Source organism: Sitophilus oryzae, unplaced genomic scaffold (assembly GCF_002938485.1).
Source record: "Sitophilus oryzae breed Bouriz unplaced genomic scaffold, Soryzae_2.0 scaffold_1297_pilon_pilon, whole genome shotgun sequence".
Lineage (NCBI taxonomy): Eukaryota > Metazoa > Arthropoda > Insecta > Coleoptera > Curculionidae > Sitophilus > Sitophilus oryzae.
In genome coordinates, this window is record NW_022145945.1 from 854,899 (window position 1) to 926,987 (window position 72,089).

Consider the following 72,089-nt stretch of genomic DNA (forward strand, 5'->3'; position numbering starts at 1 on the left):
CTTTTGAACTGGATGGCGTGTGTCCATCAGCACTTTACCATTAGCTGAAGAAGTATGATTCTTCAGTTGTGGGGTATAAATTCATTATTAAATAACATTATTATCATCAAAAGAATATATTAAAACCGAATTATAACGAGAAAACTTTCCTGGACTGGGTCCTTTCGAACTGAATGGAATTTGTCCATCAGTAGTTTACCATTAGCTGAAGAAGTATGATTCTTGAGTTGGGGGTGATAAATTCATTATTAAATAACATTATTATCATCAAAAGAATATGTTAAAGCCGAATTATAACGAGAAATCTTTCCTGGACTGGGTCTTTTTGAACTGGATGGCATGTGTCCATCAGCAGTTTACCATTAGCTGAAGAAGTATGATTCTTGAGTTGGGGGTGATAAATTCATTATTAAATAACATTATTATCATCAAAAGAATATGTTAAAGCCGAATTATAACGAGAAATCTTTCCTGGACTGGGTCTTTTTGAACTGGATGGCATGTGTCCATCAGCAGTTTACCATTAGCTGAAGAAGTATGATTCTTCGGTTGGGGGATATAAATTCATTATTAAATAACATTATTATCATCAAAAGAATATATTAAAACCGAATTATGACAAGAAAACTTTCCTGGACTGGGTCCTTTCGAACTGGATGGCATGTGTCCATCAGCAGTTTACCATTAGCTGAAGAAGTATGATTCTTGAGTTGGGGGTGATAAATTCATTATTAAATAACATTATCATCAAAAGAATATGTTAAAACCAAATTATGACAAGAAAACTTTCCTGGACTGCGTTCTTTCGAACTGGATGGCATGTGTCCATCAGCAGTTTACTATTAGTTGAAGAAGTATGAATCTTCGGTTAGGGGGTAAAAATTCATTATTAAATAACATTATTATCATTTAAATAATATAATATTAAAACCGAATTACAACAAGAAAACTTTTCTGGACTGGGTCCTTTTGAACTGGATGGCGTGTGTCCATCAGCACTTTACCATTAGCAGAAGAAGTATGATTCTTCGGTTGTGGGGTATAAATTCATTATTAAATAACATTATTATCATCAAAAGAATATATTAAAACCGAATTATAACAAGAAAACTTTCCTGGACTGGGGCCTTTCGAACTGAATGGAATTTGTCTATCAGTAGTTTACCATTAGCTGAAGAAGTATGATTCTTGAGTTGGGGGTGATAAATTCATTATTAAATAACATTATTATCATCAAAAGAATATGTTAAAGCCGAATTATAACGAGAAATCTTTCCTGGAATGGGTCTTTATAAACTGGATGGCATGTGTCCATCAGCAGTTTACCATTAGCTGAAGAAGTATGATTCTTCGGTTGGGGGGTATAAATTCATTATTAAATAACATTATTATCATCAAAAGAATATATTAAAACCGAATTATGACAAGAAAACTTTCCTGGACTGGGTCCTTTCGAACTGGATGGCATGTGTCCATCAGCAGTTTACCATTAGCTGAAGAAGTATGATTCTTCGGTTAGGGGGTAAAAATTCATTATTAAATAACCTTATTATCATCAAAATAATATATTAAAACCGAATTACAACGAGAAAACTTTCCTAGACTGGGTCCTTTCGAACTGGATGGCATGTGTCCATCAGCACTTCACCATTAGCTGAAGAAGTATAAGGAATTGAAATGTAAAAAGTTTAGTATTGAAAAAATTAAAATTACAGATTTTTTTCCAAACTTAATAAATTTTTAATTATACAGGGTGAGTCTTAAATAAGTGTAAATATTGGTGATTACCAATCTGTATCCCCATTCCTGAGCATTTACGTCTCCATACATCCAGAGCTTCCTTGACATAAATTTTAAACAAAGTAGGCGACAAGCAACAACCCTGTTTAAGTCCTTTCGAGATATTGAAGGGTGCTGATATATTTTTGCCAATTTTTACGGCGCTGGTTGCGTTTTTATAAATGTTATGGATTGCGCGGATGTATACTTTGTTTAGGCCGATTTTCGTCAGAGTTTTGAAAAGTTTTGTTAAGGGTACCGTATCGTATGCTTTTTAAATGTCGAAAAAAATCAGATGGGTGGATAAATTTCGAGCTATTCTCTTTTCAATAACTTGTTGTAAGGTGAAAATATTATCTAAGCACGATCTTCCTGCGTGAAAACCACTTTGCTCCTCTAGTTCTTGGCATTCCATTTCAATTCTCGTTTTCAGAATTCTACCATACAACCTCCCCATTTTTACACACCTTCCTATCTCCTTTCTTATGGATGGAACTAATATATGATATGTTCCCATGGTACAAAGAATACAAGGTATGATATTGCGCAGGTTGGTCGCTACGTCACAGGTGATAACAGGCGCTATTGGTCAGCACGCTCCGCGCGTCAGTTCAAATCGTCAAGATATTGTTATAAACCTGTTTTTTTGTTTATATACCGTCATTGAATTATCGCTAAGCAAGTTACTGTGGAGCAGTGCGTAAGGAGTCGGGCTAGAAAGCGAGAGACCGGGTTCGAATCTCGGCCGGGACATAACTTTTTATTTATTTTTTTAAATACTGTTGTATTCTATAGTTTTTTTTGTAGTATAAAAAAAGAACTATTTATTCTGTTATTTTTTAATCTCCGTTATTAATATAAATTGATTGTTGGTACAATACCTCATTTAATATAAAATAATCTACTTTTTGAAATGTATCGGGCCCTAATTGTACCTAAAAGTAATATATTTTTAGTGATATACCATATTGTAAACTATTTAATATTTCAGTCACTTAAAAAGCTAATTTGCATTGAATAATTGTCTACCATTAAAGGAAATTTGAGCTATAATATAATCCTCGATGGGCATATTCTGGGTATGCAAATACTTCCTCTAAATTTTGGGTGTCGTTCAACCAATTTATTCTCAAAACCTGAAACATCTACATATAAAAAGAAGCACAGGTCACTAATTATAATAAACTTCACCCTTGGAATTACTTCTATCACAATTACAATACGTTCATCTGCATTGGCATTTTCTACTTTTCGATGGGAAACAATAAACTTCCCAACATTTTTTAAATGATGTAATAATTCCTCTTGTGGTTACTTTTCCATAGATAACCTCATCTCTGTCCTCATGTGAATTCAGAGGCAATGAACATGAAAATTATTTACCATAAACATCGCAAACTAAAAACCTAATAAACAATTTTATACCGAATATAGAAATAAATTTAGTATTCTTACCTATTATCGACCAAATCCATGTTAATAGGTAATTATTATTTTTAAATATATTTTTGGAACTGCCGGTTTTAGTAATTATTAAATTAAATGAACTAAAAAGTCTTAAAAATAAACAATTCTTAACCATAACCCCAAAAAATGCAGATCTCCTCAATCTCCTGTCAACTTTCTTTATTTTTTATTTATTCATTATTTTCATAGTGACGTCACAGGTGGTATGCGCGAACTGAACCAAATTGGAGCCGCTATCGATCATACCTTGTATTCTTTGTACCATGATATGTTCCAGTCTGTAGGAATATCATCTCCTTGTATGAGACATCTGTTAAAAAGTTCTGCTAAAATTTCCAGTAGTATGATTGGTCCGTGTTTTACCAGTTCAATGGGAATGTTTCCTGGTCCTGAGGCCTTGCCACTTTTCATATTCCTAAGAGCTTTTTCTATTTCATTTATATTTATGTTTTCTGTATCCACCTGTGTGATTTTAATTTCTTCTGTTGGTTCTATGAAGTGTTCTCGATCTTCTGTGAGTAAGATCTTCGAATATTTTTAAGTGCTTTCCACGCCTCTGATACTTTTGTTACGCCCATATACCTTTCGATGTGTTCGCATTTCCTGTCCCAACTTTCATTTTTCTTTTCGCGTACAATTCTTTTAACTTCTCTATTACAACGTTTGTATGCTATGTGATCCTCAGGGTTTTCTGTAAGTAGCCACTTCTGATAAGCTTTCTTTTTATTCTTTGTAAGCTCTTCCAATTCCTCAGACCACCATTCCGGATTTTTTATCATTTTGCTTATTATAATTACGACTATATCATGTCAATCATTACACCTTCATAATAATTACTCCCATTTCAAAATTACTTTTTTTTAAATGCGATTTTAATGACTCTCAGGCTCAAGAACTAACTTAAGCGAAAGGATTATAGTCGTAGTGATGATTACGAACTTTTTTAATCGCCTGTACCTATAAAAAAGGACCTTCTTGCCCCAAGCTCTTGCGAAATCTATATAATTTACATTTGAGTTATTGATAATCGTAAACAATAATATTGAAACAAGCGGGTGTCTCGAGAGCATAAGCATAACGGAATTCAGTTGGTGACCTTGCGATGGTTGTATGTTTGTTTTGTAATATGCTGAAGATCGCCGAAGGATTTGTTACAGAACGGACTGAAACAAGACGGAATGTTTTTATACTTCGTGAAGTAATTAGAACAAGAATAATTATTGGAGAACTCGAGTGGAGAGAAATTATTTACTATAATTAAAAGAATGCATGCTGACGTTACCAAAAATATAGTATGTTTTCAGAGAAATAAGTAAACATAGAGATACACTAAAGCTGCGTCCACATTGCTCGCGAGCAGGCCGAACGAACACGTGAAACACGAAAAATATATAAACCTAAATATTTCAAAAACGGTAAGGTTTAAGTGTGATAAACCTTAATCAAATTTAGTTTTATTTCAATCGTAGAATCTAAAAATGGAATAATATACAGGGTGTTCTATTTAAAAAAATACAACTATAATATTTTTTATTTATTTGGGACACTCTGTATCTTGTAAAATATTTTTAAGTTGTAGCTCTAATAGTCTTTCAATGAACCCAAAACTTACAATTTGCAAAAATCTAACCGTTTAGCTATAATACTCCGTGTCGTATGTGACGAATAACCCTCTATACAGGGTGGTCCGAACTGTATTCCGGAAACTTAGGCAGAATATTCTGCAGATAACAATAAGTAAAAATGTTTGTATAAATGTATGTCCTAAAATTCTTACTTTCAGAGATACAGGGTGTAGAAGTTTAATTTTTATATCGATTTTTTCTAAATAATTTCTGAAGTAACGTCAATATTTGGATGAAAATTGGTGTCTGGGAGTTTTTTGACATGAGAAATTTGATTTTGGTGTCAATATGACTCCTACTAGTAGAGGGCGCCACATACATGTGTTTTAACTGTTTTGAAGCGTAATAACTTTTTGTCCGTACCTGTATAAAACTACCGAGCGAAAAAATATACATCTCTGTGACTGTTTACGTAAAAAATATCTCTTTGTAAAAATCGCTACGAGTATCCCTTCTTAGGATATTTAGAATGGAAATAGACTATACATGTCATTATTGACGAAAAATAAACACGTAAATGAAATAATAAATTTAGGAAATTTTTATTTTTATAAAATAATCACAAATTTTTCTGCAAAAATTGATAATAAAACAGTTACTCGTAGCGATTTTTAGCAAGAGACGTTTTTCACGTAAAAAACTTCGAAAATGTATATTTTTTTACTCAGTAGTTTTATACAGGTACGGACGAAACGTTATTACTCTTCAAACCAGTTAAAAAATATGTAGGTGGCGCCCTCTACTAGTAGGAGTCATATTGACATCAAAATCAAATTTCTCATGTCAAAAAACTCGCATACACCAATTTTCATCCAAATATTGATGTTGCTTCAGAAATTAATTGGAAAAAATCGAAATAAAAATGAAACTTCTACACCCTGTATCTCCGAAACTAAGCATTTTAGGACATACATTTATACGAACTTTTTACTTATTTTTATCTGCAGAATATGCTGCCGAAGTTTCCGGAATACAGTTCGGACCACCCTGTATGTAGTTGTTAAAATCTCAAATTGTAAATCTGATATAGAGCTTTATTAAAAATAGTACCAAAATCAAAACAGAAGTGCTCAAAACTGACTTACAAAAAATATTTCTGTAACATGGATCATTATAAGTTGACATTTGTATACTACTAAGTTCACTTATATCTCTGATCTTATAATATTTCGAAAAACTCACCCTGTATATTCGATAAAATCACCCTAAAGCCATTTAATATTATTTAACTATTCTAACACGCGGAATCAATACAAGATCAATTTATTACCGCATATCTATGCCCCATACATAGCCATAATAATAATAATAATTTCTTTTTTTGGGTATATCTGTCGACCCTGTACCAGTCAAGACAACTTTTAAACCGTGATTTCGCGGCTTTTTTTCGCTCATAGCGGCATTAAAATTAAGAAATCCCACTTAGATACGTACCCGTACGTACATGTGGTGCGTACTTACGTAGTACTTTATGTATTTATGACATAAAGGCAAAAGTAGTACCGGCCGGTCCAGTAGTGACCCAGTGCCACCACCTTTTTCCTTTTCTTAATTATATATAGAGGGAAAACACGAGGACTCGGTATTCATACGGTTTTTCAGTGTAATCCCACAAGGAATTACTTATTATTACATATTATCAACCACCGACCGTCAATATGAAATTCCTCGTAAGTACTACAAACTAACTCCTTCTGCAAAACTAAGTAAATTTTATTTATTATTCTGTTTTTTTTTCAAGTTTTATTATTTTATTTTTTATTTTTAAATTTCTGTTGTTAGTTTTATTCTTTTATTTTTTAGCCTTTTCAAATTTGAATTCAATATTTTTTTTTATTTTACAAATAAGTCTCGAAGCTCAACTCTTAGATTCAAAATTAAATAATTATTATTTATTTCTGTCATACTTTCTTTGTAGTTTAATTTTGCTGTTTTATTTTTTACGAATTCTAAATAAAAAGGAATAATTTTTTGAATATACTTTTATTATATTTTAATTGATACAATTATTAAGCAAATTTAACCATTTATCAGAAGATTTTACAAAACTTTATAAAATTTAAAATGTATAAATGAATGCAATGTAATTATTCCCTTTTGTATTCAATTTATAAAACTATTTCTGCAAAACTAAACATATTTTATATCTTATTTTGTTTTTTAGTGTTAACATTTTTTTAGTTTCATGATTTTAATATTTTATTTTGTAGCCGTTAAAAAAAACAAATATTTTTTAATATATTATCTTTTTTTAGGAAATTTTATTGCAATAATTTTAGTGAATTTGAAATAAATACAAATATTTTTTTATGAATATTTTTTATTAACTTTAAATTCAAATTGTAAAATAATTTCTTCATCTCATGTTATAGTATAATAAATAATATAATATACAGATAATAATCTATAAATTTATTTAAAGAAAATTATGAATAATTTTATAAAACTAAATAAATTTTATACTTAATTCTTCAAAAAAGCTTAATGAAAAAATTTTATTTAAATTTGTGTTTGAGTACATATTATATTTTCCTCTTAATGTTTTATTTTAAATTAATTTCACTTTGGTACAAAGTAAATCTTCAATTTTATATTCTAACAAAACTACAACAATTAAGTAAGATGCATATAATAATTATATGCCGATAACATTTTAATTAGATAATTGCTATAATATCTGAGCTTAACTTATAATTACTCATTAATGTAATTATCCAGTTATATTCTATATTTTACATTCTTCTTAAAAGAAAAATATGGTAACCTTTTTAAATACATTAGATATATTTTATTATTATTTAAAGATTATTAAAGATTTTTTTTTATTTAATCAATTAAAAGAAATTTTGGTTTACAATGTATCTTATAGTCAAACTATTTTTTTTTCTGAGATAATATCATCATCATCATCATCATCATTTTCAGCTTATTCAACCATATTCAATTATGGTGTAGCATCTCCCACATCTTTAGATACTCTCCTGTAGTTGCGCCCATAGGCTATGCGAGCTCATGTTATCATCTTTTATCTATCCTTCTTGCCAGATGTCCTGTCCCTAATTATCTGGGTCTTTTGTCGTATCCACACTATTCTTTTACGGTCTTTCTTGGCTATTCCCAGCATGTTCCGTTCCAGTCAGCGTTGTGCTATCTGCAGTTTTCTTATAATGTCCGTTTTATGTGTCCAGGTTTCGCATGCATAGGTCATGACTGGTAATACACATTGGTCGAATGATTTCTTCTATAGATTTAAAAGGAGAGATTCTAGATTTGAATATGATTGAGTTTCTCCCATGCTAACTTAATTCTTCTGTTGATTTCTGGTAGTAGAGAGCTCGAACTATGTATTAGTTGTCCCAAATATATGTATATATTCGTCTACTAATTGCAGTGTTGTATTATTTATTAGAATGTGTCTTCTATCTACTAGTGCGTTGTACAGGGTGTCCCATTTTAGTTGAAATCATACTGTATCTCCGTTATTCGTGAAGATAGAAGGATGCGGTTTGCACAAACCTGTGCCACATTTTTGTTAAACGGAACATGCTGTCAACAAAATTTTTATATCTCTCTTTGTTTCTGACCTACAGGGTCTTTTAGAAAATTTTGGAATTTGAAACAGCCCCCGTATCTCCGTTATTATGGACGATATCGAGAAGGTGAAAATTGATTCTTGTAGAACTTTTTACGTAGAATACAGTGGCACAGTCTGTTTTCCTACGAAAAAAATATTTTTGAAAATATGAACTCAAGTTATGTTTTTTCAAATGGAACACCCTGTATATTAATTACTGGCTCTCAAAATAAAACAAGAGACAGATAGCAGTATACTTTTAATAATTCTTTAGTTTCTTTTATTATCAATCATGGCCTACTAGTAAATATGATTTTTAAATATATTTTTTTTAAATATTGCATTAAATAGTGAAAATAAATATAGCGTGTTATATATTTTTGAGAAGCTGTGTTCTATTTAAGAAAACATAACTTTTGTTCATATCTTTAAAAATATTCTTTTCGTAGAATAACAGACTACGCCAACGTATTCTACGTAAAAAGTTCTACAATGAACAGTTTTCACCGTCTCAATACCTTTAACAATGTATCTCTGTTATTGTTGGGGGTGTCACAAATTGCAAAATTTTCAAAAAGACTCTGTAGCTCAGAAACGAAGAGAGCTATGAAAATTTTGTTTACAGCATTTTCCGTTTGACAAAAAAGTGACAAAGGTTTGTGCAAACCGGACCTTTCTATCTTAACAAATAACGGAGATACCGTATGATTTCAAACAAAAAGGGGGACACCCTGTACAGGGTGGGTCAAATTCGACGCTTTTAAATGGAAACGCCCTTTTCTATAGGAGATAGACAAAAACTAATATCGGTGTCTGGAGCTCAACTTTCATCAAAAACATGATGGTGAAAACCGCACATCAATATCTGTTACCGTTTCGGGGTTACGGGGTGTTTTTCAAAAATGTGCTTTTTTAACAAATAGCTGTAACTTTTTTGCTATGGAAAATTTTGTTTTTCTATGAAAACATTTCCAAAGCATTTTTTACGTAGAATTTAATGGTTTAAGTATATCTTTTTTTAAATTAACAATTTAAGAGTTATCAACAGAAAAATTGATTTTTTATTTGGGACACCCTCTATATTTTTAATTAACTGAAAATAATTTAAAATTGCCTTTCCAAAAATATAGCACACTTGATATTTTGTTATAATTCCCGAAATTAATAATAATTCGAAATACAGAATTTTTAAAAGTTTGCCACTTTTAACTAGTAGGCTTTGGACCCCTTATTGATGATATGCCCATAATGGAACTCGACGACGCACCGCCTTTAAACGCTGAAGTTATCGGCAAATTTTTGCAGCCAATTTCAAGAATAATTGAATAGCTAACCAAGATCCCAGCCGTTGGCCGTCGAGGGCGCCTGACTTAGTGCCGATGGATCTAATCCTATGTATATATTTGCGGAATAATAAAGGTTCCTGATTCTTCGGTATAATCTAGACAAGAATTAGAAATACTTAGCAGTTATGAGAGGGTATCTTTCACCCCCACTGAGTTAATGATTCCGCGAAAAATGTTCAAAAACTGCCCCGTCTGTCCATAACAGAAGACGGTCGATATGTCGAACACCTGTAGCAAAATCTCATGTCTTGGTTTGCTATTTATTTTTATTGTTTTATATACATATAGTTTAAATGTGTTGATGTTGGTTAAATATATTTTAAATTATTTAAAAATTTATAAAATTCTGCATCTCTATAGCGAATATTATTTTCGTTTTAATTGATGCTCACAGCTCAAAGCCTACTTATTTAAAGCGGGCGAATTTTTATATAATTTATATCTCGAAGAGGAATCGAGCAACATATCAAGTGTGTTATATTTTTGGAAAGGTAATTTTAAGTTATTTTCCATAAATTAAAAATATACAGGGTATCCCATATAAAAAATCAAATTTTCTGTTGATAATTCTTAAATTATTAATTTTAAAAAAATTATGCTTAAACCATTAAATTTTACGTGAAAAGGTGCTTTGGAAATGTTTTCATAAAAATACAAAATTTTCCATAGCAAAAAAGTTACAGCGATTTGTTAAAAATGCATATTTTAGAAAAACACCCCGTAATTCCGAAACGGTAACAGATATCGATATGCAGTTTTCAACATCATGTTTTTGACAAAAATTGAGCTCCAGACACCGATATTAGTTTTTGTCTATCTCCTATAGAAAAGGGTGTTTCCATTTAAAAGCGTCGAATTTGACTCACCCTGTACATTACTTTAGTTTTTGCTAAATTAATTTTGAGACCTACTTTATTGCTGGTTTAAATACTAAATACTTATCGTTAATTTAATGTAGTTCTTGTAGTTCTTCAGGATTATTGGCAATTAGGACAGCGAATCTTAGATGGTTAAAATATTCTCCATCTACTTTTAATCCTTTGTTGGTCCAGTCCAGTTGACGGAAGATTTCTTCTAGTGTTGCTGTAAACAATGTTGCTCAACTCCTTACTAGTTGAGAACTCTGGGGTTGTTTTATATATCATTACTTTTGCTTTGGTTTCTTGCTTGCTTTGGTCATTAGTCTAAAGAATCCTCGCTGAGTAACTACATAAAAACAAGTTTGGTACATCAGATTTCGGTACCGAGACATTCTCAAATCTGATTTTCTTTTGCAATCATTTAAAACATTAATCGATATTACTTGCAAGATTTATGGCATTATGCAATCCTGCTTGCACCTGTTGCATAAATTCTTATTAGGATGACGGCGCTATAAGCGCCGATCAGTGGGAGATGAATGGGTAGAATTGCGCACAGCTCTAAGCACGTAAAGTGTGCGACAGTAAGCTAGAACAAGGCGCGCCAAATCAACTACCAATAAAATAAATAAAGCATTATGCGCAAGGAATAATTCTCATTAACCGAACGCCGTTTTTATTCAGTTCAACTTTAAAAGGAGCGATTTGCGAAATAAAGTGGTTCTTTCCGACGAAAAATACATTTTTAATTAGCGTTTAAATTATTTAATTTGCCTTATACGGGGTTTACGATAATCTTATTTCGGAATGCGGCTATTCGGAATTAACAGGTATATAAAAAAGCGTATAGTATATTCTTTCTATAATTCTTGTTTTTATAAATTTTCGCTAAACAAACTGTTTTGGGTCAAGAGCCAGCAAAATTGACAGTTTTAGACTGATCGCTCAATATGGCACTTTGTCTACTACCCACACCCTTTATTTTGTTATTAATGGCTGATCTACCCTAAAATTATATGAGACAAATATTCATTCGCAAGAAGCTAAATAGGATCCCGATATCCTTATTATCAAAAAAGCTTATAAGTTTGCCTCATTAATTCATTAAAAGTAGTGGAAAAAAATATTTTGATGATTTTGATTGTTCTGGATTGAATATGTAGTAGTACACGGTAGATGGTAACAGAATCGTAGAAATTTCTCATTACCATTACAGCAATGCAAAGGAATGCATCTCAAACACTAGCTGATCATCATTTTGAAGCGAACAACACTGTATCTGATCATATACTGATGCAAGAATAATGCAATAATATGAATAATGCAATTGATTGCAACTAAATACTAATGTTTTCAAAGATCACTTATACTTATAATTTATATACCGGGTGCGTCTCAAAACTGGCTTACTCCTATAACTTGTTTTTTTTAGATGAAAAAAAACGAGATTTAGTATGTTAGTATATGGCATAAATTAAGATTAATTGACGTATTCAATTGTTTTTAGTCACTTCCGGTTTTCCCGGAAATGACTACAACTTTTGATTTTTAAATGGCACCCTCGGTATTTTTTTACTTTATGCGATAGAGAATGACACTCTGAATAAAATGACATATCATATGTCAACTTTTGACATTTTCGCCTATGGTTTATTTGAAATTGTAACATACGGTTCATAACGACAATTTGACTCGAAATATCCAGTGTGTGGTACAAAATTATTCGTAAAAAATGCTTTTTCCAAATATGCAAATGAACCACCCTTGTTTCATTTGAAAAAATTGACATATGGTTAAAAATACGATTTGGGCATTTTTTAACCCAGGACACAAAAAATATTAGATGATCAAATCTATTTTCCAAGGCACCTTGTTTAAAAATTAGTGTTTTTAACACAGCCATGGCACTCTAGATTGAAATTTAAAATACGATTTTTTTTTGAGCAAAAATGTCAAAAGTTGTCATATGATATGTCATTCTACTCAGAGTGTCATTTTCTATCGAACTATAAACTAGAAATATACCGACGGTGCCATTTAAAAATCAATAGTTGTTCGTTGAAACAGGAAGTGACCAAAAACAATTGAATACGTCAATCAATCCTAATTTATGTCATATACGAGCATACCAAATTTCGATTTTTTATCTGAAAAAATAAAAAAGTTATAGGGGGTGAGTCACTTTCAAGATGCACCCGGTATAGTAAAAACAACAACGGCGGACTAAGATTGAACGAAGAGAAGAATTTTGAAGTACCTTTAAATGAAACTTTATTGTTAGATTAGGATAAATATGCTTAGTTGATATGTTCTACTAGTGTGTGGGGGGGGGGGGGCGCCAGGTAGTGTATTCGCCCGGTCTCAATATTTTCCTTCCGCCGGCCCTGGATACAGCCGAGTAGTAGAATATTTTCTTAGTGGGACACCCTGTACAGTAGCATATTTGAAGCTTGAAATACATATTTCCCAAATAACTCAAATAGCGAGCAATGCGAGCATTTAATTTTATAAAATACGAGATTGTGTGAAATGTTGCTATATTGTAAAGGTGTGGCAATGAGGTTACGTGCGATATTTTTAAATCCTAGCCGCTTTGCGCGCTTTATTTTTTATTTATCATCACAATTTATCGCTGTACCTTTAATGTTACCCTATCTTTTAGGTATTTCAACAATTTATTGCTGTACTGTCTGATATTTAAAAGAATTTAAAAGGATTTAAAAGAATTACGACTACGTTGTTGTATTCACCTTTTGTTTCGTTTCAGGTTTCAGTATATAAATAAATTAAAAATTGACGTTTTTACTGTTCTTTCGAGAGTGCAAAAACTAAATAAAATGCATAAAAATTGAGTTATTAAATGTCAAAAACTAATTGCCACATCGTGATGGTAATAAATAATTATTGTTAAAGGAAACATTAAGTTGTAATTAATAATTTTTTCACTTAACACTTTTTGTGTTTGGACGTTTTTATTATAAGAAATATTCTACGATGGGTATACCGGGTGTTTTTCAAAAGTAGCTCAGCCCTATAAATTTTTTATTTTTCCAGACAAAAAAAAACGAGATGACTTATTCAAATACTTTCGGTCACTTCCTGATTCACCGGAAATGGCTAAAACTTTTCATTTTTAAATGAAACCCTCGGTATTTTGTTACTTTATTCCATAGCAACTGTTAAAATTGTCTTATATCTATCAAAAATAGTAGATAAAATAATACTTTAACCGCAAGGGTCGATTAAATAATACTTTAACAGCGAGGATAGGTTAAAAACTTTATTTCTTCTCGCACGTTTTTTAATTGCTTCCATTTTTGAAAATCTTTGTATTCCTTTTCCTAAGTTATTCGGGATTTAAATGAAAGTAGTTTGGATATGGCGTTTGTCGCCTCAGCTTGAATATCTGTTGGTAATTTACTTATTTCGTTTTGAGACATTTTTGGTTCCAATTCAATCAGCAATCGACACGAGAATTAACAAATATTGACTCAAAACTGACAACTAAAGAGACAGGTTTATTTATATGTCAAATTACATAGAAACCAACGCCAACCCAGCACAATATTTTTTCTACTCGTAATAAATTCCTTGAAATAATAATTTCTGAATATTTTTTAAAACGTAACTCGCTATGGAAAGAAATATTGTTTTATACACGACGATAAAATTGCATTATCGTCTTGTATAAAAAATAACTATTTTATGCAGAGCTGAAACCTTACAGAAAATTCATTCGATTTAAAACATTTTAATGTCTTAAGTTATTTGATTTTAAGTAAATTTTCGAAAGCTGACTTAAAACTTAAATCTTGAGTCATTTTAAAAAATCATAAAAAGTTAGTTTTTCGAAACCGATTTTTTTTATTATTTGCCGTGTTACGCGTGCGTAGTGAGTCTGTTGTCTATCAAATGAATCTTCGACTCTTTAAAATCCTCTATGCCATCGATATCTTACATGGTGATCTAAACATATCACCACTTTTGGCAACGGACATGTATTCGATGACATTTAAACTGTAATGGATACATACAGGGTGAGTTTTCTACGATGTTCTCCATGGGTATCTCGGAAACTACTGGCGATAGAGATTCGGTTAAATGGGGAAAGAATTGCAGTTTTGTGGGATCATATAAATACGCGCCTTTCAGATTTTTGAAAAAGTTCATGGCAGAAAGCAACGACGATTAAACTTGTCTCCATGACTAACTAAGCAAAATTGTTTAAAAATTATTAGAATTATCAGTAGATACATACCCGGTGTTGCATCGTCGAGCGGGACATAGGAAATCCCATGTAAATTTTAATGGGTTCAATTATTGGCTTCCCTAATTATTTTAGAGAATAATTTTTAGGTTTATTGAAGAGCACTAAAACCCACATTCAAAAGAATAACTTTAGATATTTTTGATTAGCCCGTTTACGAGTCACCGCCGATTTCTTTTTAAATATTTCTCCTTTCTTATTGCCCTGTATTTACTTATGAGCACCAGTCAAGGTAAAAGATAACTGTCAAATGAAGTTGTCATTTCAGAAATTTATCTATCTAGTGCTTTATTATTATTATTAAAAACTCATACCTACATCGAAAATATTAGCCATGAATTACACTACCGAAGAAACAGTATTGATTATTAAATGGTATTATCAAGGAAATAGTTATCAAAAGGTGTCGGACATGTTTGCTGCTCTGTATCCGAATAGACCGATATCTACCTGGAAAATCTACAATCGCAAGAAATATCCAGAGATTTGAGGCCAAAGGTACCCTAATAAATAACTGCAGATGTGAAGCAAGGCAGGAACAAAGAGAAGATGCAAGAAATGATACCGACTTGGAAGTTTTATTGTGCGTGGAAGAGAACGATGGAAAGATCAGCACAAGGAAACTTGAGGATGAAATAGGAATAGATCACACTACAGCGTTTCGAATTTTGAAACGACATAAATACTATTCCTTCAAATATGAAAAGCACCAAGAGCTACGAGATGGGGACGAAATACAGCGGCAGGCGTTTTGTTTTGATATGATGGAAAGAGCAAACACGGATAGGGAATTTTTAAAAACATATGTTTCACTGACGAATGCACGTTTACCTTAAATAATGAACCCAATGTTCAAAATTATCGATATTGGAACAAAGAAAACCAACACAGGTTTGTCGAAACAAGGACGCAATATCCACAGAAAGTAAATGTTTGGGCAGGGATATTCGGACACAATATTATCGGGTCATTATTTCTTACGCGAAATTTAAATGCAGAATATTATTTGGAACTACTCGAAAATCATATTTTACCTGCTTTACATAATGCCACTAGGGAAAATCAGAAAGTTTGGTACCAAATGGATAGCTGCCCGGCACATAGTACCCTGGCTGTTCGGGAATTTAGACAATAGTTTTAACGGAAACGTTATTGGCCTAAATCATACAGTAAATTGGCCAGCAAGGTCTCCTGATATTTCGCCAAATGATTTCTTTCTCTGGAGCCATTTAAAAAACAGGATATACAAGGATAAAAAATACACAAATATAGACGAGTTAAAAAATGCTATTTCTGCCGAATGCAATAGAATTTCAGTTTACCAACTAGCGAATGTAGGAAGAGAATTTTATGATCGCCTGGGTTATTGTCTAGCAGTCGATGGAGGAATATTTGAACATCTTCTTAAATCCTAAAGTTCTAACAATTTAATAGCACCTAAATTAATAAGTTATTGAATATTGTAATAATACTATAATTAACCTTATAATTGATTACTTTATTTTACTTTAATTCATATTAATTTGTGTTTATAAATACATCTTTAAGATTTCCGATGTAGGAATGAGTTTTCAATAATAATAAAGCACTGAATAGGTAAATTTCTGAAATAACAACTTCATTTGACAGTTATCTTTTACCTTGACTGGTGCTCATAAGTAAATACAGGGCCATAAGAAAGGAGAAATATTTAAAAAGAAATCGGCGATAACTTGTAAACCAGCCAATCAAAAATATCTAAAGTTATTCTTTTGAATGTGGGTTTTAGTGCTCTTCAATAAACCTAAATAGAATTATTCTCTAAAATAATTAGGAAAGTCAATAATTGACCCCATTAAAATTTACATGGGATTTCCTATGTCCCGTCCGACGATGCAACACCCGGTATATCAAAAGTTGTAGTCAGATCCGGTGAAATAGGAAGTGACCGAAAAAAAAATTGAATACGTCAAACAATCCTAATTTATGTATCTGAAGAAATAGAAAATTTATTATAGGGGGTGAGCCACTTTTCAGATGCACCCGGTATTGATTAAGTCTTTACGAAAATTACTTGACTTTAAAGAAGATTTAAATCATTTAAATGTTATGCTGATATTGACTTAAGATTTAAATCTTTTTAACTGACTTTTTGCAGCTCTGTATCGATCTTATGTTGTCAACCTATGATTTCATCATTGTTAAATGTAATTTGTTCTATTCTCGACACTATTATTTATAGCACCTACGGTTAGTGTCTTCGAAATGCATTTTGTAATTTAACACTTCTTGTTTGAATTAGACAAAAGCCTAAATTAAAAAAAAATACAATTGGACATTCACACAATTATAGATTGACAACTTAAGGTATGTTGGCATTTGTCTGGTTTTGCATTGTTAACCCTTAAGCTTCGTTCAGAACCTCGCAATTAGTGGTTTTAATTACACCTTGTACTTTTTAGTTTACGATCATTCACAATGTCTAAAAGACACAATTAAAATTAATAGCATATCCTAGCAACAGATTGCGGTAGCCAGTTGTATCCATCACCTAATATTTCGCTGATAAAACAATCAACTTTTAATTTCCAACCATAATTTCTCTAGACGGATGATAATCAAAGGCCAAAATAACATTCCTCGCAAATTTTGAAGCAAAGTTTGATAACTTTTTCTAATAAAGCTTCATTCAGAACCTCGCCATTCTTCTTCTTTCTCTGCTTATCCATTAATGGATGTTTGCGACCACACTTTCCATGGCTTCCCTATCTCTGGCAGTGTGGATCAACGTCTGTATGTTACCAATGCCTGTCCACTGTCTTATGTTCCGCAGCCACGACATTCTTTTCTAGCGATGGCGCTTTGGAACAGGATCTGTTATTTTCGAAACAGGTTTGTTTTGGAACTGGCTTGGAACAGGTTTATGTGCTATCCTATACCAGTTCCAGTTCCAACTGTTCCAGCTGTTTCAAAACACTGCAACTTAAATTAAATACTTAAAGAAATAAATTCTGGGAATTGTTTAAATTATGTTATCTACTATATTTGTGATACTAGATTCTTAATAGTGTATTTCTTAAAATTAGATAATTATATATTATATTGCATTTGGCAACATCGCCAGTACGTTTTTTTGATGGTAAGAAATTCTCTTCGCCTATTCTGTTTACATTAAAAAAACTCTGCGTAAAAAATGTATACATACCGACAAAGGAACCGCTTGTTTTTATTATCTAGGAATGTAAGTTGCTTTTATTTTATATGTATTTTACTATTTTACATATATAAAATAGTAAACGTTAGATATACTTTTCTTTCTGTATTTTTAAATATTGATTTCCTATTTAAAATTTATAATAAAAATTTAGTTGAATTTTAATTAAATATATCAAATATCGGCAACGCTGCGAAAACCGTCACCCTTGTTTTTTTACGTCTATGCACTATATTAGTTAGTGATGAATAATCGAATTATTTTCACCATCGAATAATTAGTAATAATTCATATTTCACAATCGAATTAATAATTCGAATTATTTAGTAGTATTATAAATTTAACCTAAAAATAAATTCGTCCCAGCTAGTGCTCGTCTAGGGGCTATTTTAAACAAATTCTGAACCATTGCCATACCTATATTCTATCACTGAATAAAAAATTAAAAAAAATATTCTTTATTCAATGTATTCTATTAACTGTGCCGAAGCCGTTTAATAAATTAAACCATAATTTAAAGTTTTAAATTTAAAAGTGCCGAGTTTATGATTGTTTCAATTCCTATTGAAAAGCTCATATCTCAAATAAAAGCTTCTTCTAAAACGATATAAGTATGTCCTTGTTTACGTGCGGTTCGTATTTCTTTTTATTTTATCAGTTGCAATCAATAATTATTTAGATAAAAGAAGAAAATTAATTTTAGTGTTCGGTGAAATTTGGGTGAGAGGGAATTGAACCAAATAATAGTAGTATTCTTTCGTTCGAAACGAAATGAAAGTTTTCACTTAAACTGATTTATTCCTACATGGTATAGGAAATAACAATGATTTCTGGATTTTTCTATATCGGATCGTTCCTTTCTTTGCCAATTCCCTTTATAAATCAGTTTAAGTGAAAATTTTCAGTTCGTTCAGAACGAAAGAATACTACTAATAGTACTATACTAATTACTAATATTCGTATTTGTCCATAAGAGGTTATGTTTTATGTTCATTTGTAATTCGGTTACCACAGATATAATATAAAATACTACTAATTTTTATCTCGATATATCGAAAAAGATAATTCGAATTAGTTAGTTTTAATTTACTATCGAATTAGTCGTATTATTTAATTCGAATTTTCCCAACACTAATATTAGTGCACTCGCACTCAATCTCGATAATATAACGCCAAGCGACCGCGTATACTACCTCGTTTCTCAACTGAAACTAGTTCTTTTTACTTAACTGTTCCAGGTCCCAAACTGTTCCAAGCCCCAAACCGTTCCAAGTCCCTAACTGTTCCAAGTGCTAAACTGTTCCAGGCCCTAAACTGTTTCAAGTCCCAACAGGGGCGTAGATAGGTGTATGCTATGGGGGTGGTACTATGATTAAGTCGCAAAAAAAATCGCCGTCGGAATTTTTTTGTCGAATTAAAACGACGGCGATTTTTTTGTCTTCAAAAAGATATAAAAACATAACACAAAAATTAAAATATAGATTTGTAAATAACATAAACAAAAATAAAACAACGACGTTTATTAGTTAATTTTCTATAAACTATAAAAAAAAACTCTAAACTATCGAAAAAAACTATAAAAACTATAAACTATAAATAAAACTACAAAACACAATCAAGTTTTCTAGTACGCTGTTTGGAAAACCTATCAATAACAGCATCAACATTTATTTCAATATCTTTACGGATATTGATTAGAGTTAACCCCACTAATCTGTCCTGGCCAATAAGAACACTTTGTGTGCTTTTAATTAGGTCGAACATATTATAAACGATAAATCAACATAATTAAAAGCATACAAAGTGTTCTTATATGTCGGATTTTAATTAAAAAAATCCTTTCATAGTCAATGACTATTTCAATTCTCGTATCTCGTCAAGCGTCAGGGGGGGGGTACTGTCCCCCAGTACCTCCCCCCCCCCCTTATCTACGCCCTTGAGTCCCAACCTGAACAGTGGGACTTGGAACAGTTTGAGACTTGGAATAGTTTGCGACCTGGAACAGTTTAGGGCTTGGAACAGTTAAGAACTTGGAACTGTTTGAAACAGTTAAGTAAAAACAACTGGTTTGAGTTGATGATAATCGAGGTCGTATATCGGTTTCGCTAGTCTAGCCAAGTCTAGCGGACGCGACCGTTCAGGTGTTATCTGTTATTGTCGCCATACAGGGGCGTAAAAAACAAATGCGGCTGTTGCCGTTATTTAAAATATTTAATTATAACTCAACTAAATTCTTATTATACATTTTAAATTTATAATAATTTTTTTTAAATATTTATTTTTTTTAATGTAAACAGAAACAGAATAGGTAAGGAACATTTTTTAGTATAAAAAAATGCTGGCGATGTTGCCAAATGCAATATAATTATCGCATTATAGTTTTTTTTTTGAAAAATACAGTGTAAGAACAGTCGGTTATTGTTTTGTATTATAAATATAGCAGATATTAAAAAAAATAAACTCTTCCACGAATTTACTTTTTAAGTACCTATATCACAAAATTATAAATCTATATTCATTAGTGCTTATACAGGGTGGGTCTTAAATAAGTGCACATATTTTTAGGGGTTGTATATATTTCGATTCACATGAGTTTTTTTCGGGAGAACATGTTTTTGAAAGGTTTATATTTTTCGAAAATTTGATAGTATTTTTTTTAATGTTTAGTTAAAAAACATTATATCTTGGTAATATAGCAACATAGACAGTAGATTAAATTTAGAGAAAACAGAAAAATCCCCAGTAGTTCTCATTATTTAACCAAAAAATATTCTTTTATATAAATTTAAGAAGAAAAATAGCAACCGAATCAGAATGGCGCAAGTACGGTATTAATTTTCGTTTTGGAACAGTTTGGAACTGGGACAGGTTTCTTGGAACAGGTATCTTTTGCAACTGGAACAACTTGTACCTGTTATTAAAAAATCGCTGTTCCGGCCATGACTATTTTTTTCCATCCCAAACCTCTTCTGCCCTCGACAATCAACTGGAGAAATTGGTATTTATGGTTACGCATGACGTGACCCAGGTATGCATTGCAGTCTTTCTTTTTTTTTTACAGTGTTGAAGAGTTCGCGTTCTCTATTAATACGTCTTAGTACATCCTCGTTTCTTATCTTGGCCGTCCATGGTATCTTGAGGATTGTGCGGTATATCCACATTTCGAAAGCTTCCAGTCTGTTTATGGCCCTTGCTTTTAGTGTCCAACTCTCCACGCCGTAGAGGAGCACCGACCAGACGTACAGTTTGACAAATATAGGAAGTAGAGATGGGCAAAAGTAACCGGTTTTTTGAATAACCGGTATTTTCCTCTAAAATAACCGGTTATTTAAAGGTAGTTTTTTTTTCACCAATTAACCTAATAACCTTGCATTACGTTCAATAACCTATAGCCGGTTATTTTTTAAAAAATCGTACTTGTTTAAAACAACTAACAATTAAATATTAGCTGTTTGAATCGTAAATTTCGAAGAAGCGAACGGCACGGATCTTCCCGATATTACGACCATAACGGGAGATCCCGCTCCCGCTCCCAAAACGAAAATATATGACATCAAATGTCAAAATTAAATCAGGCATCAGGCGAACCCTGATGATAATAATCAAAACAACGGCCGAATGGCCCTGACAGGTCAGGGCCATAAAGCAAAGTACTAATGCCATAGACTACTACTAGCCACCAGCTAGCCAAGTGATACAAACCTGACTTCAAATAGATTCTCTAAATTCTATATTTAAATTTTAACCGACTTTAACGGATTTTCAACGGTTCTTCAAAAGTTTTCCATGGTTTCACCCAGTTTCACCCAGTTTCACCCACGTTTCACCGTAAATATATTTCATTTGTAGTTTGAAGTCTCTCTTGAAGCTTAGATTAAGAATACAAAATTGAAGTTCAATATAGAAGTTCAAGTAATGAATGAAGATAATCTCTCATTATTTATTCATTCAGTCTCCTTATTTTTCTTTTGGTCTATTTTTCGTGTGGTCTATTTTTCTCCGTATTTGATTAAAATAACTTGGTTGTAGATTGTAGAACTTGTGAGTTGTGTGGTTTATTTGAACGTTAAGTAATTACTAGTTTTAATATCATATCCATGTCTACTCAAAAAAGTGAGGTTAGCATTTTTATTTAAATTCATTTTGTACATATACATACTTACATTGCTACAATCTCTATTTAATCATGCGATTTAACTAAGTTTATTATCTAAATTTGAAGTAGACGTATGGAGTGTAGAGGACACAATTAGATTTTATTACTAAATATTTAGTTTTGCTAGGTTAGGTTATTTGAATAACCGGTTATTTTGTGTCGGTTAATTTTGTCAAGTTATTATTTTTTAAAGATAATTCCGGTTAACCTATAACCGGTTTTTTACCAATAACCGCCCATCTCTAATAGGAAGAGACTTGGGGATAGCACCGATCGCGATACGAAAAATCTGATTAAAGTAAACTTGTGGGCTGTCCACTGCGCATCGAGGGGCGTCTCTTATTTTATATTTCTCACGTCTCTAGCTATACTTGTTAAGTTATAGCAGTCCACAAATCTCAATCGAAGCTCAAGGTCGAAATCGCTACAGGTGAAGACTTTTTTAAATTTAAGGAATACGCCCCGGGCTTGCTCGATTCTGCACTTAATGTCCCTGTCAGATGACCAGTTCTCGTGAAGCCAAGCTCGCAGGTACTTGAATTTTGCCACTCGTTCTATGAATTTCCCTTCGTAAGTTAAGCTGGCGTGTCTACTCATCCACCTCTCTCGTGACAACCATGAATTTTTTTTGTGTTAATGGCAAGTCCCATTCTTTGACTACATTCTCCTACCATACTAACCAACATAATACGTCGCAATTAGTGGAGTAAATTAGTAGTTTCACTTAGGGTAGCAGTTGGTTCCTTTAATTTCAATGTAAATATTCAGAACATTAAAATTAACGGTAGTTTTTTTTCAATTAATAGAAAAAGTTAACAAACTGTTGACTTTTCCACTAATTATACTTCAAAATTTTCGAGGAATGTCATTATGTCATTTTAATCTTTGATTATCATCAGTCAAGAGAAATTCGGGTTAAAAATCAAAAGTTGATTGTTTTATAAGCTAAATATTAGGCTCTCACTATAGATACAACTGACTACCGCAAGCTGTTGCTAGAATATTCTATTAATTGTATTTTTTAGACAATGTGAATGATCGTAAACTAAAAAGTATAAAGTATAACTGAAACCACTAATTTATTTCACCAATTGCGAGGTTCTGAATAAAGCTTTATTAAATCAATTTAAGAATAGTTGTAGTTTTTATTAAATTAGTTCCAAAAGGCTTGTCCAAATTTGGCATGTATGTACAGGGTGGCGCCTCTCCAAGGAGAACGGTAGTTTATATCGAAATAAAATTTTAAGAGCATATGTTGGTTAACTGAAAGCATTTTATAAAAATATTTACAGTTATCCAGGGTGTCCCCAAAAAAAGTTACACATTAAAGTTGTGTTTTTTCTAATGGAACACCCTATATATTAATTGATTTTCGGATTTATTAAAGAAGAATATCTCTAAGATCTAAGGATTTTGACATATTTCACATTTTGTGAAAATGAAGAGTAAATTTTAAATTTCGAGAACAGCTACCTAAATTTTAGTTGACCTTGTATATCCTGATTATAAATTGATATACAGTAACCATTGTATGTTAAACCAAATTGAAATTTGACCCGAAAAGTTATACAGGGTGAGACGAAATTAATATGGAACATTGGTCACTTTTAAAATCAAGTTACTCCTTTATTTTAAATGGAACACGCAGTATATTATTCCGGTGTTTAATGGGGAATTTATATATCCTCAAAATATTATAAAGGTTGCCTACCCCTCAGACAAAGATTTTCCTAGATATTTTAATTTTTAAGATTTTGCGTCAGTAGATCTTTATTATTTGAAAAAATCTAGGGCGTGGCTGTGATATACCCTTTGTTAATTTAACAAAAATTATAGATTGTAGAGTAAAACACTCAACGGTAATAAAAAGATACACGTTTAAAACATATTTTAATTATTACATAATTAAAACTAGACATAAACCTATAATTCTGTGACAAAAATTAGCTAGATGAAATCAGATGCTCAAAATGCTTCTTTTCCTGTTAACTGCATAAAATGATTGTCTTTTCAAAAGGATTTTTTCATCTTAAAAGGTATATGTAGTTGTATGAGTTCTACCTCGAGAAGCAGCTACAATATTTTTTCTCATGTTGTCAATAATAGTTGGTCCAGTTTTGTAAACACTGTAACATATCCCCATAAAAAAACAGACAGAATTGGTGAATGCAGTATGCTTCCCAACTAATAGAATCATATCACTTCTGTCTGATGTAGGATAAGTTTGCATTTTGGGCAAATTTCTGAATTTTTTTTTGTTTTAACTGACACAAAATGATACCTAGTTGTTAAGGTTGGACTAATTAGACAGCTATGTTGAAGTAACGTCAGACATATCACAGCCACCTAGATTTTATCAAATAATAAAGACCTACTCAAATCAAATCATGTAAATAAAAATATCTAGGAAAATGTTTGTTTGAGGGGTAGGCAACCTTAATAATATTTTGAAGATATCTGAATTTTCCATTGAACACCGGAATAATATACTGGGTGTTCCATTTAAAATAAAGAAGTACCTAACTTGCTTTTAAAAGTAACCAATGTTCAATATTAATTTTGTCTCACCCTGTATAGCTTTTTGTTTTAATTGTGTTTAACATACAACGTTTATTTTTACTAAATATCTCTCTAATTTTTTTAATAAAACAAAAAAAATAGAAAAAGAAAAAATTTTCCTAGAATTCGAAAATCAATTAATATATAGGGTGTTCCATTACAAAAAAGAACAACTTTGACATCTAACTTTTTTTGAAGACACCCTGTACAACTCTCTATATTTTTAAAAAATGCTCTGGATTAACCTACATTCGCTAACAGAATTTCATTTCAATACAAACTGTCGTTCTCCTTGGAGCCTCTGCGGCGTGTGAGAGGTGCCACCCTGTATATTCAGCATACGCAGATCTTTAAAAAACCTATTTACTACTTCGCTGTAAAATTAACAGAGGGGCCAATATTTGGACAGTTTAAAAGTTGCATGGGACTTCCTATGTTTCCAACGACAATACACCACCCGGTATAATAAATAATTATTAACCTCAACTGAATTTCTTGGTATGATTTTATTTTTTATATCAAAATATTCAATCAAAATATTATAAAACAAAATCTAAACAACACATTTTTACCTTTCCAATGTAGATTGTTCTTGTTGCCGTTCTCGCCCTTTCCACAGCCGAAAAGGCCCCAGAAGAGCCCCAAGACGAGAAAAAACAATCAAAACGTGGCCTGCTCGGTCTGGGATACGGCTACGGTTATTCCTCACCTCTCTACCACGAACCCCTCCACTACGCCGCACCCGCTCCAATAATCAAGAGCTACGCCGCTCCCGCAATCAGCTACGCAGCTCCTGCCATCTACAAGGCGCCCGCCATCAGCTACTCAGCACCCATCTACAAGGCTCCAGCAATCAGTTACGCCGCTCCAGCTATCAGCTACTCGGCTCCGGCACCTTACATCAGCAAGGGATACGTGGCTCCAGCTTTGAGCTACAGCGCTCCTTTAATTTCGAAGAGTTACATTGCTCCTGCTCCTCTGTACGCTAAGAGTTACTCTGCTCCTTTGTTAAGTTATTCCGCTCCAATTTATTCGAAACCTATCATTTCGGCACCTTTGTCGTTGGGATATGGTGGAAAATACTGGTAGATTTTCGGTTAGTTAAAGTTAAAGCCTCTTTCTGTATATTTTGTAATGTGATATAAGGAAATACAACATAATTTTCAATTGACGAGTGTTTTATTTTTCTGATGTATCAGTTGGTTGACTGATGGAAATGAACTGAGTATAATTAATTGTTTTTGTTTTTTAGGTAAGTATTCAGCTTTTATTTTTATTTCAATATGATTGATTCTTGAAGCAAGTGTAACTTCAAAGTAAAGTGAAATTAATAACTATTTATCGACTGGAAAGTCAGTTACCGATAACGACTAAACACTTAATTTTTAATGCATAAAGATATTTCGAGATTTTTTATTTTTTCTTTCCGTTAGAAGCTTAAAGCTACCTAAAATTCAAAATCTGAAGTCTGTGAAACTTCTGGAAGTAACTACCTTAGAATTTTGATGATCGCCCAGTGAGTCACTGTCGAAAATAAAGAAATTTGACAAGGGAAAATTCATAAACTACGAGGTATAATTACAAGATATTTTTTATATTTTTTGTGATTGTAACAAGGTATGTTAAAATTAAGTTAGTTTCTCTATATAAAACAGGTCTTATATAGAAACTCTCGCCAATATATACAAAGAAGCCAAAGCAATAGTATCATATTGTTACGGATTCCGTGGGTCCACTAATTTAAACTCACGATAAAATACTTAACGAATTTATTTTCTCACTTTATACACAATTACTAACTTATAACACACAACAAACTAACTATTTATAAGATTCCTTCACCAAATTGTCCGATTTTCAATTTCCACGCGGTATATTCAAATTTCAAAAACTCCCTCAGTTGTCGATGGCTCCGGCTTATATACTCTATTGACTGCTTCTCGAAATTTCCCCAATTCTCGGAAAGCGTACTTCTTCATACCAGACAATTCCATTGTCTGATTCCCTTACTTCTCGACTTGACTAAAAGATGGCGCCTGAAAAAGTCTTTTAATTTCTGGCGTTGCGGTTGTGCACGCAACCAGTAATACATTTTTAATTTCTGGCGGATACGCCATTTTTCTTGACACATTGCGGTTGTGCAGGCAACCAGTAATACACCTTGACAATATATAAAAGAACCCCAGAGTTCCCAACTAGCAAAGGAGTACGACAGGGAGACGATGGGGAGACGCGATATCCCCAAAGGTGTTCACGCCAGTAATACATAATACTACTAGAAGAAATCTTCCGTCAACTGGACTGGACCAACGAAGAATTAAAAATAGATGGAGAATATCTTAACCATCTAAGATTCGCTAATGACATAATCCTAATTGTCAATAGTCCTGAAGAACTACAGGCACAAATTAATGGCTACTTTATCTAAAGAAGATAACATTGGAGCAGTCATGACCTTTGTATACGAAACCCGGACACTAAAAACGGACATTATAAGGAAACTGGAGGTCGCGCCAAGATCAATACCAATAAATATGCTGGGAATAATCAAAAAAGATCGTAGAAGAATTGAGTAAACATGACAAAAGACCCAGGCAATAAATGTCACCCACAACATCAAATCCCTCAAGTGGCTATGGGTAGCCCACCTGACAAGAAGGACGGACAACAGATGGACCAAAAAAATGACAGCATGGTACCCACGAGGAATTAAGAGACCTAGAAGAAGAGCAAACCTCGCATAGCCAACAATAGACAACAAAGAGAGTACCTATCTAAATATGTGAGGGAGGCTACATCATAATTAGAAATAGTTTAATAAGCTTAAAAATTATAAAAAATATAAATATTAATAAATAAAAACCAAGTTATTATGTTAATGTAAATAATGTAAAAACCAAGTTATTATGTTAGTTATTAACTTAAAATATAATAAAATATGTGTCTCATTGTTTAACATAGTAGAAAAATAATTAACTACAGGAAATGTTTTTTTTTTGGTTAGTTGAGTTATCCAAGTAACATTTGCAGTTTTCCAAATGAATGAACGGGTATTTTAAACCTATTTTATATGGATGCAAGTTAGGTATTAGACTAGATTACGAAATTTAACATCTGTATTTTTCCTGATGATCTGTTAATGATTTTAGTGCTCTAGATAGAAGCAATAGCCCGAAATTGCACTGATAAATGTGTCTTTCTTGAAAAAACTCGAATTTTTTTTCGAATCTACAAAATAAAAACTTTACTTTTTGTCTTTTTTTCGTATTTTTTATATACCATTTAAAACATAATGACGCCAGTGTCTAAAATTAATGACAGCTGACATCTATCTCTATTATTATTACTTCTCCCATGCTCTGTACTGCAAGTATCAGTCTTTAACACAGGTCTTTAAACACCTGTGGGCAAAGGCAAAGCTATGTCGAAGCACCCGTTCCCAATAGATCACCGAAGTTAAGCCACGTTAGGCGATGCGAGTGGATGGACGGGTGACCGTCTGGACTCTATCGTAAACAAAGTACACTCCGTCCAGATTAGCCTTGGCAGCAAAAATGAGCTCACCTCTACCAATTATATGTACCTAATAATACTTATAATTCATTAGTTGATATTTCCTTAGATTAAAACCAAAAAAATGTCCATAATATTCCTTATTATTACGTAACACTATCTGCACTATTCCATCATGTGACATAAGAAAAGAACAACTTAATTTTGAATGAAGTGATAGTTGTTTTGGGTTTACGACAATTACTAGGTTGTCGCGTAAGGCTGTTTAAAAGTGGGATACAACTTACGTATTTATTCGCTTAGAATACTAGAACCTCATAATTCATTTGGTTTATCCGACACGTACCTACCTACTAGAGTACTGCATTAAAAATCGTACCTGTTCTTGTGATATTAAGCGGATTTTAGCTGGGTGATTAAATCATGTTGGTGAATGGGACGGAGACACATCGATGGTAGTTTAGAGTATTTAGATAAAATCTTGCTGTAAATCAATAAAGTAATTTGTTGTAAAAATGGATAATAACGTAGGGTGAAAAATTATTAATATACACTTTAGTTATGTAATGGAATGATTTATTAAAAGATTCAAAAGAAAGATACAATATTTAATCAATAAAACTCTGTAGTAAATTGATATAAACGTGGAATCTAATTATGGCGAAAAATAAAAGGAGAAAAAATATTAATATATTATTTACCTTAAAGAGATCTACCGATTTGATCCGCATGCCAAATCGCGCAGTTCAGATCTTTGGTCCGCCAAATAACGGTTAAACCGCCAAATCTGTGGTCTGTGCTGTTAAAAACAGTCAGCATGTTGAAAGATGGCAGATCTCATCTCTTCGATGTGATCTTTATCGATGCCGCAATTACACATTGAGATTATTTTCTAATATATAAAGAATTTATTAGTGGCTCCCAAAATAAAACAAGAGACAGCAGTATACTTTTAATAATTCTTCAGTTTCTTTTATTGCCAATCGGTGGGCTACTGGCTACTAATCAATATGATCTTTTAATAAAAACTTTTAGAAATTGCAGTAAATAGTGAAAATAAATATAGAGTGATATACATTTTTGAGAAACTTCTGGCAAGCCTGATAATATAATTTATAAATAATATATAGGGTGTCTCATTTAAGAAAACATAACTTTAGTTCATATCTTTAAAAATATTCTTTTCGTAGATTAACGGACTACGCCACTGTATTCTACGGAAAAATTTCTACAATAAACAGTTTTCACCTTCTCGATACTTTTAACAATAACAGAGATACAGGGGGTGCCCCAAATTGCAAAATTTGCCTTGTAACTCAGGAACGAAGAGGGCTATAAAAATGTTGTTTACGGTACCTTCCATTTCACAAAAAAGTGGTAGGTAGGTACAGATTTGTGCAAACCGCACCCTTCTATCTTCATTTATAACGGATATACCGTATGATTTCAAGCAAAATGGGACACCCTGTACAGTTCAAATCTCAGATATCGTCGTACAGTGATGTGAAAAGCGCATCTTTGAATCTCTACTCATAAACGAGAAATACACAAAAATGGGATACCCTGTATATGCTTAGATGAAACAAAAATTTGAGGCAATCAACACTTTGGTATGACTTTAATGATTCTTCCTAAGACCATCATTAAAAATGAAGAAAAACAGAACTTTGAAGAAGAAGAAGAAATTTAACTTTCAAGCCGCATCAGCATCAAAGGCTATTTAGCGGCGTATCACCTGCTATTTTAGTACGGAACAATATTTGACATTTTATTAAACAACACGTTTATAGACAGATTGTTAAATTAAAATTGTTAAGAGTACAGACACTGATTTTGTACAAATAAAAAGTAAATGGTACACACAACATAGAATAAATCAATAAAACGTAAAAATATATTCAATTGAATTAGTAATTGGTTGCTTTAAACGAAAATGTAGTTTTTTAGATACCTATATTTCAGATATATATCCCGAGCTTTCCAGAAAATCAAAACGTTTTGGTTGCTCACTTGTAGAGAAAATAACCGGCATGTCTGACGAAAGATTGCAGGCCTCTCTTAGGTTAATTAACTGATTACATTCCTTAAGGATATGCTTGACAGTTAAAGGATTACTACATTTATCACATAGAGGCGGTGGTTGGCCCTTAAGCAAAAATTGATGAGAAAACCTACAATGTCCTAACATGAGTCTGCTAATTACTACGGCTGTGATGTGGAGAAACCACGGAAGAATGTCTTTTTGACATTCCAGAGTTTGTTGGGTTCCTCCAGAAAATCCCACGCCAGTTGAATCGGGCGAATTTTTGAGCAGACAACCCGTGGAATAAACTGATGACCTATCTGTACCGTTTAGACGTGCATTTTTAGCGTAATGATCAGCACTTTCATTACCGGTAATGCCCACATGGCTAGGGATCCACAATATAGGTATATTGGAGCCTAGGCTAGTTGCCCTATGTCGCAAATCCATTATATGTGCTTTAAAAGGGTGTTGGGGGTAAAGTTTTTCTATACATAGTAGAGCAGATAATGAATCCGAGCATATCAGCCAAGACGCCCGAGGATAAAAAACAATATATATTAGAGCTTCCTTAATGGCTAGAAGTTCTGCATTTAAGTAGGGATGTAATCGGAATTGGCTATGTATTTCTCTGTTGACAAAAGCACAACCAGTGTGAACATTTGTTACTGAACCATCAGTATAAATTATGTTTTCAGGATTGTCTTTGGATGATATTTCAGCAAATTTAATTTTTATAAATGAGCCAGATACAGAGCGTTTGTCATGTACTAACAAAGATTTACATACTACGGGAGGAGGAATAATCCAAGGCGGATTATTTGGAGGATTTCGAGATATATGTCAAGGTCCGAACGAATCTGTTACCAGATCCCTTGTTCTTGTCATTGTTCATCAAGCCTTAAAATTTTTACTGCAATTTCACAAAATTGAAAATATTTCAAAAACGGTAAGGTTTAAGTATAATAAACGTTAATCAAATTTACCTTTATTTTAATCGTAGAAACTAAAAATGTAATAATATACAGATTTTTCCATTTAAATACAACTTTGATATTTTTTACTTATTTGGGACACTCTGTATCTTGTAAAATTATTTTTAAATTGTACCTCTAATAGTCCTTCATCGAACCCAAAACTTACAATTTGTAAAAATCGCATCGTTTAGCTACAATACTTCGTGTCGTATGTGGTGAACAACCCTATATACTGGAAAACAGAACTTTGAAAATCATGCTTCCAGAACTCGTTTGTAAATTGTCATGCTTATCTCGTCCTGCCAGACACCTAAAGAATGATTTCTGAATTTATGATGTAAATAACTACTTCATTATACCGTATGATTGATAAAAAACGGCGTCCAGTTGGCTTTGAAATAAATGAACATCAATAACATTCCCCATATAATTTTACATATAAAATGAAATTATCTTCATTTCATACTATCACTGACGCCGTTTATTCATATCGTTCATCACTTAGATTATATGTTTATCATATTATTGTATGTTAATTTATTTATTATTTATATTGTAAAGTTAACAGCAAAGAACGTCATGAATAAATATAGTCATTAGTTTTAAGTATTATACAACTGTGTTTTCTTTTTCTGTACATGCCTGGCGCCCAATATCTATATATCTTTTGTTAATTATTACTGATTAATTTTCTCTCTAGTGAAATACCTTATCCACGACTGCTCTCCGATGAAAAGCTGCCGTTCGCAGTGGTAGTGGTTTAAAAAAAAACGCTACAATATGTTGCCATCTACCGGACGAATATATGAAACAGTTTAAATTAAAATCACTTCGCAAAGTAGCTGTCTAGAATACGAAACTTTAAACAACCCAGTTTAAATAACAGAAAGTTATTTTATATTTCAACAATAATGTTACACGAAATTCACAACAGTGGCGCTCAGGTATCGATATATTGTTACTAATCACCAGCAGAAAACTAATTATTAAATTACTTTGTTTTTCTTGTTGAACTACAGGTAGTAGCAGCAGGATAATTTGAAAAAATAATTTTTCTAGGTATAGTTATTTTTGTCTCTTTACATTATTAATTAGTTATGTCGAGCAATGTATGATATAATCATAAAATATTATATATACCTATACATGTTTTTATATACTTAAAAAAAATATTTCAGATTCTTTGCTTCTATTACAAATATGAATATGAATACACATACATAGGCCTACATATTTATCTGTACTAATATATAAAATTATTAAGTGACTGACATACTGATTAATCACGATCCTGCTCAAACCACTCAACGTAAGAAGCTCAATTTTGGCATACAGGTTGATTCTAGCGTGTAGAGGTTCGATAAGAAGAGATTTTTCGAAATTCCAGTTCCGAGAGGGTGAAACCACCCCTCAAATATTAAAATATTTTTTAATTAAAAACCGGTGAGTTTTTCGGAAAAACTCTTAAAGACGTATATTTTATTTTGTTGTTTTACATATTTTAAGATTTTTTATAAATTTATACAGGGCGTTTCATAAAATATGACCATTGAGTAATCACGATTCTGCTTAAATTGCTCGACGTTTAAACTTGATTTTTGGCAAACGGATTGACTGTGGGGTGTAGAGGTTCGATAAAGAGGGGTTTCTCGAATCTCAAATTCCAAGAGGGTGAAAACGCCCCTCAAATATTACAATATTTGTTATTTAAAAAACGGTAAGTCTTTCGGGAAAACGGTTGGACAAGCATAATTTATTTGTTTTTTTTTTACATATTTTGAAATTTTTTAAAAAATCACACAGGGTGTTCTAAAAAGTTGGGTAATTTCTTAACCACGATTCAACTGCTTAAACTGCTTGACGTAAAAACCGTATTTTTGGCAAACGGATTTTTCGAAAGTCAAATTCCAACAAGATCAAACTACCCCTCAAATATTACCAAGTTATATAATAATATCGCCACATTGTTTTTTCTCATGCTGACATAAATGTGAGAAAATTTTATCCAGTTTGTATGTTAATGGAAATTCTTGCTTTGCTTTATCATCACCGTTACAAATGATTAATTCGACGCGAACGAAGTCGCTGGTACACGCTAGTTAGATATAATTTCATTTTTATAAAGCTTTACTTTTTATTTCCTACATACTATAAATTGACATATGTACTGGTATATTATGATCAAAAATGATCCTGTAAAAACACACGAAATCTTTTATCGAGATCTTCTAGCCCTGAAAATATCTTCAATTATTTAAGGCTCACCCTGTATATTTCTGAAATTTGTTGAGAATACTTTCAAAAAATATAAAACAAAAGTAAAATAATGGCGAAAATAATTTTATATTATTAAATATCTCATAATTATTCCCTTGACATTAATAATTCTAAAAAATCAAATGTTTAGTATTGTTTTAAAAATATTTTAGCAATTGTTAAGATTGTTGTTAAACCTTTTTATAATTAATGCAATAGAATTTAACACGATTTTGACATTATCATTTTTGCAATACTTATTATTGCGAATCAATTATTTTTAAACAAAATTTTATAAATAAAGAACCTTCACCATTTTGTACAGAACTTACAACCAGGTGAATGGCTCTAATTTGTTCTGTTGTCAATTCGAAAAAAATATCCCTACTGCTTAATGGCAAAAATAATTATTACTCTAGTAGAACTACGTTGGCACGAAAGACCGTAAAGTCCTTTCTAACATTGATGTAAAAGCTTAAACGGTGAATGTATCATAATATAGACCTATTGTTTTTAATGTATTATTATTATTATTTCTTAAATCCAGTGTAAACAAAATTATGCTGTTTTCTAAATAACTAAAAATATTGTTACTTATGGCAGATTTTAATAAACAAAACATGTACTAACTTAATTCTTATGTTGATTTCTGGTAGTAGAGATCACGAGCTGTGTATTAGTTGTTCCAAATATACAGGGTCGCTGTTATGTATGAAAACGGTCGATTATTAGATAAAATATAGGTACCGCAAAAAGTTAAATACCAAAGTAATAGGATTTTAGTAGATCTATTAGCGACTAATCAATTTAATTATACAGGGTCGGTCATAAAGTCGTGGCACATGAAAATTTCATTTTTTTTAAGAGAACCCCCTGTATATTACTGCATATTTCAATTCTTCCTTCAATTAATTCTAAGCAAAAATCGAAATACACACAATGTACCTCAAACCAACCGTTTCCGAAGTTTTCGGTTCGTTGAAGGACTATTAGAGCTACAATTTAAAAATATTTTTACAAGATACAGAGTGTCCCAAATAAATAAAAAAATATGAAAGTGGTATTTTTTAAATAAAACACCCTGTGTATTATTACATTTTTAGTTTCTACGATTAAAATAAAGGTAAATTCGATAAAGGTTTATTACACTTAAACCTTACCGTTTTTGAAATATTTTCAATTTTTTGAAATTGCAGTAAAAATTTTAAGGCTTCAGTTCTCCAAGGGTATCAAAGTTTTTAATACTAAATATTTACTGAAGTTTATTTATTGACCAGTTATTGTGTTGCAATAATAAAAATTACACTACCTTATACAGAGTGTCTAAAATTTTATTTTATATAATTACTAGCTTTAAACGGCAATAACTTGTTTAATTTAAATAGAACACCTTGTATATTGTATGAGAATCAGATGCACAATTTAATTGTCTATCAAATTGTATTATACCATTTTTTACTTATAGTTTCAAGTTTCCGTAGAAAATGCATTTTCTTGTAATTTTAAATTCATTTATCAATATACCCATGGAATACTGACATATTTTAGATTATTTTTAAAAATGTACCAAATTTTTAAACAGTACAGATACTAATATTGTCGATATTGTTTGTTTATTTCATTAAAAAATAAAAAAAAACTGTTTAAATATTTGTTAAAGAGGACCAATTAATATGATTCCAGTATTCAAACTACATTAATTGACTGTTTGCGTTGATTAATAATAATTGCTCCAAAAACTAAAAAACTGAATTTTTTATGGGTATTGTAGAATGTAGAATGTTTAGAAGGGGAGTTAATCACCGCGACCTTATAGATCTATTGTGTGTTCCCCTTTCTTGAGTTATAACGAGTTATAACTCATCATACAGTCTCAGGGCTTTAAGAAAAGCCAGTATCTGAGACGGCTCCACAGAGGCCAGCTCTCCATCCTCGACATCAGACGTGCCAAGGTTCATGGCACGAATGGTCGTCGTCTCGGCGTACTCAGTGATAAGGTGTTCTGGTGTTTCCCCATTTTCCCCACTTAAATCAAGGAAAACCTTTGATTTTTCTCGGTCATACGTTCTAAGGAACTTTTTCGAGTGTCTTAGACCGTTGGAGGACACCCATTCCAAGTTACGGATGGAGTCTTCCAGATTCTTCAGTTCCGCTTTCAGTTGGTTCCCGTTTGGAAAACAGAACGGTTCTGGTCCAGTTAGTGGAGTGTTCGCTCCTTTCCTAGCTAGATCATTTGCTTTTTCATTGCCTTCTATCCCTTGGTGAGCAGGCACCCAGAGTAGGAGGACTTTATTTTCTTTGCCTAATTTGTTGAGCTTCTCTAGGCATTCTTTGACCAACTTCGAATTGATGGTTACTGAGTTGATCGCGTTAAGTGCTGCTTGACTATCGGATAGGATGGCAATTTCCTGTTTTCGATAGTTCCTATCCAAGATAAATTGTACGCATCTTTCGATAGCGCAAATTTCTGCCTGAAGGATACTGGGGTAGGTGCCCATTGGTTCGGAGTATTCAGTTTTCGGCCCAAATACTCCTATCCCTGTCCCTGCTTTGGTTTTGGAAGCATCAGTATACCACGTGATGGTATGGTCTTTTATATGCTGAGTAAGCGTTTCTTTCTTCCAATCCTTTTTATTACTCAATACTACAGTGAGGTGTTTCTCAAAGTTGTAAATTCTTGGTATGTCATCCACTGGGAGTTGGAGAAGTGGAATTTTCTTTTTGAGGGTGTTCCAAGCCCCTGACCTGAAAATTCTCCCAGTACTGTTTCCGTCAATGACCATTCTAATCATTGTCGCATTGGCATAACTACCGACGACAATATGCAGTGGTGTTAGGTCTAGAATGACCTCCATTGCTGCTGTTGGACATGTTCTCATGGCACCTGTGATGCAGATACATGCCAGTCTCTGTACTTTGCACAGGGTTTGCCTTGCTGTACGTTGCTCTAGTTTTGTATACCAAGCAACTGCTCCATAAGTAATCATGGGTCTTACTATCATGGTATACATCCAGCGCAAAATGTTAGGGGCGCAGCCCCACCTATTTCCCGCCAGTCTTCTGCATATCATGAGAGCCTTTGTGGCTTTGCTGGTAATGTTCTTAATATGCCTGTTCCAGAGAAGTTTACTATCCAGGGTTATTCCCAGATATTTCACTTCCTGTGATGGCAGTATTTCCTTTCCATCTAGATGGATTCTTTTCAAGTTTTTCAAACTTCGCTTTCTGGTGAATGGCACTACTGCGGTTTTATCTGAGTTAATACTCAGCCCGACAGTCCTGCACCATCTCTCAGCGATGCGGAATCCTCTTTGGATAATATCACACAGGGTGCCTTCATGTTTCCCCTGTGCAATGATGACTATGTCATCTGCGTACCCTATGCAGTGTATTCCCGCTAGAGTTAATTCTTCCAGTAGTTCATCCACTACCAAGCTCCACAGTAGGGGGGAGGTCACTCCACCTTGTGGAGTTCCTTGCGTTGTTTTAACAACTACAGTTTTGGTACCTATCTCAGCCTCTGCTGTTCGTGTTGAGAGCATTTCCCAAAACCAGCGAATTATCGTACTGTTCGCCCCTCTTGTTTCAAGAGATCGCTTGACCACCTTGTGAGGTATATTGTCAAACGCCCCTGCAATGTCCAAGAAGGCACAAAGTGCTGTTTCTTTGCTATCCAGGCTTGCCTGTATTAGCTCAGTTAACTGGTACAGAGCAGTTTCTGTGGATCTGCCCGCTCTATATGCATGCTGACTATCGTGCAGTGGCTTAACCTGTAGATGATTTACTCTAATATGGTTGTCCACTACTTTCTCCATCGTTTTTAATATGAACGATGTGAGACTAATAGGCCTAAATGATTTGGGGTTAGCCCAGTCAGTTTTGCCTATTTTGGGTATGAAGATGACTTTAGCTCTTCTCCAGATGGTTGGAGAAGTATGGGTATTAGACAGTGTGGTAAAAAGTAACAGCTTAAAAATGATATTTCGTTTTTTGACAAATGCTTATTTGTAACAACAGAGATATTCATTTTTATAACTTATTATTATATTGATTTCTGATTCAAATCCACATTTATTTAGAATAATTTTTTCACGAACATAATTAAATATGTAATTAATTAGTATTTGGGCGGAAATAATGGTGGTATATTTAATTAATGTTATACTCTTTTATGAAGATTTAAATAGTTTTCTTTTTGCATACAAATGGGCTAGTAATATTATCATTTTGCTAAAAACGATAATATTACTAGCCTCTACATTTTGTACATTTGTTGCTTTAAAAACAATCTAAAATGTCAATATTCCATGGGTATATTGATAAATGAGGTCTAAATTATAAGAAAATGCATTTTCTACGAAAACTTGAAAGGATAGGTAAAAAGTGGTATAATACAATTTGATAGACAATTAAATTATGCATCTGATTCTCCTAAAATATACAGGGCGTTCCATTTCAATTAAACAAGTTATTGCCATTTAAAGCTAGTAATTATTTAAAATAAAATTTTAGACACTCTGTATAAGGTAGTATAATTTTTATTATTGCAACACAATAACTGATCAATAAATAAACTTCAGTAAATATTTAGTATTAAAAACTTTGATACCCTTGGAGAAATGAAGCCTTAAAATTTTTACTGCAATTTCACAAAATTGAAAATATTTCAAAAACGGTAAGGTTTAAGTGTGATAAAATTTACTTAATAAAATTTACCTTTATTTCAATCGTAGAATCTAAAAATAGAATAATATACAGGGTGTTCCATTTAAAAAAATACAACTATAGCATTTTTTACTTATTTTGGACACTCTGTATCTTGTGAAATTATTTCTAAATTGTAGCTCTAATAGTCCTTTAACGAACCCAAAACCTAAAATTTGTAAAAATCTAATCGTTTAGCTACAATACTCCGTGTCGTATGTAGTGAACAACCCTGTAAATGTATAAAATGAGATAATATCAGGTCTGGAAATTGCAAAATCTTCACTTAACATTTTAATTCTTCAATTTATGTACATTGTGTATTACGATTATTGCTTCAAATTGAAAGAAGAATTGAAATATGCCATAATATACAAGGGGTTCCATTTAAAAAAAATAAAGTTTGATGTGCCGCAACTTTATGACCGACCCTGTATACTTAAATTTACTGTTTAGTATTTAATAGGCATTTAAAAATCCATTACAACAGTATCACAGTTTCGGCAGAATGGCATCATTAAATGAAACTGAACATGTCGAAATTAATTAAATCAAATTGTTTCAGTGATATGTTCAAACGCCAATAACTCGGAAGCTTGGTTTGAGGTACATTGTGTGTATTTTGATTTTTGCTTAGAATTAAAGGAAGAATTGAAATATGCAATAATATACACGGGGTTCTATTTAAAAAAATGAAACTTTTATGTGCCACGACTTTATGACCGACCCTGTATTCTTAAATTGATTACTCGCTAATAAATGTTTAAAAATCCTATAACTTTTTTATTTAACTTTTTGCGGTACCTCCTATATTTTACCAAATAATTGACCGTTCCCATACATAAAAGCGACCCTGTATATATTCTTCTACTATTTCTAGTGTTGTATTATTAATTAGAATGTGTTTTCTTTCCACTAGTTCGTTGTACATTATTTTAGTTTTTACTAAATTCATTTTCAAACCCACTTTATTGCTGGCTGTATTTAGTTCCTTAATTTGTGCTGTGGAGTTAGGCAGGGATGTGTCTTAGCGCCTCTTCTATTCAACATATTGATGGCAGCGCTCTCCATTATAGTGGAGAGCAAACTGCAGGAGAGACGATTGGGCATTAAGTACAGATATGAGACTGAGGGCAAAAACACGTACAAAATTCATCACAGAACTTCAATACGCTGATGACTGCGCTCTAGTAGCAAACACGTTACAACAATTACAAGAAATGTTGAACAGATATACCTGGGCATACGAGGCTTTGGGCCTTAAGCTAAACATCGACAAAACCAAAATCATGTGCACTCCCTCGGAAGATCATAACAATGCTGTAAAATCGGAGAGGAACTATTGGAATATGTAGCGGAATTTAATTACCTCGGCAGTTTGATTTCGGAAAAGGCCAATATTGACTCTGAAATTCAGCACAGGATTAGCAGCGCCTCAAGAGAATTCTGGAAATTAAAAAACAGGGTTTTCTACAATCATGACTTGAGTACAAAAACGAAACTGGCAGTGTACCGAGCAATTATAATTCCCACCATGTTATATGGGAGCGAAACATGGGTGCCGTACCGCCGACACATGGAGGCATTAAACAAGTTGCAACGGAGACACCTTAGACAACTCTTAAGAATCCGATGGTTCCATCATGTCTCAAACGGAGCGGTCCTTGAAAAAGCTAACTGCAAGAGTATTGAAGTCATGGTTACAAAATCCTGCTTAAGATGGGCTGGTCACGTATGCAGAATGCAAGAAAGCCGCACATGGGCGCCGGACAGGGGGGGCAAGAGGGGGCATTTGCCCCCCCCCCCTGGATCACTGAAACAATAAAAATAAAAGCTATCTTCTTACATCCGAAAATGAAATTGTTAGGTGTTACCTGTAAAATAATAAAAAATGTGGTAATTGTTGGGAAAACTGGAAATCGTCCGATTTTCACCAAAATTGGTATACACACTATTTTGAGGTCGTAGATTACGAATCTATTTTTTTCTTGGCGGTCTCTTAACGTTTTTCAGAAAAACGGAAAATTATTTCAACATTGAATTTTTCTTTATTTCGGCCCTATAAAGTAATAATTTCACTATATTTTCATTATATTATAGTTTATCTAAAAGCCACACTTGATTGGGGATAGAAAAGTGTCCAACATTTTACTGAAAAACACTTTTCTTAACAAAATAGCAAAGAAAATTGAGACGAGATGGAAGTTTCACATTTGAAATATCCTTCTTTCTCTCTCCTATGTAATAAGAGAGACAAATATATTCTAGACCTAATCTAGAAATTTGAAAATTTACAACGTTGCCATATCTTCTATTTTTTCGGGTGATTACGGAATTTAAATAAATTACCTATTATGAGATCAACAATAATTAAATATACACCAATATCCACAAAATTACGCGGAAAAGTTTTGATTGCATTGGTTTTAACTTCTTTGCGGAGGAGGTTAATCTTTTCTTAGTTAATCTAATAATATAACAACAAAAGATTAACACCCTCTGCATGGAAGTTGTAACCAATGCAATCAAAACTTTTTCGTGCAACTTCGTGGGTATAAATAGTCAGATCTCGTTGGTAAAATAGCAGTTATGGGAAGGAGCCGTTCTTCTGGCGACCGCCTTTCGTAATTCCAGAATGAGCGAAAAAAACACGCTAAATTTAGGTTTAACATTGGCAACGTTGCTTTAAATGCCAGAAAGACATAAACTTACTTCGGGTTTCTCTTATTACCGATTCTGAACCGTCCTAGAACTGTGATGTGTATGCGCAGAAGGAAATATGAAGACATTACTTCATTTGCGCATGCGCTGCAGAGTTCTTGGACGGTTCAGAATCGGTAATAACAAGAACCCGAACAAAGCCATAATCTAACATTTTCAGATTGTTTACAAATTTATTTTAACAAATTTTCCTCTATTATGCATAGAATTGGTTAAAAAAGTAACAGAAAAGAGCAAAAACATTATTGATTATTGAATACCTAACAAAATATGTGCTAGAAAACCTTAAACATATGAGAAATTAAGAAAAATTCGATATTGAAATTATTTTCCGTTTTTCTCAAAAACGGTAAGAGACCGCCAAGAAAAAAGATTCGTAACGTTCAAATTCGTAATCTACGACTTCAAAATAGGGTGTATACCAATTTTGGTGAAAATCGGACGATTTCCAGTTTTCCCAATAATTACCAAAAATATCAATTTTTTATTCATTTTTACCTTGCCCCCCCCTCCCTAAATTTCATTCTTCCGGCGCCCATGAAGCCGCATACCAAAATCTCTGCTTTACGGTAAGCTTGTAGACGGTAAGAGGAGGCCGAGTGGACAACTCAAAAGGTACAAGGACATTTTCCACGAAAACTTAAAGGGAATTAACAAGCAGAATCATTGGGAAGAAGAAGTTCACAATAGAACTCAATGGAGAAGAATTGTAAACTCAGTTAACAGCGACAACCAAAAAGTAAAGAGGCAACAAAGCAATGAGATTTTTGAATGTCCGGAGTGCGGTAGGCAAATAACATCACGTATCGGGCTTTTCAGTCACAGAAAAGCTCATGAAAGAAAACGCCTTGCGTGACCATCTTTTGATGCGTGTCGAATACTCGTCAGCGAGTAATGGCAGTATATATATATAATTTGGGCTTGTAGTTCTTCAGGACTTTTGGCAATTAGGACTATGTCATCAGCAAATCTTTGATAGTTGACACCGTTTTTTTTTTCGATTGTATAGTATTATCGGCTTTATGTTACCCATCGTATTTTCTAATAACTTATTACGATTGATGTAATTTCTTGGAAATTAAAGAAAACACATGTTTTTTTTTTACTTACGTAAAATACAAATAAGTGTTCGATTAGTCTGATTTATTATTTATTTACACGCCATTTTAAATATAAACTAATTAGTTGTGCAATTATAATGTTGTAATAGCGCCATACTCTTGAAAATGCAATATCTACTTCCTTTCCTTTTATTTCGCTTCAAATTTGAGAAACCTAGAATTTTATAATTATGATATGATTTCTTTAAACCGTTTGTAATAACATAATTCATTTTAATTATTACTAATTTGAATTAGTATTAATGATTAACAATTTATAGTTATTTATGTATACAGGGTAGATGTAGAAAAATATATACAGGGTGGTCCGAACTGTATTCCGGAAACTTTGGCAGCATATTCTGCAGAAAAAAAATATGTAAAAAAGTTCGTATAAATGTATGTCCTAAAATGCTTAGTTTCGGAGATACAGAGTGTTGAAGTTTCATTTTTATTTCGATTTTTTCCAAATAATTTCTAAAGTAACGTCAATATTTGGATGAAAATTGGTGTCTGGGAGTTTTTTGACATGAGGAATTTGATTTTGATGTCAATATAAGTCCTACTGGCAGAGGGCGCCACCTACATATTTTTTAACTGGGTTGAAGTTGTAGCGTTTTTTAAACAACCACCACTGCGAACGGCAGCTTTTCATCGGAGAGCAGTCGTGGATAAGGTATTTCACTGGAAAGAAAACTAATTAATAACAATAAACAAAAAAATAGATATTGGGCGCCAGGCATGTACAGAGAAAGAAAACACAGTTGTATATTACTTAAAACTAATGACTATATTTATTCATGATGTTCGTTGCTGATACATGACATTGTAGAGTTCTAGTGAATATGTAGTGGTTATATGTCAAAGAAAGTGGTGGTAAGAGTTGTACTAAATATCTATGAAAACAACTATGATAAAATACAAGACATGTAAAGTTTAAGAGAATATATGAAATGTAGCATTACTTTAATTAATTTGATATATTTTATATGATGTTAGTGCAATAATAATATCTATAAAAAAGTAATACTATTACAAGACATAATGCAATGAAACCTAAGATCTAAATTATATTTTAACTACTAAATCGACATGAATGTTCTTAACAATCTAACCACTCAACATAGTCTATACGATATTATTTAAGATGTACGTTATTGTTTAAGACTGTAAATGTTTTGAATGTTAAATGCAAAACTATAACTTAAATCTACACTTAGCTGTTCTTTATGCAATCCTGCTTAAAACAGTAACATCGTGAGGTGGTCTCGCATTTCTCTGTACTCAGCCATCCAACACAACCAAAGGGGCCAGAATGAGGACACCATGACTTGATACACCTGTAACTAACTAGCTTATAGCTGGGAACGAAGCAGCATGGGACTCAAGCTACATCCACGCTGTGGCACTTATATGTAGGAAAAAAAATCATTCTTACTGGGGACACTCGTCCACAGGACATCTGTACATAAGATAATGTCTGTACACAAGACACTATCCGTACCTTGGACCCTACAAATATGAAACTCTTGTTTAAAACCAAACAAGATCTTATAAACAAAATGAACCTACCTCGAATTACTTCCGAGGGCTAACTAAATAATAAAGAACCTGTCCTTCCTTCCATGTGACATTCTGGAGGACAAAAGAAAAGGGACGCCAACGTGCCAGCAAAACACAATTACAAGTTAGATTGGGGCATCCGCAACTCTACCCTAAAAATACGCAGTAATAGTAACGAATCTAAAAGGATAATATCTCATCTTTACCTGTAGCTTCGAAATAGCAGCTGATTCAGATTATACAGCAAGATTTAAATAATCACCATTTCTCAAAAACTGGGACTAATGGCGTCTGACAGGCCAAACGTTCAAACCAAAAGTGAAGTTAAATCACAGAGAGTTGACAGAAGCGATGTTGACAGCGCGCGCCTCCACAGAGCGATAACAGGGTTGTGTCAAACGAAAACAGGGTTGTGGACTAGAGAACGTAAAAATTCGTCAAATAAATCATCAGGCCCGAACGATACGGAATCGGGTGACGATATGCCAGACATCATATATTATATATAAAAAAGACATGTAACGAACTAAAAACGTTACAAAGTGTAATAACTTTTCGTTCGTACCTGTATAAAACGACGGAGTAAAAAAAATATAAATTTACCACATTTTTTACGTAAAAAAAAGTATCTTGGTAAAAATCGCTTCGAGTAGTATTTCTCGAGATATTTAGAATCGACATTATCAACACCTGTCATCATTGATATAAATTAAACATGTTGACTGAATAGTTATTAGACAGATATCATAAATTTGAATTGTTTTTGTGGCAAAAGTTCAACAGTAACTGTTTTATTATCATTTTAAATTGTATTTATGAAATACCACGTAAAAAAAAAAATTTAAAATTCCTAAATTTATTACCTATTTCAGTCAAATGGCTCAACTTTCGTTTAGCTGAAATCTGTTATATAAAAAATGACTTTATATAGCTGAAATCTTCGGGGTGTGTTTTAAACATTTTTCCAAACATCAAAACACAAAAAGTGTCTTAAAATTTATTTATTTTATTTTACATAAAAAATGCCTTTGACTTTAGAATAGCAATCAGTTACATGAAAAATGAGCTTATATTTGTTTTATACGAGCCTTTACGAGCAAAGAAATACAAAAAAATTCCTGCGGAAATGTGTCAATGTCATTTTATGCACTTTTTTTTTCATACATTTTTCAGTTTAGAAGCTTACGGGACCCGGGAGCGAATAGGGGTGCTGGGTGGGGTAAAACAACTTTCGGAGGAATAACAATTCTTGTAGAATAGATAATATAGGTTCTTGTAAACTATAAGTACCTCGGAATATTGCACTTATTCTTGTTTTTTATTAAAGCTTTACGTAAATAGGGTTGATTAAAAACAAAAAACCATTGGATCATGTAGTTTTCTTTAATATTTTAATAATTAACTGTGATTTTTGCAAAAATATTAGATTGGTTAGCATTTGGGTTGCTTTGGTTAGCTTTTCTTTGTGGAGGGTGTTAAGCTATGGTTTTTATATTTTAATAATTAACTGTGATTTTCTTCCCCTAGGAGATGCAAGACCTTGTCGTTGGTGGGGAAGCTCCTGGTCAGGTGCTGGGGGGAATCCCCCCTAGCACTTGGCTTGGTCTAAGAAGCATCTCACTTATCGTCTTGTCCCTGACTGTAGTGTCGTGGCCAGGGAATTGCACCAAGACAATGTAACGATACCGGGCGGGGCTGGCAGACAACCCTCAACCTTGGGGCACCCCATTGTATTTGCACCTTACTTCTACATGCGGGGCTCTGTAGAAGTGGACCGACTGTCCCTAGCGACTCATAGGAACACTATGAGATCTGGTAATAATAGTAATAAAAACATCACCGGTGAAGCTGTGGGGAAACCCCCTAGCGATACTGGGAACAGTAACAATGAAAGTTCCAAGGGGCCAAACCCAAAGAGAACTACAGGAAAGGTGGCTGACACTTGTGTGAGACCCAGGGTTGCCACAAGAAAATTTTTGAGTGTGCAGAACTTGATCATAAAAATGTGTAGCATTGTGTAGCAATCCATGACCAATAATTGTAAACTATTCAATAAGACCAAGAATAAGACGTAAAATCGCCAAATTTTAAAGCATAATTACGAGTCTCGATAAGAGTCTCACTTCCACTCGTTTGTATACGTCAATATATTCATTTTCCCATTTCATTTCTTCTCATGCCAGCAAATATTGCAATGACGTCAAAATCGATGTCGCGGAAACTCACGATTTTATGGAAAAATTAGATCGGTTAAAAAGTCTGTTTAAAAACTGTAAACAATTCAGCAGGATCTGTTTAATCAGCCAAATTTGTCCATAAAAACTGCAGTACTTAAGTGATATGGGAGGGAAAAGTGAAATAGGAATTGAATATTATTCACGTATGCCAACGAGTGGACCAAACTAGTGAAATTCGGCCTCTGAATTTGGCCAAAGTACGTGTTATGTATTATTTAAGGAATTAAGCAATCCTGTCTATTTACCGTTTTTGACTCGACCAATAGATGACCGAAAATGATATTTGTCAGTTCAAAATTTAAAGTTCACTTGCGGCCTCTTTTAATGTAACTTAGATAACTTAAAAGCAAAAAAAAACAGCTTTTGTCAGCTGATTTACTGTTCTGGTATTATTTTGTATAATAAATATGTAAATTCTCAAAATGTGTAGCACAGGCCATTGTGGTGTAGCTGTGCAGTCATGGAAGCAAATGTGTAGCAAAATACACAATTGCGTAGCTTGTGGCAACCCTGGTGAGACCATCCTCCGCAAGTGACATACAAGCTACCACCTCCTCCAAGGGTCGGGAGCCTACCTCCCACCTCTAAACCCAACAGGCGACACAAGCTACCGTTTCGTCTACCCGGCCTGGGTCGTAGCTCCTCGACTGTGAGGGACACGGGTCTCCGTAGGAAGTCCTGGGACTGTATGACGAGTTATAACACAAGAAAGGGGGACACAATAGATCTCTAAGGTCGCAGAGATTAACCCCCCTCCCAGTTATTCTAAATTCTAAACTGTGATTTTGGAAAAATATTATTAGATTAGTTAGGATTTGGGTTGCTTTGGTTAGCTTTTCCTTGTGGAGCGTGTTGTGGCCAAATCTTAATTTTCAAATTTTAAATTTTGCGCGCGAAGCCGTAGCGGAAGTATACGAGAGAGAGAGAGAGAGAAGAGGACTGTCAATGAAGCCGATCGAAGAAGAACGAAAAAGTTTTTGTCGAATTCATTTTCTGTAATTATAATCAGTAAAGATATTAAATAGAAAAAAGGTGTGTGATTAAGTAGAAATTACAGTCCCAAACAGAGGGTGTTAAGCTGTGGTTTTTATATTTCAATAATTAACTGTTTAATAATTTTGTAAAAATATTATTAGATTTATTATTAGATTGGTTAGCATTTTATACACTTTTAAATTTTTTTTTTTTGGTTCAAAAAGATAATTTTTTATGTATTTATGCTTAGAAAAATGGAAAATGAAAATCAAGCATTTCCGCAGGAAATTTTTTATTTTCCTGAGCTTGTAAACGCTTCTAAAAGGCAAAAATATATTTCTTTTTTATATGATTTCAGCTATTCTAAAGTCTAATAAATTTCCTGAAAATGAAAACAGCTTATTTCCGCAGGAAATTTTTGGGTTTATATGTTCAGAAAAATATTAAAAATAAAACGCAAAATGTATTTTTTTTACAGCAGATTTCAGTGGTTCTAAAGTGCAAATTTTGGAAGTTACGCATTTCCGCAGGAAAATTTGTGTTTTCCGTGGTTCACAGTAGCTTTCTAAAGACAAATTTATTTTTTCTAATAACTAATTTCAGCTAAACCCCCGAAAGTTGACCCCAGTCAAATAACGACCTACTCAACGTGTTTATTTTTTGTCAATAATGACATGTATTGACTATTTCCATTCTAAATATCTTAAAAACGGTTGCTCGTAGCGATTTTTACCAAAAAACATTTTTTTCGAAAAACGTCACGGAGATGTATATTTTTTCATTCAGTAGTTTTATACAGGAACGGCGCCCCCTGCAAATGGGAGTCATATTGACATCAAAATCAAATTTCTAATGTCAAAAAACTTCCAGACAGCAATTTTTATTTAATTATTGACATTACTTCAGAAGTTATTTGGAAAAAATCGAAATAAGAATGAAACTTCTACACCCTCTATCTCCGAAACTAAGCATTTTAGGACATACACTTAAACGAATTTTTTACTTATTTTTATCTGCAGAATATGCTGCTGAAGTTTCCGGAATATAGTTCGGACCACCCTGTATATCTCCGAAACTAAGCATTTTAGGACATACATTTATACGAACTTTTTTACTTATTTTTATCTGCAGAATATGCTGCCGAAGTTTCCGGAATACAGTTCGGACCACTCTGTATAAAAAGAAATAAATATAATTTTATGTCTTATTATAGACCATTGCATTTTTCGACACATTCATAAAGTTGCAAAAAGAATCATAAATAATAAAACAAAGTATTCAATTAATAATAGGCTAAAAACATTTCCCAACTTTGTTTTTAGATTTTCAGTTTACTGCAACCATGTCCTTAAATTCGATATTTCACACTCGTTTAGACTTTTAGAAAAAATCACTTACAAAAACAGAAATATTACACACGAATATGGTCAAAATTACGTAAAATTATTATATTCTATTATAAAGTGTTTTCACGTAACTTATTAAACCGATTTTTTTTCAAATTCTTTTGCTTAATTTAGCGTTTTTTTCGTCTTATTGAGCGTGTAATTTCATATACGCTCGTTTTTTTTATTAATAATTAATAATTGCAGAACCAATTTTGTAACTTGTTATTAATTAATAAGCAGATAATTACAATGATGGAAGTATCTAGTACTGTCTTATTATGAATATATGTTTGTATATATGGATTAGTACTAGATTCGGAGATTTTGATTCAGAAAAGTAAAAGTAAAGAGACAAAATTAAAATAGTTAGCTAAGTACCAACGTACAATACGATTGCTTTGTTAGTACGGGGTCGTATGTATAGAAAAAGACCTCTGCATACTTCTTGATATAAATAAATAAATAAATGCCTTTATTGTCAAAAAAATTTTCAATTTGTAGACAAAGGTAAACTAACAAACAAAGTAAAAAAAACAAGGTACACAAACAAACAAACAAAAGGTAATACAAAACATTATACAAATAATATTGTCAGTCTTATTGTTAAAATAAACATTTATAAATGTTTATAATGTCAAAGAACAAAAAATAAAAATAATATTCAAAAATATTTAGCTAATTTATAGTAAAATATCAATGATCTCTAAATAAATTCATTTCGATGTCATTAATAAATATAGCAATAGCAAACATTAGACCAGTGTTTACAAGATCAAATTTGATTTTCAAAATATAATTCATTTACGGCGTAGAAAGCCTTGTCTAGTAAATAAGAGTTCAATGCTTTGCGAAATGAAAAAAATGATGTTATGGATTTGATTTCAAATGGCAGGTGATTGTGCATTTTTTTCGAGTTGTATAATATTGAACTTTTAACTAACTCTGAGCGTGGGGTAGGTAGATAAAGATCTTGCTCCGCGTTCCTGAGTGGATAAGTGTGAGATGGCCTTTCTTGAGAAGCTGATACATGTTTACGTATTAGGCAAACGGATTCAAATATAAATAAGGAAGGAAGAGTCAATATTTTTAATTTTTTAAAAAAGTCCCGGCAATGAGTTCTGCTGTTTAGTCCCAGTGAATATCGAACAGCTCTCTTCTGGAGCCTGAAAATGCGGTCAAATTAAGTCGCACAACACGTACCCCAGAATGGAAAGGCATACCTGAGGTGCGACTCAAAACGTGCATAATAAACAGTTCTAACCACTGACAAGTTAAGCTCCTTAGAAACAGACCTTAATGCAAAACAGGCAGAGCTCAATTTTTTCGACAAAGCTTCGATATGTATGTCCCATTTCAGAGAATTGTCCACAACAAGCCCCAAGAACCTTACAGATTTGACGACGTCAGTGCTGGTGTTGTTAAGTACAAAAGGCTGCAACGAGTTTTTATACGACAAAGCTTTAGTTTTAGAAATGTTGAGACTCAGGAGGTTCGAATCGCACCAAGATTTAATGGTGATTAAGTCATTTGATATAATCCTATGAAGTGCCGTGATGTCCTTGTTGCTCCAAGTGAAGCTTGTGTCGTCCGCAAAAAGACATATTTTGCCACTGATGTTTATGTTAGCAATGTCTTTAATAAAATGAAGAAGCAAAATAGGGCCTAGTACTGAGCCTTGCGGTACTCCACATTCTATTGGCTTCCTAGAAGACAACGTGGTATCCACCCTCACAAGTTGACTTCTGTTGCTCAGATACGACTTAAACCATTCGAGGGATGATCCCCTGAACCCATAGTGCTGCAGTTTATTAATTAAGATCTTATGATTTACACAATCGAACGCCTTAGAAAATCACAGAAAATTGTTGCTGTAGAGTGATGGTTGTTTAGGCTGGAGTAAACTTTATTAAGGAGGGAAAACATAGCGTCATTTGTGGACTTGTTGCTTAGAAATCCAAATTGATATTCAGTAAGTATTTTGTACTTAAACAGAAAAGATACCAGCCTTCTTTTAACCAACCTTTCTATGATCTTAGATAGCGTTGGAAGGAGTACAATTGGGCGATAGTTAGAAGCTTCATCTTTGTCTCCTCCTTTATGCAGAGGAATGATTATTGTCGTCTTAAGACATTTTGGAAAAATACCATTTTGGAACGACATGTTTATTAAAGTTGTTAGGTGATTCAGAGTGCCTTCTGGCAGATTCGAAAACATTTTTAAAGTTAGCCCGTCGGTCCCAGAAGAGGATTTATTTTTGATGGTATTAATTATTGTACTGCGAAGCTCTTCTAAAACTACGGGCAAAAAAAAGAAACTGTGTAAGTTTACAATATCATTAGAGAGATAAGAAAGTGGATCATGAGGAGGACATATGGAATTAGTTAAGTTTTTCACTACATTTACAAGGTACTTCTCAGGTGAGGTAGAGATATTGCTAGACGAAGAAGCTTTGTTTCTCAACTCATTCACAATAGAGCATGTTTCTTTAGCAACATTACCAGAATTGACTATTCTCCTATTATAATAAAGGTCCTTAGCGGCTCTTATAGTCTTATGATAAATTTTTCTGTATAGTTTTACGTAATTGTGGAAGAAGAGACTGTCTAAGAATTTTTTTAAGTGAGATAATGAACGCATGTTTTTAGAAGATATGCGTAGACCTTTAGTGGTCCAAGGTTTATTATGCTTATTTGATGACTAACTTTTTGTCAACTATGATTAGGGTTTTTTTAGAGGGATTAATTTCAAGTCCAAGTTTCTCGCTTTCGTCTTCAACCAATTTTAGTTTACTCCAACTATAATACTATGCATTTCCGCACCCATGTTTGTAGAAACTTTTGTCATATTTTTTGATGAGGACCAATGTGTTCATATTTAATACTTTGGTCAGTTAATGACATTATTTTTTTAGAGTTGCTATTACGTTTGGATTAAAGCGGGATTTCCACATGTAAGGATTTCTGGCGCCAGTGTTCGTCAGTTTATTGGCGCAACAATTAAATGGTGCCTTTACCCGTTTCCACAGGTCTATAGTAAATTTAAAACTGGCATGTCATTACGTTCAGTTTTGTGAGATTTTAACACCTTGTTATGCTCTATGTAGGGTGTAAGCATTGCTAATACTTCGAATTTTGGCCTTTGCGGAATTTACATCAAAGTTGCTGAGAGAATCAGACATGACTCCAACAATTCTTCTTAAGGTTTCATCCCTTTTATTTCGGTCCTTATAATCACTTATTTTATTGTTCCATAAGCAAGGATGTTGTTCGTAGGCTTCCAAGAACTTTATTATTAATTCAGTAGACCACTTTTTTGAAACAAACGACATTTTTAGGACTGGAGATGCTCGCTGTATTGTTTTCTCACAAAACTGGCGCCAAAAAGTACAGGAGCGTTTAACTTTACTGGCACATGAATTAGTGGCGCCACTAAACTTGCGCCAGTTGATTTTTCCACATACAATAAAACTGGCGCCCGTTGAATGGCGCCAGTAATCCTTGCATATGGAAACCCCGCTTCAGAGTCGATTTTAATAATCCGAAAAAGTAGCAAAATAAGCGTTCGCCATTTAAAGTTTTATGTAAAACTGGCTAGATATTTATACGCAAATGAAGAAGGAAATAAATTTAAGATTAGGAATAATATTTGCAACAAACTTTGTAATAACATAAAAATCAGTCAAAGTCGCAGTTTTTGATATAAAAAAATTTGGCGCCGGGAGGCACGTATAGCCGCCCATACTAAAATATTTTAATAAAAAGTTGGTGGGCAGTTCTTTTAGTTTCAAAGTAAAGGAATTTTTCCAATTTTTTTATCTCAAAAACTGCGACTTTGACTGATTTTGAAGTTATTACAAATTTTGTTGCAAATATTATTTCTAATCTTAAATTGAAAACCGCGTTTCGCTAGCTACTGTAATTTTGGAGTTACGATTTTTTAAAATTTTTAACCCCCTCCCATATCTCCTTACCACCCCCACCCCCACCAAAAACTAATAGCCAGATTCTCGGGTGCCACAGTATTTTTGTGCCAAATTTGGTTAAAATCGGTTTAGCGGTTTTTGAGTTATCGTGTTACAGACGGACAGACGGACAGACAGAGAGACAGACAGACACCATGAAAATATTTTATATTTAGGTCATTTAGGACCCAAATAACTCATTTTGAGTGAAATTAAAAAAAAAACTTTTTTTTGCCGATCTTAATAGCGTACACTGAAAAAAAGGATCTCTAAGTCGAAATGAATATGACTTTGACCCAAAAGATTGGCGCTTTTCAATAGGGCCAAGAACGACGTTTCTTTGCTCAAAGCATTAACTATCTTTTCATAAGCTTTAAAAAATTACTTTAGAGAATAGAAGAATTTATCTGTCCAAAGTATTTCACTCCTGACCCAAAATGAATATGCAAAGAAGTTCTTGCTACAAGAACAATATTCATGACATTGATTCATGCAAAAATTCTTGATTGAAAAGGGACATTTCTTGATTAGACACTTTTCTTAAACCAATAGCGATTACTATTATTGACTCAACTAAAATTTGTTTTGATCTAAGAGAAGTCTATATATCATATACAGGCATATTACGAGGTATATTATTTTCTGATAAATTTAGGTTTTGGTCTGTAGTAAGTAAAGTGATATTATTTTCCTCGATAGTAGTTATTTCTGCTTCTTCACTCCTTTGTATTTTTTGGGGTGGTTCATCACTCTACAAATTACAAAAAAATGTTACATCACGATTAATCAAAGTAAAGCAAATAAATTATTAAAATTATAAGCTTTGGTAACATTTTGAATTTTTTAATACGACCACTTGAAATTCTAAAATTTTTGTAATTACTTGCATAAAAAAATCGATACCTATATTCTTATTCTATCTATTTTCACGCATGCATTATCTAAACAGGTGCATTAGGTAAATGTCTCTTCTCTCTTCTCTTCTCTCATTTTTTCAGAAACTCCTTTAAAAAATCCATATATTCTAATGTAATTTGTTTCCATCTATTCTAATTTGTTTAAAAAGCAAATTATGCAAAATTCCAAGTGGAAAATGCCAAGCAACAAAACCCGTGCGTACTATGATGTGCTACCTATGAAATGCGACGTACGACTGATCGGACTGCAGACTGATTGTATATATATATTGTCCTTCGTCATCGTCTTTGCGTGTCGTTATTATTTTTTATCAAAAGAGTATTTAGCTATTGGAAAAATGGCCATGTTTCTTGAATGAAGTACTTCCTAGCATATTTTTCTTGTTATCTTAAAACAAAGTAACTTGCACTTGGTTGAATGAAAATAGATTCAAGAGAAATTTTCGAATTTTTCAAGAGAACCAGTTTTCTTGAGTTAAGAGAGTTTTTCTTCAGGCAAAATATTTTCTTTTGCGCTAAAATAAATTCTCTTAACACTATTTTTTTTTTCAAGAACGATGACGACTTTAGTTCAAGTCTATCTTTTTTATCAGTGTACCATACCTGTCGGTCGGCTAAAAATATATCAAGTATGGGCGGTTATACGTTCCTCCCGGCGCCAATTTTTATCCTCAAAATGCCATTCGAATCGCTAAAAGCACTTGAAAAAAAAATAAACTTTCAACCCTCTGTACCTACGAAACCAAGCAGAATCGGACCTATATGTTGATATAAAAATAAATCTCAATTTCACATGAGGAATCTCTCCACGAAAGAAGACACGTGTTTTTTTAACTACTCTGTATATTACATTTCTTCAATTCTTCTAAAATTAAATTCTAATTCTAAAACATTTGCCCACGTAGTACTATCGCCTATTGGTAAATCACGCCGATCAATCTGTCGTTAGTTCCACGCACCGCTAATCTAATTTTCATGCAGAATTGCCGTTTTAACGAAAACAAAAAAAAATGTCTCCTAATTCGCCACCTTCGCCGCTATAGGTATATAAAGTGGTTCAGGGTCCCAAAGTATCACAGTCAAAAAGCCTAACAGTTTTAGACACCAGTACCTGTGCCGACAGAAACAAACAACCCACCCAAAATGAAGTTTTTGGTAAGTACATATCTTTGACATAGTATTTTCACTATAATATAGGGATTAGTACTTATTTTAATTTCAGTAAAATTTAATCAACTCATTTTTTCACTAAGATAATTGAATTTAATAATAATATGTTTTTGCTACTTTTTTCTTAATATTAAGAGCCAGTCCTGTGCCGGAAACACTGTGACCTGTAAGTCCAATAGTGTCTATCTTCTTTTTCTATGTCTGCATCTAATCTTCTATATCTGTACCCTGTACCAACTTGCGTAGATCCTTGACAGGATGAGAGCATATTTCCTCCGGTTGTAGACTTCCTTTCCCAAATAGAAAGTATCGCCTGCGATCCAGAGCTTCGCAGTGACAAGTGTGCTCCTCTGTTTCAGGTAATCCGCAGTTTATACCTGTTAAGCATTAGCAGTTCCTTTGTGGTTTTGCAAGGTTCTTGGATGATGGTCTTGCTATTCCTGTGCCACTCTCTATTTGTCCAGTGGACATTCTGCTTTTCCCTTATCCAGAATTTTACTGTATTATGGGTTATACATTTGAGTATTCCCAGTACTGGCTTTAAACCAAGATTAAAATTCGATGATCCTTGCCCTGCTTGTTCTTCGGCTTTTTCGTTGCCTTGGATGCCGCTCTGGCCAGCACTTCTTTTGCTACTTACTTGGGATTTAGATAGATAGATTCTTCGAGATCACTATAGTGATCCTCTTCTGAATTCTTACGATTTTATTCTCCAGTCCTGTCCTTTTCACAAAGTTTAGCAACTTCGAGACTGAACTTCATGTAGCTCTCTGGCAATGCCCTACCATTGTTTATTATCGCACATCTGTTTCTTCTTCAAATTGGCAGAACCTAAACATAGCATCCATTAGCTTTAGATTCCTATTCAGCTTGCCATGCCCTGTTAGTAGACCCACTACAGCTTTAACTGTCTTTCTGTCTTTGCTTATCAGGTCTGTCGTGTACTTTGGCGAATGTTCTACCAAGGTTTACAGAATATATACAAGTATATACTCTGTCAATTTTAGTTCTACTATAAACTTTTTCGCCTGTGTCTGCCCTTCCATTCTAAAGATTTGTTGGCCACCCATCGTTCCGGTGCCATTCTCGTGACTGCTTTTGCAACACCGCGGAAGGGTTCTAGTGTTCTGAGCCTACGAATGGCATTGATGAACCTTGCTTAGCCATTTCATCTGCCTCGTGCTCTGGTACCAATTGATACGTATCATTGTGACTGCTTTTGCAATGCTGCAGAAGGGTGCTGATACATTGCTAAATCTTCCTAGAATCCCTAGAGTGTCATAAAGTGTGAACAAATAATATTCCGAAGAGCAGTAAACAAAAGGCAATCAGGCGACGCGGTAGAATAAATCTAATGAAAGATGTCTCCCTCTCTTTTCTCCCATCGTTCTTCATGACTGAGGATCATGGCTTCTATAAGGATACTTTACGGTTGATAAGTTTTTTCAGGCTAATCTGTCTTTAGCTTGATGGATAGCTAAGTATAGGAGTAGACCCGTTGTTTGTCTGAATTGATGGATCCATCTTTTTTCTCTACATATTTTTCCTGGAACATCACCAGTTATAATAATTGTTTCCATGACGTCAACAAGTCTTTGAACAACGACTACGTTTATTTCGAGTGCTTCTAGCAAGCTCCACTTATCTCGATCGTAATCCGCAACCATTTATTTCATATTAATTATAGGAAGATTATACAATATATTCTTTAAAAGTATTCTGTTTAAAAGTCAATCGTTCATTTTACGGGTTTATATCGATATTTGGATCCAGCTTAGCTATTTAAGCGTATTTAAAACACTCAAAATAAACGTGGGCAATGTGTCCAAAATACTCAAGAATGCGTTTCAAATTTCGTGACAGTTGGGTGCTTATGTTAAGCCCATTTATTGTTGAAAGATTAGCTCTTTTAGCCGTTCAAAGTATTCTCATTTCAAAACTGTATACGCCTTTATGCTAATTTGATATTCCAGAATTCCACCCTATAAAGAAATATTAAGAAGTTATTGTATACAGCAATTTTTTGTGCGGGTTGTTATTACTCTGTTATATTTTTGAAAGACGAGTTGTGACAGTGTTTCTAACTGTATTCTGCTTGTAATTTCCATTTTACAGTTACCTTCTTCGTTTGTTTGACTCGAGATAAATATAATCATGAACGAGTTCGATCTGATTTAGCAGTTAATTATAAGAAGGATCACAGTTATTTTTACTAGCGTGGAATTGAGTTAGAGAGATTGAGAGTTTGGTTTAGACAAGTTCCCAAAAAGTGGTCCAAGTGGATCTCCAGGGGTCCATAGCACGAGGTAAATTTTTGGTTTGAGTTAAAGTTTCGATTAATTTTTTGACGAATTTTGGGAATATGGTAGAAATATAGTAATAGGGGTTACACCAAAACCAGTTTTGTAAGTCGTTTACGGAAAACAAAAGTTTGGGAACCTCTGGTTTAAATTACAAGTGGAGATGGATAGATTAATCAAGCTTCATCTCAATCACAATCAAGCTTTATGGTCCAGTTCTGCCGGATTTAATGTTTTTTTTCCTGTACTTTCTCTACTGACTAATTTTTGTTCAATAGTGCTGCAATTCATCAATCAGAAAGCAAGGGATGGTTTTTCAAAGTAAAATGGATAAAAAATTGAGATTTTTAATGAAAATAATATCAAATTAATAAGTAATTAGTCATGAGAAAATTAACATGAACACAAACATCCAAAAGAATAGGTAACTTAAATCTCACATCAAATTTGAGACAAAAGCCCTAAAATATTTAATTAAAAATGCAAATATCTATTAAAACATAACATAATAAATATTATATCAACTTCAAAAGAGAAAAGAAGCAAGGACAATAAGAAATAGCATCATTACTTATTAAGAAGAGTTTGATCTCGACCGCTAAAAAGTATCAAAGGACTTTCTCACGTAACAAATGTTTTTTTTATTATTGTTACCGAGTCCCGGAATAAACCGAGAATTAATTTCGAGGCCCGGTTCTGTGATGACCAAAATGATCTGAACCCTAATTGGTAGTATTAATTTGAGTGTCCGGAACCGTACTAAAATATTTTGGTTCAATGATTGTGGAGTTCGTCAATCAGGTATTCGTCAATTGCTTCGTGCTAGAAGCAAAATGATCGACAATAATTAACAGACTTACAAATTTTACAAAAAAAAAACTAAAACTAAATTTGAACATAGTCCTCGTCCGCTGATTTCTTTTCAATTCAAGTTCAATCATAACATATTCCATATTTTCTTGAATTTACCAATAAAGTAACAACATTAGACACAATTTCAAACAATACAAAATAGTTTCGAATACAGTTACGATTCCGCGAAAGTAAGTTTAAAAAACAGTAAATAAAACTCAGCAGCAGTTACAATTCCCTCGTTATTCCAATATTCTCCAATACTGATTTATTTCGCTGCATTATGTTTTCGTTATCTGCCGACGACGACGTGACCGGTTAGCTGTCAGCAATGCAGTTTCGCGGCTAGAGGTTGATATTCAGTAGGATCTAGATCCTACTCTACATTCATCTACTATTACATTTCAAGTCTATGATTAATCGTATTTGGAACTGAAGAACCGACGCGACAGTGGCAGTTGTAATGTAATTTCTTTTATCTTTTCAGATTGTTTTAGCTGCTTTCATGGCTCTCGCCGCCGCTCAACACGGACACGACGACCACGCCACCCCCATCCACCACGGACACCCCGTCGTCACCCACCACTTCAAAACCCCCGGAATCGCCGAATTCGACAACGGTCTCGCCGGCGGCATCATCCACCAACTCAAACCCTACTACCCTGGACCCTTCCTACACCACGAAGTCCATCATAGGGCCCCAAAACCAATCATCAGTCATCATTGATGAAGGAATAAATGAGAAATCTTTTGTTGGCTTTTTGTTATGTAAATATGTGATGATCTTAGGAAATAAAACTTAAATTATACAAAAAGAAACCTCTTTTATTACATATACTATAAAAACCTATACCTTACATTGATAATGAATTCATAAAACAAATAATGATTGATTCTTATCTATCAATAATTCTAATATAATTAATTTCACTTAAGCTAAAGATATATCGCTGTTCGAGCATTTTATATAATCAAAAATAACAAGTTTAGATCATTTAGAATTAAACAAGGAAACGAGTTATTAACTTATAAATTAACTCAATCTTCTGTCTTTATTCTTACAAGAGGAATGTAGGTTAGGTTAAAGTGAGTAATGTGGTGGGCAACCAAGAAGAGGACAGACTCGCCAAAGAGGGGGCCAGGGAGAGGCCGTGGCAGATGACCCACCATTTGTGATGATCAACACACTGAAGGAAGCTATAGAAACTACCATCAAGGCCAAGCAGTAACAGACGTGGCAATACTGTGAGGACTGCGCTACAGCTCGAAGACTGTGGCCAGGGTTTCCAACGACGACTAGTGCACAGAATGCGGAGAGGAAGTAGAAACCATAGAGCATCTGCTGTGTGACTGTCCGGCACTGGAATATGGACGCATTAAAGTTTTAGGACACGGTTTTTGGAAGGACTAGAGGAAGCAGCAGAAGCCAACACCAGCCACATAGCGCCAAGCGCTGGAAGTGCTTTAACGTAAAGAAAGAATGAGAAGAAGGTTTGGTACAATAATACAGGGGGGGAGGCCGTGGCAGATGACCCACCACTTGTGACGAACAACACAGTGAAGGAAGCTACAGGAACTACCATCAAGGCCAAGCAGCAAAACGCGTGGCAACACCGTGAGGACTGCACTACAGCTCGAAGACTGTGGCCAGTGGTAGATAGCAAAAAAACAAAACAATTACTAGAGCACAAAAAGAACCTAGTACGCATAATTGTAGGTGTCGTCACTGGAAACTGCCCACGGGGGTAAACCTCGTGAGTTGGAAGACTTCCGACGACGACTACTGCAGAGAATGCGGAGGGGAAGAAGAAGCCATAGAGCATCTGCTGTGTCACTGTCCGGCACAGGAATACGGACGCTTTAAAGCTTTAGAGCACGGTTTTTTGGAGGGACTAGAGGAAACGTCAGAAGCCAACATCGACGACATCGGGAACTTTGCAAAGAGCTGGAAGTGCTTTAACGCAAAGAAAGAATGAGAGGAAGGTTTGGTAATAATACAGGGGTATCACAATATGAGCCTAAGGGCTTCGAGTGAGGGATCAAACAGAATCCCAAACCCTAGCAACCCAAACTAACCTGAAGCGGCAAATGTGACCTTTTGTCGAACTCAAATTAGCAAAATTGCTGTTTTGACACCACTCTGCGACCATATCTCTAGGGATAGTACAATCGGAATGTTAAGTGTTTCCGCTTCTTGATGTTTTATCTGGAACCTTGCCCTGTATTATGAGTCTTTTCATACAATCAGAGACATTCCTCATAATATGACATGTGTTAGAACTGGACACCTATTTAATATATACAAGAAGCAATATATCAACAATCAAGAGAGACCGTAAAAGAATCGAGTGGATACGACAAAAGACCCAAGTAATAGATGTCATCCACACAGTCAAATCCCTCAAATGGCAATGGGCAGGACACCTGGCAAGAAGGACGGACAACAGATGGACCACAAAAAATACAGCATGGTACCCACGAAAAATTAAAAGACTTAGAAGAAGACCGAACCTGAGATGGGACCATGATATTAGGGAATTAGCAGGGATAACTTGGGCCCGCATAGCCAACAATAAACAACATTGGGCCCAACTACCAAGAGAGTATGTGATGGAGACATATCACAACCATAATTGGAAGTGGTTGAATGGGCTGAGGATGATGAAGATATCAAGGTAAATTTCAAGGCAGATTTGAAGATGTCACTTCTCTAATATACCTGTTGATAATGAAATAGAACAATCTACTAGTGAGTTGCAGTATATTTTTGATCGAACTGTAAATTGTATCAGAAGACTGAAATTTGAAAGTATATGAGAAATATATCCCTAGCTTTTTATTTGTAAATATGGGATGCTTTTAGAAAATAAAATTTAAAGTACACAAAAGAACAATGGAAATAGTAGAAGAGTAAATATATATTTGGGACTAACTAATAAACAGCTCAGGATCTTTGCTAGAAATCAACAGAAAAATTAAGTTAGCATGGAGCACATATAGAAGAAACTCATTTATATTCAAATATATTATGCTACTTTATCTAAAGAAGAAAACATTCGATCAATGTGCACTACCAGTCATGACCTGGACACTTAAAACTGACATTATAAGAAAAATGTTCGATGGAATAAAATATGCTGGGAAAATCCCTCAAATGGTAATGGACAGAACACCTGCCCAGAATGACTCTACAACAGATGGACCACAAAAATTACACAATTACTCACAAGGAATCACAAGACCTAGGAGAAGACCAAACCTAGGATGGGACCATGATATTAGAAAATTAGCAAGAATGACTTCGACCCGCATGGCCAACAATAGACAACAATGGGCCCAATTACAAAGAGGTTATCTAAATAAGTGATACTAGTGTTAACACGTAAATCTATCAACCTAAAAAAGGGCATACGACCTGAATTCTACCTGTGTTGACATATGGCTTAGAAACTATGGCAATTGTTCGAAAAACAGCAGAATAACTTGGAGTTGCACAAAGAGCCATGGAGAGAATTGTTATTCTAGGACAAGGACCCCTGAGAGAAAAAATACGGAACACCCACATACGTAAAAAAACAAAAGTAATAGATGTTAAAAGAGTGGCAAGTGGACATATGGCGCGACAAGATCAAGGACAGATGTCCCCAAAAAGTCATACTATGGAGACCAAGGGGAACTACAAGAAGCATGGGCTGACCCAAAAAGAGATGGGTCAGTTACGTCAAAACAGTGACAGGAAGTAGAGGTGTGTAGTTCGTGAACGAACTAGTTCCAATGAACTATTCCGACCCCGGAATGAAAGGAACTAGTTCCTGGTTTCTCAAAGAACTAGTTCCTCAGGACCTATTCCGGGATCGAGACTGTGACCGATATATAATAATATGCGACAGGGACGGATCGACCAGCGCGCGTAGCTCGATGGTAGGCAGGAGTGGAGAGTGCCATCCGTACGTTATCGGATCCGGACCTAGAGGAACTAAATAAAAGACTAGTTTTCGTACGTACGGATCCATGGTACGGATCGGGCCAGCGCGATCGATGCTAGGCAGGAGTGGGGAGTGCCAGCCGTATGTTATCGGATCCGGACATAGAGGAACTAATTAAATGACTAGTTCACGGGAATCTATTCAGTCGGCAGATCCGAGATATAATACAAGGTGACGACGATAGATTCGGCCTTGTCTATTGCCACAGCCGGCGTAATTACCACAGAAAATTGTCGTGGATACTGTTTTTGATTTTTAGTTTGTTTTTTAAATATTTTATGGGAATGTTTCACTTTAGGTCCTTAAAATTAAGAAATATCTTATAAAACGAAGTAGATATTCTGAATTTTTAGACAAAAACAAAAAGGTTGAAGTGAGGAAAAATGCAATTTTTCATAAAATTTTTGTAATATTTGCTCCAATTGATTTGTGATATAGTTTTTTAAACTCTGATTTGAGTTTCTTTTTTATTTTTTTTTTCTGCAATAAAACTTACCTAAATAGCTAGTTCAAGGAACTGTTCCTCTGGAGGAACTTATTTCTACTAAAGAAATAGTTCTTCTCAAGGACCTAGAATTCCCACCTCTAACAGGAAGACAATGGGTGAAATTGGCTAGAGATCGCGAAGCATGGAAAAACCTAGAAAAGGTCTAACACTGGATGGAACAAAGGAAGAGAAAGAAAGTATGACAGTTGTTTCGAAATTTCTATGGTAAGAAACAAACATTTTTATTTTCTATTTTCGTTTTTGTTACCTATACAGTTTGTTCCTTAATGACATGACATGCTAATATTTAAGGAGGTGATTCTTGCACCTATTCTAAGAAAAAAACTTCATTTGAATATACCGGGTGCTTCTCAAAACTAGCTCACCCCTATATAACTTTTTTATTTTTTCAGTTAAAAAACAAGATTTGTTATGTTAGTATATGACATAAATTAGGATTGATTGACGTATTCAATTGTTTCCGCCATTTCCTGTTTCACCGGAAATGACTACAACTTTTGCTTTTTAAGTGGCACCCTCGGTATTTTTTTACTTTATTCGATAGAAAATAACTCTGAATAGAATGACATATCATATGTCAACTTTTGACATTTTCGCATATGGTTTATTTGAAGTTATAACTTGCGGTTTGTAACGAAAATTTTTGACTCGAAATACCAAGTGTGTCAAATTATTTGTAAAAAATGCTTTTTCCAAAAATGAGCCACCCTCGTTCCATTTGAAAAAATTGAGATATGATTGAAAATACGATTTGAGCATTTTCTAACTGGCACTAATAAGCACTAACTAAAGACACTAAAAACATTAGACAATCAAATCTATTTTTCCAAGGCTCCTTGATTAAGAATTAGTGTTTTTAATAATAGCCATGGCACTCTAGATTGAATTTTGAAATACAATTTTTTATTGAGCGAGAATGTCAAAAGTTGACATATGATATGTCATTCTATTCAGAATGTCATTTTCTATCGAATAAAGTAAAAAAATACCGAGGGTGCCATTTAAAAATCAAAAGCTGTAGTCATTTCCGGTGAAACAGGAAGTGATCGAAAACAATTGAATATGTCAATCAATCCTAATTTATATCATATAAAAACATACCAAATATCGTTTTTTATCTGAAAAAATAAAAAAGTTATAGGGGGTGAGCCACTTTTGAGACGCACCCGGTATATGTCCTAAACATCTTAACTTTTCAGATGCAGGGTAGAAAAATTTTTCTATTTTTTTTCAAAATATCTCCGATGTTATATTTGATTCACGTCTTCTATGCATCAAAATGCTTATTTTGATATAAAAAAGTGTTATTTTTTAATTTCCTTCCAGCTGATCCAATTTTCATCAATTTCAGCATCAAATTTTCAGCGATTTGACCCTGAAATAAACTGACTTTATTTTTTTAAGCAAAAATTATGCCTCAGACGAAAAAAATTAAGGTATAAAAAAAGTTTAGAAATGAATGGAGGGTTTGAAAATAATTTTTATTTTAAGAGAAGTCAGTGGTGTACAAATTTTTCTCCAAAAACTTTCAATGTAAAACCCGTATGGAGGGCACTGGTTGAAATAAATAAAATCCTTTGTACACCAAAAAAGGTATTTTGATTCATAGAAAACGCGTATCAAGTTTCATAAAGGTATCTATAAAAAATATATTTTTGAGTTATTATGAAAAAGACTTTTTCCTTAATGACATGCTAATATTTAAGGAGGTGATTCTTGGACCTATTCTAAGGAAAAAACTTCATTTAAATATATGTCCTAAACATCTTAACTTTTCAGATACAGGATGGAAAATGTTTCTATATTTTTTTTCAAAATATCTCTGATGTTATATTTGATGCACGTCTTCCATGCATCAAAATGCTTATTTTGATATACAAAAAAGTTTTATTTTTTAATTTCCTACCAGCTGATGGAGAAATAATTTTCACACAACAGTCACCGCATCAAATTTTCAGCGATTTGACCCTGAAATTAACTGACTTTATTTTTTTTAAGCAAAAATTATGCTTCAGACGAAGAAAATTAAGGTATAAAAAAGGTTTAGAAATGAATCGAGGTTTTGAAAATAATTTTTATTTTTAGAGAAGTCAGTGGTGTACTAATTTTTTCTCCAAAAACTTTCAATGTAAAACCCGTATGGACGGCACTGTTTGAAATAAATGAAATTCTTTGTACACCAAAAAAAAAGGTATTTTGATACATAGAAAACGTGTATCAAGTTTCATAAAGGTATCTATAAAAAAATCAAGAGTTATTATGAAAAAGACTTTTAATTTATAAACTTTGACCACCCTGTATCTCAGAAATTAAGATGTTTCGGACATATATCGGATGTTGCATCGACGGACGGGACATAGGAAATCCCATGTAAATTTTAATGGGGTCAATTATTGACTTCCCTAACTATTTTAGAGAATAATTCTATTTAGGTTTATTGAAGAGCACTAAAACCCACATTCAAAAGAATAACTTTAGATATTTTTGATTAGCCCGTTTACGAGTTATCGGCGATTTCTTTTTAAATATTTCTCCTTTCTTATGGCCCTGTATTTACTTATGAGCACCAGTCAAGGTAAAAGATAACTGTCAAATGAAGTTGTCATTTCAGAATCATTTACCTATTTAGTGCTTTATTATTATTGAAAATTCATTCCTACATCGGAAATCTTAAAGATGTATTTATAAATACAAATTAATATGAATTAAAGTAAAATAAAGTAATCAATTACAAGGTTAATTATAGTACTATTACAATATTCAATAACTTATTAATTTAGGTACTATTAAATGACAATGAAGAAACACGAAAATCAATGATGGAAAATAAAAGGAGCAAACGGGAGCCTAAAGCCCCAATTTGCAGCCCAGAACCAGAGTCGCCCAGGATTGTGGGCTTACCCTTAGCCTTAACTATTTCTTTTTTGTTCATAAAAAATAACTATATATTTGCATTTTTTTGGCTAGGGATGTGTCAGACTCACAGAAAACAACTCTGGTTATTAAAAATAGGGTTACCAGTTAAAGGTTAAGACACCGAATTGGCTTTTTTTATATTGTAAATCAATGTTAAACAGTTTTAAAGATAATTTATACCATCTACACTCGTACTAGTGCCGTCTAATGGTACTACCACGCCGATCTATCTCCCGTGAGCTACACGCGCCGTTAATCTAGTTCTCGTGCAGAACTGCAGTTTTAACGCGAATAAAAAAATATCTCTTCACATTGCCACCCTACCACTCTCTGTATATATAAGGTGGTTCGGGATCACACAGTACCATAGTCCAGAAGACCATCAGTTTTATACAGACGTACCTGTGCAAATAGAAACAAACATCTCACACAAAATGAAGGTTTTGGTAAGTATAGACCTTTGAAATAGTACTTTCACTGTAGGAGAATAATTGAGTTTAATAATAGTAAGTTTATGGTAGTTAATTGGTACTTAGATATTGCTAAATTGTTCTTTAGTATTCTTTCAAATAATAGTATCCCTTAATGTGTATCAAAATCGCAGAAATTTTGAAATAATAACGGTTTACAAACAAAGAAAAATTTAAAATTAATATTTTTTATTATAGTATACGTAAAAAAAAAACCTCATTTTCATTTGTATCAAACTATAATTAAATCAATCAATACCAAACCAAATTATTTAAATTAACGTTAAATACTGAATTCATTTTACATATATTTCTTGAATAATTGACTCTATACATATTTTCAGCGTAGCCCATATTTGCATAAAGATTTTCTTTGATCTAGAGATAATTTTCGGGGAGTAAAAATCGTTATAATATTAATGTTTTTTTTTGAACAATTAATTCAACTTCCATTACTGAAAAATTTATAGACATAATAGCCTGGAACAAAATTTCCAATAATATTTTTGTTTTAATGATTTTGATTGAAATTTCCAGAATGCTCTAAACTATAATTAAATCAATCAATACCAAACAAAATTATTTAAATTAAGGTTTATTGTAATTAAATCGTTTTACATATATTTCTTGAATAATTTCATAACTATACAGGGTGAGACTTAAATAAGTCCAAATATTTTAGGGGTGGTATATTTCGACCCGAGGAACGCGTCTATGAAGTTTTTTCGCAAAAAAAGATGTCAAAAATCGTGCATTTTCTTTTAAATTTTCCTGTATATTTTAGAAAACTTTTTAGAACTACCTGTTCACTGCAAATACAGAAAAAATTCGGTGGTTCTCAAATTGTTTTAAAAATAAATTTTATTTTGTTGTTAATTTTCAAACTTAAATAACGGCGTTATTTTAGACTAATGTGAAAAACGGTTAGGGAGAATATGTTTCTTTTATCTAGATCTACCAGCCCTGAAAATATTTCCGCTTGTTTAAGAGTCACCCTATATTCAGGGTGTGTCTCAAAAGTGGCTCAGCCCTATAACTTTTTTATTTTATCAGATAAAAAAACGAGATTTGATATGTTAGTATAAAACATAAATTAGGATTAATTGACGTATTAAATTCTTTTCGGTCACTTTCTGTTTCACCGGAAATGACTACAACTTTTGATTTTTAAATGGCACCCTAGGTATTTTTTTACTTTATTCTAGAGAAAATGTCATTCTGAATAGAATGACATATCATATGTCAACTTTTGACATTTTTACTTACAACAAAATTACATTTTAAATTTCAATCCAGAGTGCCATGGCTGTGTTCAAAACACTAATTTTTATTCAACGAGCCCTGGAAAATAGATTTGATTGTCTAATGTTATTCGTGTTTTGTCCTGACCGGTTAAAAGATGCCCAAATCGTATTTTTAATCATATCTCAATTTTTTCAAATGGAACGAGGATGGCTCATTAGCATATTTGGAAAAAGCATTTTTTTACGAATAATTTGGTACCATACACTTGGTATTTTGAGTCAAATTTTCGTTATGAACCGACTGTTGCAATTTTAAATAAACTATATTCGAAAATGTCAAAAGTTGACATATGATATGTCATTTTATTCAGAGTGTAATTTTCTATCGAATAAAGCAACAGAACACCGAGGGTACCATTTAAAAATGAAAAGTTGTAGTCATTTCCGGTGAAACAGGAAGTGACAGAAAACAACTGAATACGTCAATCAATCCTAATTTCTGTCATATATTAACATATCAAATCTCGACTTTTTATATAAAAAAATAAAAAAGTTATAGGCGTGAGCCACTTTTGAGACGCACCCGGCATACTATTTTCAGTGCAATACATATTTGCAACTATATTTTCTTTGATTTAGAGATACTTTAGAGACATATAATAGCATAATTTAGAGATACTAAGTAAAAACTGTGCTTTTACATAATAAGTCAGATAATATCAAATGGATTAATTTTAGTTTACTAACGACTTGTTTTTCTGATTCCGACTTCGTTATAACCGAAATATCAACTTTAAAAATGTTCAATTCGTGATTTTACCATTGCTTATTCAAAATCGTGTTTCTGTTAATTTTACACATATTTTATTTTTTCGAAAACTCGAAAACTATAAGAGATAGGTTAGTATAATAAAAAAAATATGGTCTCATCTCAGTTTTCAAAACAATCCTCCTATATATAAAACCAGTCCTCCTATTACCATCGTTGAAAAGTCAGTTACCGGTGGCGGCTAGACAGCTATCTTTTAATCCTAAATAAGGATATTTCGAGATTTTTTAATTTTTCCTTCCATTACAAGCTTAAAGCTACCTAAAATTCGAAATTTGAAGTTTGTGACACATCTAGAAGTACCTACCTTAGAATTTTGATGATCTGTCAGTGAGTTAATGTCGAAATTAAAGATATTTGATAAAAGCGGAATTTCATGAACTATGAGGTATAATTACTAGACATTTTGGTAATCTAGCCAGCTATAGTATGTCTTCATGTTTAGTGAAACTTAATGTTCTTTCTTTATCCACCACGAAGTTACAGGGTGGTCAAGAGGTCAAAATCATCTAATCTTTATCTAAGTAAAATGTAAAATATTTCTTTTAAATTTATTAGGATATAACATTTCTTCTTCAAGATTACTTCTGTTATATTGTGCAAAAGGGTTTATTTAATTTTCTTTTTTCTATCAAAAATAGTAGATAAAATAGTACTTCAACCGCAAGGGTAGATTAAATGATACTTTAACAGCGAGGATATGTTAAAAACTTTATTTCTTCTTGCACGTTTTTTAATTGCTTCCATTTTTGAAATTTTTTGTATTCATTTTCAAGTTATTCGGGATTTAAATGGAAGTAGTTTGGATATGGCGTTTTTCGCCTCAACCTGAATATCTGTTGGTAATTTACTTATTTCGTTTTGAGCCATTTCTGGTTCCAATTCAGTCAACAATCGACACGAAAGAGAATTAAAAAATATTGACTCAAAACTGACAACTAAAGAGACATGTTTATTTATTTGTCAAATTACATAGAAACCAATGCCAACCCAGCACAATATTTTTTTTACTCGTAATGTTATTTATTGATAATGATTAATTTTTCTTGTTTTTTTTTTCAGATTGTTGTAGTTGCTTTCATGGCTCTTGCCGCCGGCCAAGAACTCGTCAGAGAAAAGAGAGGTTTGGAACACGGAGGTGGTGGTGGCGGACACGAAACCCCAATCATCCACGGACACCCAGTAGTCACCAAAGTCTTCGAAACCCCCGGAATCGCCCACTACGACAACGGACTCGCCAGCGGAATCGTCCACCAAACTGTCCCCTACTACCCCGGACCCTTCATCCACCACAAACCCATCATCCACCCCGCTCCAGCTCCAATCATCAGTCATGGACATCATTATTGAAGGAGTAAATGAGAAATCTATCGTTAGCTTTTTGTTTGTAAATACTATGTGATGATCTTAGGAAATAAAACTTAAATTATACTAAAAATATTATCTTTTATTTGCTATCCTCCATCTACCAGTAGATATTAGCACAGAGCTATATATATTCTGCAATATTACGAGTAGATATAGAGAGATAATTACAGTTGGGAATTGGAACCTTTGGTTTCACAGCAAAATAAAACACTTATTCACCACAATACACCAAAACACTTTTACTTTTAGACTGGACGCGCGTTTCGCTAACCACGTTAGCATCATCAGCAGATTATCAAAACTGACTCAGTCTTGATCATCTGATCAATCATGAATGATTTAGTGTTTTAATTTGCTAGATAGGTAATTCTTTATTTATTATCCAAAAATAACCCCTTAACAACAGTTAGCAACAACTACATATATAGGGTTGTTCACCACATACGACACGGAGTATTGTAGCTAAACGATTATATTTTTACAAATTTCAAATTTTGGGTTCGATGAAGGACTATTAGAGGTACAATTTAAAAATAATTTACAAGATACAGAGTGTCCCAAATAAGTAAAAAATATCAAAGTTGTATTTTTTTAAATGGAACACCCTGTATATTATTGCATTTTTAGTTTCTACGATTAAAATAAAGGTAAATTTGATTAAGGTTTATTACACTTAAACTTTACCGTTTTTGAAATATTTTCAATTTTGTGAAATTGCATTAAAAATTTTAAGGCTTCATTTCTCCAAGGGTTTCAAAGTTTTTAATACTAAATATTTACTGAAGTTTATTTATTGATCAGTTATTGTGTTGCAATAATAAAAATTATACTACCTTATACAGAGTGCCTAAAAATTTATTTTAAATAATTTATAGCTTTAAACGCCAATAACTTGTTTAATTTAAATGGAACGCCCTGTATATTTTAGGAGAATCAGATGCACAATTTAATTGTCTATCAAATTGTATTATACCATTTTTACCTATCTCTTAAAGTTTTCGTAGAAAATGCATTTTCTTATAATTTAGACCTCATTCATCAATATACCCATGGAATATTGACATTTTATTATTGACACCCATGGAATATTAACATCATATATTGACATTCTAGTAACATTATCGTTTTGCTAAAAACAATAATGTTGTATGAAAAAAGAAAACTATTTAAATCTTTATAAAAGAGTATACCATTAATTAAATATAGTACCATTATTTCCGCCGGTATACTAATTAATTACATACTTAATTGTATTCGTTAATAAATTATTCTAAATAAATGTGGATTTGAGTCAGAAATCAATATAATAATAAGTTATCAAAATTAAAGTCTCTGTTGTTATAAATAAGCATTTATTAAAAAATGAAATATCATTTTTAGGGTGTTACTTTTTATCACACTGTCTAATACCCATACAAAATTCAGTTTTTTTAGTATTTGGAACAATTATTATTAATCAATGCAGTCAGTTAATGTAGTTTGAATACTGGAATCATATTAATTGGTCCTTTTTAACAAATATTTAAACAGTTTTTTTATTTTTTAATGAAATAAACGAATTATATCGACAATATTAGTATCTGTACTCTTTAAAAATTTGGTACATCTTTAAAAATAATCTAAAATGTCAATATTCCATGGGTATATTGATAAATAAATTCTAAATTACAAGAAAATGCATTTTCTACGGAAATTTAAAGAGATAGGTAAAAAATGGTATAATATAATTTGATAGACAATTAAATTGTGCATCTGATTCTCGTAAAATATACAGGGTGTTCCATTTAAATTAAACAAGTTATTGCCGTTTGAACAACTTGATATTTTTTACTTATTTGGGACACTCTGTATCTTGTAAAATTATTTTTAAATTGTACCTCTAATAGTCCTTCATCGAACCAAAGACTTACAATTTGTAAAAATCTCATCGTTTAGCTACAATACTCCGTGTCGTATGTGGTGAACAACCCTGTATACAGAAATATAAATATCTGAAACTAAATTCTAAAATACACCGGGTATTTTTCAAAAGTGGTTCACCTGTATAACTTTTTTGTATTTTCAGATAAACAAACGAGATTTAGTACGATAGTATTTGACATAAATTAGGATTGATTGACGTATTCAACTGTTTTCGGTCACTTCCTGTTTCACCGGAAATGACTACAACTTTCGATAAAAAATGGCACTCTGAATAAAATGACTTATCATATGTCAACTTTTGACATTCTCGCTTAAAAAATGTATTTTAAATTTCACTCTAGAGTGCCACGGCTGTGTTAAAAACTCTAATTTTTAATCAAGGAGCTTTGGAATAATACATTTGATCGTCCAATGTTTTTCGTGTCTTGTCCTGATCGGTTATAAGAGGCCCAAATCGTCTATTTTTAATCATAACGCAATTTTTTCAAATGGAACGAGGATGGCTCGTTAGCATATTTTGAAAAGAACATTTTTTGCGACGTTTGATTCAAAAAACTCATCCAGTGTATAGAAAGCACTTTGACACAGGAAGTCTTTCAAAACATTTTTCACTCTTTGGCCAAACAAAGCTAATCAATGTCATTCATAGGTCCAGAATCCTCGGCAATAGCAATTACAAAAATTGATACAAAACAGTGGCTGAGCAACAAATCTCTAGAACGATTGTAAAATTCAGCATAGAAGAAAGCTCACAATAGAACATTTGGCAACATTTATGGCACATTTGATGAGCAAAGACAAAAAACAAGGCATTACAAGAGCATTAGAAGCTGAATAGCCCTCTAAAGCTGATGGGATTGATAAGCCATGTGCAGATTTTGTCAATTAGAAGAAGATGTTTACAAGAAGAAATAATGGAACACATTTTATTTCACTAAAGCTGGGACCAGACCAAGCAGACAAAACTGTGACAAGACAAAAACATTTATGTTTTAAGACAAAGTTGCGACAAATCCAATATATTTCTTTGACATTTTTGTCTCATTTTTGTTTTGTTTCCAAATTCGGAGACTTTTGAATGTCTCGAGTCGGTAAAGTTCAAAGAGTCTCTGTTTTGTCGTGTATTTTACAAGCTGTCGGTGCAGTTTGGTACTAATTTGGTATTATTTGGTAATAAACTGGTATTATTTGGTAATAAACTGGTTTTATTTGGTATTAAACTGGTATTAAACAGGTATTTTGTTGGACATCTGGCAACGCTGAATAAGACGCACGTGACGACGACGCGCGACGGCCGGGAAGCTGATTGCATCATTTCTAGCCCATTTGCATTTAAAGCTAATGCTGAAAAATATCTATATT

General features: G+C 33.0%; 1 protein-coding gene across 1 annotated transcript; it reads left to right on the plus strand.

The window, feature by feature from the left end:
• Positions 1–6,416: 6,416 nt before the first annotated feature.
• Positions 6,417–25,995, plus strand: LOC115874522 (cuticle protein 16.5-like). Its single transcript, XM_030889680.1, has 2 exons — positions 6,417–6,541; positions 25,412–25,995. Exons 1-2 carry the CDS (start codon positions 6,530–6,532, stop codon positions 25,913–25,915), a joined length of 516 nt encoding a protein of 171 aa, XP_030745540.1. The 5' UTR covers positions 6,417–6,529; the 3' UTR covers positions 25,916–25,995.
• The last annotated feature ends 46,094 nt before the right edge of the window (positions 25,996–72,089 follow it).